The sequence below is a fragment of the Apodemus sylvaticus genome, chromosome 14, assembly GCF_947179515.1.
Source record: "Apodemus sylvaticus chromosome 14, mApoSyl1.1, whole genome shotgun sequence".
Lineage (NCBI taxonomy): Eukaryota > Metazoa > Chordata > Mammalia > Rodentia > Muridae > Apodemus > Apodemus sylvaticus.
The window spans coordinates 45,303,529-45,362,673 of record NC_067485.1 but is presented as its reverse complement, the minus strand read 5'-3'; the positions used below and the strand labels follow the sequence as shown (position 1 = coordinate 45,362,673).

Below are 59,145 nucleotides of genomic sequence, written 5' to 3'. Positions count from 1 at the left end.
GTCTAAGAACTCAGGATGGATCATAGACTGTTGAAATGACATACACCCCCTTCAAGTTTTTCTTTCATAAAATAGTACCTCTACTCTGATTGCACTTAGTTTACTAACCCCATAAATATGATCTAGTTTTGGTTAGTTACTTTATATTAATGGTGAAAAATAACTCGGTATAAGTAGTGACATGAATTTTTAACCAGTGTCTCTGCCTTGGTGACTTTGCAATGGCTTTGCCCCCTTCATTTTGTTGAAAGGTCTATCTTGGTACTAAGGGCATATTAGCTAAGATTATCCTGGAGTGTTTGTGAGCTGGAAGTGTTGGTGCTCCAGGGCCTCATTGCTTCCCTTTGAGGTCCAGTGTGCTCTTAGGGGCAACTCCATTCCACAGCTAGCTTTGAGCAAGCCCTGCGATGGCTCTTAGCCCTGCTCTAAAAATGACTGAGGTGGACTAATGTCTCATTGCAACACCAGCTTTATTTAGAGCATCAGACAATTTATACTCTTGGTTTAAGAAGGTTTACGTTGAGTAAAGTGTACAATCTCAAAGACAAAACACATGTGGCAAGAAACATTTTTTTCCATATAGGTATATAGACGGATAACAATAACCAGTTGTAGTGAATATTCTCTAAACTTGCTTCTATCTGATACACCTGAGAGGAAGGTGGAAACATTCTAAGTCCATGTTTTTGAAGAAACCGAGGTTACACGACTTGTCTTGTTTTCTTGGGGTTTTCTCATAAGCACTCAATTCTTCTTGCATGACTCCATCTCAATGCTATGTTTAAAAATAAAGTGAGTATATTTATATTGCTATTTTTTGGGTGAGAAGTAGTAGTGGCTATTGATTTTTTTTCCAATATGGGTCCATAATCTCCAACATAATAATTTCCTTCCAAGTATTTTATACAACTGATTTCTCAGTGCCCTGTCACTCACTGTTTCTGGTGCTGAGAAGATACTGTGCCTATACATGGCCTGTAGCCAATTGTGTTGGCTGATCCTATAATTTCACCCTGAGAATGTTTCCAGGCCTCTGTGGGTTATTATTACTTGTGTTACGAGGTTTTGTTCTTGAGACGGAATCTCTTGGAACCTATCCTGGCCTCACAGTTGGTGTGATCTTCCTGATTCGGGTCCTTTGGGTGCTGGGATTACAAGGAGAAGCCACATGCCCAGCTGAGTGTTTTTAAACAGTCTCTGAAATAATGGAGGATCCAAGCTTGCTTCCCAACAAAACAACCAGGCCAAGTTTGTGGACGATGTCACCATGTGCTGCAGAAAATGAAGTGGTGTTGGGTTACCCAGGACTGTCAAGGAGGGTCGTCACTGGAGGGTGAATTAAGGCCTTGCTGGCATGGCGGCAGGGAGCGCGAGCCTAGGAATCTTTGAATAGCCACACTAAAGGATGTTTATTGGTTGTTCGTGAAAGTTGTTTTTAGGGTAAAACAAGTTCCTCATTCCAAAGGTCTAATCTAATCCATATAGCTCCTGATGGAATATATCACAACTCTGCAACTTAGTCCTTGTTGTACACTGTTTGCAGCACCCAACAGTGCAAGACTTTCTAAGTGTCCCACGACCGTCTTGTGACCAAAGTCATGCAAAGGCTCTAAAACTCCTTCAGAAAAACAATTGTGCAGAGAACAGAAAACATCACTGTTTTTGACAATGATTTCTTTAAAGTACTTGTAGAAAACAACTATTTTGATGTTTACCCTAGATATAATGATTCTAGATTTCCTGCTACAGTGAGGCTGAGAGGAAATCTCAGGAGTTTAGGTTTTAGCTGCTTCTGCACAAGGCCCCAGAATACTAGATTGTTTAGCTAATACACATTTAAATATGCTTATTCCTATTCTAGCATTGGTTTCCATGGCTGAAGGCCATTAGTAGATGTGTCCTAATGAATGATGTCCCAACTCTTTTTTTGTTTTTTGAAATCCACCAACGAGGGGTTCCACAAAGCTGGATTAGCGTCTACAGATACATAAATGCTTAGAATAATACATGTGTATTTGAAACACTGACACTGAAGTTGTCCTCTGACCTCTACACACGCACCATGGTGTGTGAGGGAGAGGATGTGCACATGGACACAAATGTTTTTATAAAAGGACATTTTGAACATTAAAGGTGAAATTTAATGTTGAGTGAAAAAAAATACAAGTTTATGAACAAAAGGATCACCATTACTTAAGTGTGTCGGAAGATGACCAAGAAGACGCAGCCAAGAAGTGATGTTTGTTTTTGATGGTAGTGGGCTCATGAGTATTTAAGATTTCAACTTTAAAAAGTCCTATTTTGAGTGGAATAAACAGCCCTGGAACTGAGCTGGAGAGATGGTGCAGCAGTTAAGATCTCACGCAGAAGACTCTGGTTTGGATCTCAGTATTCCACTCTGAGGGCAGCTGATGCCATTTTATGACCTTCACAAAAACCAGGCACAGGTGAAGTTTATATACGTACATGTAGGCTAAACCTTCACATATATTTAAAAAAAAAAAATCTTAAGTGGACCTGAAGCTAATTCTAAGTCATTCATCTGCATCTGTGGGAAGGTGAGAGCCCTGGCTGTTCTGGAACTCACAGATTCTACTGCCTCTGCCTCTCAAGTGCTGGGATTAAAGGCATGCAGCTGTAAACTATCTTTTCATTTAGTGAATCAGAATATGAGCTCCAAAGGCAGATAGGAAGATCAGTAAGATTCTAGTCCCTGAAAGATCTATTTAATCTATTAATATTAGTGTTTAGCAACTTAATAGTCTCTGTCTCTATATATTTATTACAAATACACCAGATCTCATTATATCATTTATCGTCTATCATTATAGATGGTCATGAACCACCATCTGGTTGCTGGGACCTCTAGGCCTCAGGAGCTCTGGAAGGGCAGCCAGTGTTCTTAACCTCTGAGCCATTCTCCAGCCCAGTAAATTTTTTGTTGCCACAGGAAATCATCTGCACATGCCTTGGGCCGCCCCTTTTTTCCTGGTACAGTACTTATAAGAAACACTCAGATGATAAAGGGAAACTAAACATGGGACAGACCTTGTACCAAATACATTCAGAATACAGGATATGCATAATTTCCAACCACTTAGAAGCAGTATGAAATTAAGGACAAATAGCTACCAAGTGGCTAGTGAAAGTTATTTGTTACTACCTTTTGTCTGAAGTCCAGACCAACAGATATATATAGAAAAATTACCTCCCTGACTGCTCCCCCCTCCAATAAAAACCTATTGTACCTAAGTGGGTCCTAGTGTGCCAAGGATGCTGTTGCCTCTTTTTCAGTGAAAGGCAATGACTCTTTGGCTCAAATATGTAATTAGCCAGTTTTGGGTGCTGCAGCTGAATGTGACTCCTAGGAAACCACTTAAGTTATTAGATTCTTGCCCTTTGCCTAACCCACATTTTCCTCCTGTATGAGGTCTCTCTGAAAAATAATGAAAAATTGAGGAATTGACTCTACTGCGTTAGATTCAAAGTGTGTGAACACACTGATAATATCCTGCTTTAGTTTAACTTACAGTTTCTGTGTGTGTGTGTGTGTGTGTGTGTGTGTGTGTGTGTGTGTATCCTGACAAAAGTGATCTAGGGGAGAAGGAACTTGAAGCAGCTAGTCACAGCCACAGCCAAGAGCAGAGAAAGTGCATGTGTGCGTGCCAGCGCTCAGCTGGCTCTCGCCTCTTGACTCAGCCCACGGCCTAGACCACGAGCAGATGCTGCCCACATCAAGAATGGACCTCCCCACTTGAACCCAATCAGAATTTCTCTTAGGGCTGGAGAGATGACCCAGTACCCTCACTTCAGCTCATAGCTGTTCAAGGGAATCCAGGGCCCCTGGGCACCAGCACACATGACACACAGACATCCACGGAGACAAAACCCTATACACATAAAGGAAAGATCTTCACAGGCCAATCCACCAAACCATTCCTTAGCGAGTCCCTCTTCCTGGGTGATTCTAGCTTTGGCTAAGTTGACAAAACCAAACATCATATGTTCTGTGTTACTTTTCTGTATTGAAGTGTAAATTTACTCAGATCTGCCTTCTGTGGGGTAAATTTGTATTCGAAGTTTGAAATGTAGTAGGGTATATAAAGGCACACACATCGGGTCCTCTCATGTCTCCTCACTCAGCATATGCTATGAGATGTGAGTGTTTATGAGATGTGATCTCTAAATCAAATCCCAGGTTTATTGCCTTGAAGGAAGAGAGTAATAGAGAAGAGCAAAGCTATTATCTGTATTCTACATAGCTGGTCCTGCAAATGGAACTCGGGGCCTTCTTGGTAAAGGTGTTTAAGTACCACGCACGAAGAATGTACACAGTAAAACTCTGGCGCGCTCTCTCAGGTTCAGCAGCCACCAGCTCATGTTGAATCCCATTTTGAATTTCACTTCATCTTAGTTTCAAACGTCCCATAATACCCCAGAGTAAATTCTGGACATAATATGGGAACTTACGAGTTTCTTTATAAAGGTCACATGGATCTCAGGTCTGGATCAGTGCTGAGTTCTTGCTTACCAGCGCAAGAAATTTGGTTTAGTCCCTATAATTCATTATGGGGCAGGGAAGAGAATTAAGGCTTGGAGTTTTGTTGGTTTGGGTTGATTTGGTTTTCTGAGACAGAGTCTACATATCTATATCTATATATAAGTATATAGATACAGATACACGCACATACATATACATGGCTGTCGCTGAACTACTTCTTCCAGTAATCTACCAGCCTTTTCAAATGCCCTCTTATAGAAAATGCTTTCATTAAAATGTAGGATTGGTGCTGGAGAGATGGTTCAGCGGTTAAGACCATTTCCTGCTTGCTCTTGTAAAGGACGATGGTTCAGCTTCCGGTACCCATACCAGTTTACAAATGCCTGCAACTCTAGCCCCCTCTGCCCTTCACAAGCACCCACATGCATGGATGGCATACACTCAACAAACATACGCACACAGAAATAGAGAATAAATCTGAAAAAAACCAAAATAATGTAGCTGGGGATGGGGACAGGAGAGGCAGTATGGGATTGGTTAAATAAAACTAAGGATTTATGAAAAACCTTACGAAGCTTGCTACTTTGTAAGCTAATTAAAACATAGGATGTTTTAAAAGGAGTTTGAACACAGTACCCTGTATTAGTAGAAAATGTTTTCTCCAAAAGACATAGGTTATTAAGTGAAAGCCTCAGTGCCGGGTGGGGATAGCTCCCTCTCAGTTATTTCTTAGGAGACCTTAGACTCCAAGAACACAGGCTGTCGCTCCCACCCTTGGTTGCCCACCATAACAAGGCACTGTTGCTGAAGACACAACAGACTTTGGTTGCAGAACGTAGAGAAATCAAGCCTGTGCCCAACAGCAAGTCCCAGGTTCGCTAAGGCTTCCCAGGAAGACCACTCAGGAAAAGATGAGAGACATAATGCTGTGTCTGAGCTGTGTTTCCTTCTTAGCCTGCCACATCTGTCTCTTACACATCTCGGTTTCCAGGTCTGTGGGCTCATATGCATATGGGCAAAGCGTCTATACAATAAGATTTTTTAAAATAAAAGCTTAGAGAGCAATGTACTGAGGACGTATACAAATCCAATGTAAATGTTAAGCCTTATAAAATCTATTTAAAAATCCAGTCTTACCTGCTAAATTATTTTTGTTTTTTCTTTTTGTGTGTGATTTCTCTTTTTTTAAACAATAATCTCTAATCCTTTCTTGGTCAGGTTTAGACTAGATGATTTTTTTTGGGGGGGGGGTCAGGCAGTTAGTTGGTCAGTATCAATTAAAAATCAATAAACTTTGATCTGGTGATCTCCCTTCTAAAAATACAAGGCAGTTGAATGGGGGGGGGGCGGAGTTGCATTGTGTTACTTTGGAAAACAAATGGATAATGTGGGCCCTACACATGACGGTTTGGGAATTTTATTTATTTGTTTGTTTGCTTGCTTGCTTGCTTGTTTTTGCAAGGATTAGTATAATGATGGGAAATGTTAGCAGCAGTTATAGCTAAGAGATGAGACTGCGGGCGATTTTCAGTTTTGACTTTTTGCTATTTTCTGTAATTCATATGGACTTTGCAGTTAGGAAAAAAAAATTCTAAGAAGTACCTTAATTAAAATCATTAATTATAATGATGCCTTGTTGGGTATCACTTCCTGTATAGCATTCTTCCCAAAGAGCAACAACAGCTTGTGAAAGAAAATACAACAGATCTTGTATGTTGGAGAGAGGCTCATTCACTATACTCTCGAATTTTTTCTAATCATTTAAAATAGATTATGGAAACAAGAGTCTGGAAAGATAAAATAAGGCATACTAACCCAAAATTATTCTCTTCTGCACAAAGACAAAGACTTAATCTTTGCGGGGGCGAGGAGGTCTTTGTGCTAGTAAAAAAATTATGTAAAATTCTATCCATACAAAGTTGATTAAAATTTGCAAATATGTATGCCTACTTTCTAAAGTTAGCCCCACACCCGAGTTTAAATACTGAACATTCACTGCTCTGCCCTGAGTGGTATTTGGCCGTCAAATGTCGCTTCCGAACAGCGTCCCTGGCCTCTAGAGTGCAATTCTGAAGGCCAGAGACAAAGCAGCACCAAGGCTGCTGACCCTGTTTTCCGTCTTTCTTCATAATCTTGGCTGACAGACGGACAGATGACAGACAGACAGAACCAGACAGATGGAGAGCACAGACGCTCTGACTTCCAAACATTTACATCCAGTTTTATGGACATTTCCTTCCTTCCTTTTTCCTCGGCCAAATATTCTTCCATTTCACTCTACAGGAAACTTCTGTCAGCATTTCCAACAAATCTAGACTTTCAAGCCTGGCTAGGGTGCTTGGGCAATCTTGGGCAATCTCTATATGAGGAAAATATCTGCAGCTGCTTGCTGTGTGTCAGGATGGCCGAGTGGTCTAAGGCGCCAGACTCAAGCTAAGCGCTTCCCTGTCTGGGGATTCTGGTCTCCGTATGGAGGCGTGGGTTCGAATCCCACTTCTGACACAGCATTGTTTTTATTTTTCTTGCCTCAGTATCGAAAAATATATACCTGTTTGATCACATACTTAAGAAATATCGAACCATACTCTTTAAAACTTTATTTTGACAATTTTCTAATAGGAGCAGCCGACACTAACCATAGAAGCGGAAGCACAGCTATGGTTTTGAAGACGCGAGATTCGCTCTGCGGTGCTGCCGGCCTGCGGAGACGACTGCGGACCGCGGAAAAAAGTTGAGCGGCGGGTCCTGGAGATCTGGTCACCGGCCTTCGCCCACGCCGCCGCGGCTGGCCGGCCACGCGCCGAGCCCACGAGTGCTGCAACCCCGAAGCACTGCGGCCTCCACAGCGCCTCCTCGCGGGCCTCGGGATAAATAATCGTTTCACCACCTTAGTGCGAATTCCTCCTTCCAGGCCCAGGAGAATCAGGGCGAGCCGCTCGCGCCCTCTCAGGAAGCGCTCTCTCTGCAAGCACCGGGCTCATCAACGGCTTGCTGGGTTTTGTGGCTGGTTTGGTTGGTTTCATACTATTCTCTGATAGGCTTTCACTCAATATTTGTTGGGTCGTAAGTTAAACATCTATTTCTTTTTTCCTCATATAGGAGCTATATTGTACATCAGTAGAATGAATACAGTCTGTTTTGTTGCTGTTATAGAACGTTCAATAAAAATAGAAAATTTCTGGAAATTCGTTCCATTTGTCCTACAAAAGTTCTTATTTCCTTCCTTCAGTCTTCCCTTCTCTCTCTCCCTCCTTCTTTTTTTCTCCCTACCTTTCCCTTCCAACTCCATTGACTTTGGAATCCTGTTTGATCTGCATACTTTGCCTCCAAAAAACTATTTTTTTTTTCAGAAAAAGAAACAAACAGATCATGTAAAAGAAAGATCTTAAATTCCTTTCAGAATCCTAGAGTACACAGTTTCTTTTCTAGTGCCTGTGTGTGGATTTATTCTATTTTTCTTGTATGCTCATATTCCTAGAACCTAATTACCCTCAGAAGAGCTTCCACAATGTTTGTGGGGTGACAGCCCCACCCCCAACCTCCCACTATGAAAAGTGAAGTATTTTCCAGTGGCAGAGTGGAGGTGGAGGGTGGTGACTGCTTCTAAATCTCTTTTCTTCAGATACTCTCCCAAACGCCACAACTGTCCAGTGTTACTTACCTCCTAGATAAAACAAACAAACAACAAAAACTTTTTTTCAGAATTTATTTCGTAGCAACTCACAAGCTCAGTTGGTTTGTTAGCTGAAGTATTCAAAGTAATTCTAATTTTCCTTTCTAAGTGAAAAACACATCCCTCGCTTTAAAGGGAATAAAAGATGATTTATTCTTGAGCCAAATAGGAGTGACCAGGGCTCGGGAACATGGATTCAGGTTATGCAAAAAGGTGAATTTTACTTATAGGACATGGAAAGTAAGACGTTAAGGCATTTACCAAATTATACTGTGTGGACATGAGGTGGCCTGCTTAGGGCAAAGCGAGGGAGTCTGCTCTAGGTTCCAGGTGCTGCTGGCAGTGGTCTTAGCTTCTCGTCTGTGGATGCTTGGCGTCTGCTGGAAGACTAATCCGAAGGAATTACCTGATTGTGGTGCGTGCGTGGGTGAATGAGCGGAACTAAAAACTGCACCAGATAACTTGGCAATGCTTTAACGCTATCCAAGTAAAGCTCTAATCATCCATTCAGCCTGGATCAGCACACCGGGGGAAAGATCTGTCAAGGTGAGGCCCAGGACAATGCATGGATGGGTGGACAGAACAGTTAGAGGGGACACAATGGGGACAGTACTGTGTGGTGTGTGCACCGGGCTGAAGTCCCAGAGACAGCTGGAGGTCCCAGCCTTTCAGTTCCTTCATGCACATACTTAGTGGTTCAGTGAAGGTGGGAGGGGTTGTCACACCCACAATGTTATATATCCCTCCCTTTACGGGGACCCAGGAGAGGGTACCTCTGTTGGTTCCCAACACCCACATGTAGCTCACAACCAGTTCTGAGAGATCTGATACCTTCTTCTGGCCTCTACAGGCACTGCACGCACACAGTGCAAATACATACGTGCAGGCAAAATACTCACCCACATGAAAGAAAAATGCTTCTCAAACACAGACACATACTAGTGACTAGGCAAGGGGGACACAGCTTTAATCTCAGAACGCAGGAGGCAGTCAAGTATCTGTGGGTTCAAGGCCAGCTTGATCTACGTAGGGAGTCATACATTTGTTAGGAATGCAGAGTGAAACTGTCTAAAAACAAGAATACAAACCACCAAACATCGATGGCTACCTCCGGTAAGTAGGTGTCCACAGGGCAAAACATATTCAGTTATCTAAGGCTATGAGTGGGCATTCCTAGCGTTTGGGTTGGTGGGTGTATGTTAATAGAAGCTAGGGCTTCAATTTGTAGATTGCCCAAAAGGTACCTAATATACGTGAGGATGTTAAGTAACATGCACACATAGACGGCAGATGGGTGCTTGAAAGTATAAAGATAACCTACGATAATTTGGCTGCCGATCCGCAATCATCCACCTCTTCACGGCCCCATTCAGTCTTGCAGAATTTTAACACTGGTGCCTTGTTTGTGTTCATAACACAACGACGCCTACAAACGTCACAAAGCGTTTGTGACGCTGCTAGAAAAATACCAAGACGTCAGTAAGTCTCGAAAGCTGTCCAGAGGTTGGGGGAGGGGGGAAGGAGAGAAGAAGAAAGAAAGAAAGAAAAAAGAAACGAAAAAAGAAAAAAGTTAACTCTGGAGCCTGGGAGCAGGAAGCTAAAGTGGGGGAAATCACTAAGAGCTCCAGCGTGTTAGAGAGGACCCGGAAGTCGTCTTGGCCTTTGTTGTGTAAATCGACTCCAAGATCTCTGTGTCTCGTTGGTAGGAAATTAATTTTTACTCCTTCTGAGCTCATCGGCCTGCTGTCTGGTTTGGCTAGTGAGGCGACGTGGCCTTGGGCTTCGGGGACTGAACGCCGGAAGGAAGGACGCCTTTGTGTGCCCGCGGGCGGACTCTGCACAGCCTAACTCATCTCAGCCCTGACCTGGACCAGACTTGGTCCCTGCCCTTTCTCTCTGTGTCGCTGCAAAGAACTTTAAACAAGATTTTCTCTCCACTCTTTTTTTCCCCCAAAGTCAACTCGGACACATATTTTTTTGGCTTTTTCATGCCAACCTGTTGCAATATTGTTATGTACTGCACGTGGTGGCGGATACCTGGGAGGCTTAGGGACAGACAGTTCCAAGAGTTCTAGACCAGCCTGGCTACTTTGTCTTCAAACTTTTCTCTCTCCCCGAAATGAAATGTTTGTAAAACCACTTACACACTTTCTGGGTGTGTGTATGGGGGAAAGGACGGACTATGTTGATAGGAAAGTTGTTATATAAACAAAGTGAGATCAAGTGTTTGTCTGCTTGTTGTTAGGGATAGACAAGTGAAATTTCCTGCAGAAGTGATGGATGTGACATAGAAAACTAGTTAATTCTTTTGAAATAGGGAAAGCAAGACTCTTTGTTTAGGGAGTTGTCTATATGATAACTTATAGATTTTCTTTGCAATTAAACCAATCTGAAATTATATAGATTATTTATTTATTTATTTATTCATTTGCTCTAGCTTCTATTCTAATATGGTAGTTTCGTAAGTTGTTTGCTGTTAGGATGCACTAGGTGTCTGGGTTTCCTTCATCACTGCAAGTCGTAGAGTTTCCTACTTTGCACACTGAAAAGAGCATCAAGGGAAATGCTCAGCAGGAAGGGTTTAAAGCTTTCCTTGTGGCTCTCACTCAGAAGACCACAAAGCCAAGCCAGCCACAGCTCCACCACGATAAGTCCAGAGGAACCCCTATGGGATTTGCGATCCTAAAGGTGGAGAAAGATGTATTTGGAAACAGGAAATCGGCATCATAGGAGGAAAAATTCCTCTCTGGGGAGATTGTTTCCTAGTTCTGACATCCAGAGATCCTGAGGCATCAGGAGGTGCCCAGAACTCTTCCACATGGACAGTAGGATGTGCGACAAAGTTCCTGCTCCGCACCTTCAGGCCTGAGGAGCTTAACAACAGACACTAATCTTCCCCCAGAAGTCCAGTTCCGGTGGTGAAAGGATGAAGGCTCCTGGAGATTCAGTTCCTTGTGGGGTAGTTGAAGGGAGACCTCTCTCCTGTCTACTGGAATGTGTTGATTCCATCACGGATCCACTACTCCCACTGTTTCTCTTAACTCCGCCTTCTTTTTTACTGTTGTTGTTTTGTTTTGTTTTCGAAACAGGGTTTCTCTGTATAGCCCTGGCTGTCCTGGAACTCACTCTGTAGACCAGGCTGGCTCAAACTCAGAAATCCGCCTGCTTCTGCCTCCCAGAGTGCTGGGATTACAGGTGTGCGCCACCAACTCCGCTTTCTTCAAGGGCTCATCTCTAATTGCCACGTTAGAGTAGTGGCCCCTGGGTCCTTGCTCAGGTCAGCTTAAGGCCGCATCATGAGGTCTGATCGCAAAACAATCATTACTTGGATTTCCAGGGCTTCAGGTGAGTCTTAAAGAAGTGCTGTCTACAACCCCAGTTCCAGGGGATTTCACACCCGCTTTTGGCCATGGCGGGCACCAAGCACGAGCACAATGTGCAAGTACACATGCAGGCAAAATGCCCACATGACCCGTCCAGCAGGTCCAGTTATTCCAGGGTCTTGAAGAGGCACTACCTGAGGGTCAAAAATGGGGGGAAGAGAGAAAGGAAGCCAAGCACGCTAACAAATTCAGAGTCAGTCTGGGTTGTGTCGTGGCTTCCTTTAATGTCGGGGAGGTAAGTGGGTTTTAAGGCTTACACAGAAGGAATTGACCTTCACACCAGACAAAGGAGGGAAGGGCAGAGACACCCCTAGCGATGGAAGCAGGAAGCAAGGAGGTCAACCCGGTGGGGACACCTGGAGTTAACGCCGGCGGGAACATTCCTCGGTTAGGGCAGGAACATCTTGTGGTATTCTCGGGAATCTTCTCGCACCGGTAGCTCATGGGGAAGCCTCTAGTTAATTGTTCTTATATTTTAGCAGCCACCACCTTAGGGCCATGAGTAAGCATTAAATCTGAATAGCTCAGGACGGCTTCCCACATCTCCTCCTTTTTTTCTTTCTTAAGTTGGGGGGTGGCTATGGAAAGAGGGTCGGGGGAGAGCCTGTTTTAGGCTATGTGGTTTTGCCCCCACGTCCAGCACCGCAATAACTAGGCCTTTTTAGATCCTAGTAGGGCAGGGCCTCTACCTTAGGCTATGTAAGTTGCATCCACTCCTGGCATCACATCCCACTCCAATGGCTTAATCAGGCCCTTGGTGGGTGTGACGGGCATCCAGGTAGCGGACTCACAATAATCCCGTCATGGAGTCACCCTGCAGCCAAGAGGCGGTGTGCATCTGGCTCGTGCGTGGCACCACAATATTTCCCGTCATTGGCTACTCCACAGCTTATGGCCCTCAGCCACTATTAGGAGCCGCAGGTCACCCCCCCCCCCCTGGCTTTGACATTTCTACAGTTTACAGAACCAAGAGAGCTCTGTGCCTGCAGCAAGGGTAGAGAACTGAAGGCCGATGCTAGCTACCTCTGCGTCTGTCAAGGCAGAATCAATCTGTGATTTAACAAAACTGGTTAATCTGCTAAAAGCCCAGGGGCCAAATGACAAAAGCAACAAAAGACCCAGAAGGGGCCCCAAAAGGCTGGGGAGCAAGGTGGAGAGCCAGGGAGAAGTCTCAGCATCAGCATACTCTGGCAGCTAGCATGTTCCTTCAGCATCCTGTAGAAAGAACACAAACATGCCTCTTCTCTACACTCAGAGTTCCCTGGCATTAAAATTTTTAAATTTTTGTGGTATATAGAGATGTGAGTCTCCCTTCTTTTATTATAAAAACATTGTTGTAAAGTTCTATGGGCCTGGTCCATAATATCTTGTCTCTGCGAATTATGAGGAATCTCAGTAATATGACTAATATTGAAAGGATAGAAAATACAGCCTAACTGTAATGACCCCAAGAAATCAGGAGTTTAAAATGCTATCTCACTTTGTTAGAAACTAGGTGAAAGGTCATCTTCCAGAGCCCGCCCTTTGTTTAGACCTAGCAGAAAGGCCTTGAATAGGTGATCCCGGCCCCATAAGGTAACTGGAAATGGGCTAAGCTTATCTTCTGTAAACTTACGCCTTTACCCCTAAGCAGGAGTTCACGCAGCTGTAGACATTATAAGAAACTAATTGGTCCACTGAGCGCGGGCTCCGATAATTTAAACTGATCGGCCTAAAAACTATGGAGTGGTACAAATCAATTGGCTCGCATTGCGCGGGCTCTCCATGCTAAGAAATGATTGGTTTGTGATTCAACGGCTTTGTTGTAAACTTATAAAAGCTGTCACAATTTGGCACTCGGGGTCCATAGTCCTCTAGCCCTGCGTAGTGCACGGCTAGGGACCCAGAATTCTGGAATAAAGAAATCTCATGCTATTGCATGGAGACTGTTTCTCGCGAGTGATTTGGGTGTCACCTTCCAGGGTGTGGGGTGCTGGGGCACCCTCGTTTTTTGGGGTCTTACAATATTAAATCATTAATAAAACATCTCAAATAACTGACTATAATAATCAGTTATAATATTTGTCTTAATCTGATTTGGAACATTCAGTATAAAAAATAACATATGTAAAACCATAACTAGAAAGCTTGAAAAGCTGTCAATAGTCATGTATATTTTCATTAATTTTTTGAATTGCATTTGTATAAATAATTGTAAAAGTTAAGAATTAGTAGCATAAAAAGAAACAATTTCAAGCAATTGTAAGCCATGAACTATATATATATATTATTAATATATAAATCAAAAGTTTGATTTTTAACATTTTAAGAACAGCTACAGCACCCAATTCAATTATCTGTGCTGAAGCAAGGGGACACTCAAAAGAATAAACATGTGATCTAATTATAGGAGCTTTACTCCCATAGTAGATGCATTTTTATAGGATGCATGTATAAATCTATAACAATATAAAATATGTATAGAGGCATATTTTTAACAATTTATCTTTTAGTTAACAATTATTAATTTTGCCTAAAAATGGCTTGCCATGTAATAAATCAACCATCAATGTTTTGTAATAACCAATTTGATTGCTGTGTGAAACAAGGAACAAACGTTTTTTACCTTGAAAACAGGGGTTTAGGTCTTCTATGGGCAAGCTTAAGATGAGGTTAATATAAGATAAAGCCAATTAATATATCCTACGAACAACCTTTAAAAATCATTTACGTAAAAATTCTAAAAGCCTATGGTTAGGAGAAAAGGCCTGAAATGAACATTCCATGAACATTATACACTGAAGAATTTAAGATCCTAGCTTCTTGTATTGAGATAGAGACAAAATATTTTTTCTCACTTAAGGTAAGGCTACTCGCCATTCCTTAAAGAAAAAACCTTCTAATGAAATTGTTTTATTGCTTCTTTAAAGTTAGAAGCAAATGCTTTTATAATTGTCAGAATGTAAAGCAAAAAACACCCTATAAATGTTGTATGGAGTAGAGAGGCCAAATGTTAATGCCTTTATAACTTCTATATAGTCTCATTGACCTTTCATAGATTTGAACTGCATTTTAAACCACACCTGGATATTTCAAGAATGTTCTTTTAGCCAAACGCTCCCTAGTTGAGGCCTGCAAGGCAAAAACACAAGCTTCCTTACTAGCTTCCACTGAGGCAGCCCCAAGCCTTGCATTAATTCAAATGTAAATTCCCTTTTTTTGGGGGGGGGGGGTTGTGTCATGGCTTCATTTAATGTCGGGGAGGTAAGTGGGTTTTAAGGCTTACAGAGAAGGAATTGACCTTCACACCAGACAAAGGAGGGAAGGGCAGAGACACCCCTAGCAATGGAAGCAGGAAGCGAGGAGGTCATCCAGGTGGGGACACCTGGAGTTAAAGCCAGCAGGAACATTCTGCGGTTAGGGCAGGAACATCTTGTGGTATTCTCGGGAATCTTCTCGCACCGGTAGCTCACGGGGAAGGCTCTAGTTAATTGTTCTTATATTTTAGCAGCCACCACCTTAGGGCCGTGAGTAAGCATTAAATCTGAATAGCTCAGGACGGCTTCCCACATATATGAAATAAAGCTAAAATGTTTTAAAAAGCAGTACGTGCAAGTGGGTATTTGTGCTTGGCAGATACTGCTATTGTTACTATGTGCCAGTAACAAACGAGGCAGACAAACTCTGCCTCTGTGGCGTTTCGGCTGGGGTAGATACAGTAGATCATGAGAGAAGGCAGCCTGTGGCTACTGGTGAGTGGGTTGAATTCTGTGGCTGGAGATGTGGCAGGTCATTTAGGAAGGATTCCTGCCTCCACCACCGCACCACACCCAGGCTGCAAACTCAGCATCTGAAACACTCAGATCTTGATGGGAATAATGCAGAATCCCATAGAAGCAGCTTCCAGAAAGAAAAATATGCTATTTATTTCCATCTCCTTCTGTTCATAATCTCCTTCTCTCTTCTAGCCATGACCTGTTCTAACGCAGCAGTTATAAGACTTTTAAGCATGCATGATAATCCCTAGGGATGGAACCAATCACACTGCCAGACTTCACCCAAGTCCAGGCCGGCCGCAGAGCTCTAAAGTAAGGCTGACCTAATTAGGGCTTCTATTGCGGTTGTAAATGCCATTACCAAAACAACTAGAGAGGTAAAGGTTTATTCCAACTTACAGCTGTAGGCATCATGAAGGGATGTCAGGGCAAGGAATTGAAACAGAGGCCAGGGAGGAATGTCACATACTGCATTCTTTCCCATGGCCTGCCCAGCCTGCTTTCTTACACTACCCTGGACAACCTGTCCAGTGGTGGCACTGCCCACATTGGCCAGACCCTTCCACAGCAGCCATTAATCAAGACTTGCCTGCCTATACTTCCTGAGTGCTGGGATGTTGGGACTAAAGGCATGTACCAATATGCCTGGCCATATTGATTGTTGTTGTTACTATTATTATTATTATAGATATGGCCTCTTAATAGCATTGAGTGTTACTGTTCACAAATCTAAAAAAGTCTTCAATAAATTTAGTACTTATTTGTTTTCCCCCACTGGAGTTTTATAATTTTATGCATATAGATATTAAGCATTTTGCTAGACTTGTACTTAACAAGAGATGGAAAAAATATTCAACATCACTAGCTATCAAGTAAATGCAAGTCAAAATCCTAATGAATAATGAGGGTGGTGGTCCACATCTGTAACCAGCTGCAAAGAGACTACCACAGGATTTTCAGGTCAGCCAGAGTTTTAAAACCCGATCCTGTTTCAAAAACAACAAAAAAGAAAGAACAAAAAGAAGAGCAAAGTTCACAGTAAAATATCGCTCCACCTCAGTAAGAATGTCTGTGATTGAAATGACAAGTGCTTACAAGTGCTGGTGAGGACCCAGGGAGAGGAGAGCCTTCCTGTTGATGGGCATGCCCATGAGCATTGTGGAGGACTGGGTGGAGGCTCCTCAGGAAAAAGCAGCTTCAGTGGGTGGCGGTGAGCCTGTCTCTAGTCAGTCCAGCTATCCGTGAGACTGCACCAGGAAAATCACATGAGCTCTGGAGTTTGAGATCCTCTTGGGCAATGTAGTGAGAGCCATTTCAGAAACTACATTAAACTAAACTCAGACTTAACAATCCTCTAGCTGAGTATGTTGCCAAAGGAAATGAAATCAGTCTGTTCAGGAGATTGCAGCATTTGGCTACAGTAAATCATGGAAGTGCCAAGTGATGAGTGGGTGAAGAAAATGTGATATATAGACATCGTGGAATACTGTTCAGTCATTAAAAGACTTTGGTCTTTGTCATTTGCAACGATATGGATAGAAGACTCCTTCATCTCCTCCTCCTCTTCCTCCTCCTCCTCCTCTTCCTCTTCCTCTTCCTCCTTTTCCTCCTCTGCCTCTTCCTTATTTAACAGTGCTGGCAGGAAAGCCCAAGGCCTCGTGATGTAGTAGATAAGCTCTGTCTCTAGTCAGTACCATTCTATAAAGTGAAATATGGCAGACATAGATAAGAATTATATGATCTCACCCACACACTGAATATAAAATATTGAACTCTTGGAAATTGGCAACAGAATAGTGGTTCCTGAGCCTGGGACAATCTAGAAGATACAAGGATGAGAGGAGTTGTCCAGTGAGCACGAAGGTGTGTTAGATCCCAGTGCAGTGGTCTAGCAGTCTGCTGACTCTAAGATAGCTACAGACCAGGAATTATACGTCCAGAATAAAGAAGCGTGGATGTCTTCACCGTACATAAATGGCCGGTGATGGAAGACATAGCACATTTAAACTCATTTAAACATTACACAATGTTGGTTCATGCATGTAGTCCAAGAACTTGGGAGACTGAGGCAGGATTGCCAGATTGGCCTACAGAATGAGACCCTGTCTGAAAAAACAAAGTATGTATGAATTTGGTGCGTGCCTTTAATCTCAGTCGGGAGGAGGCAGAGGCGAGTAGATATCTATGAGTTTGAGGTCTACCTCAAGGTTAAGTTCCAGGATATCCTGGGCTAATCAAGCCTAGGGCCTCTGGCGGCTCAACACACTACCTTAGCTGCTCCTTACAGAAGACTGCAAACATTTTAATCCTTCATTCCTCAACCAACACCTCATTTTTTTTGTTTTGTTTTGTTTTTGTTTTTGTTTTGTTTTAATTGCTGTGGTCATAGGAAAGGAGATCCTTGAGAAGCTATAGTAGTTTTGTTTTTAAGTTAAAATATAATTACAACTATTTTCCCTGCTCTTTTCTCCCTCCAACTCCTCACACGGACAAATTCATAGCCTCCAGTTCTTTAATTGTTTTACACGCACGCTTCTAAATACATAAACTACGAGCTGCTCAGTCCTATAATGTTACTTTTATTCATATTATTCCAGGGCTGACCACTTGACATTGGATAACCAATATGAGGAAGACTATTTCTCCTTCCCTCACCATTCCTTGGTTGACTGTAGTTCTTTGTCCAAAGGACAGGTGAGATGTCTTCCTTCTGAGTTAGCAAGTATTTTAGAGAACTTATTCAGGTCTTATTTAGGAAACCCTGGGCTAATGTTGCCTTTTTCTTTGTATAGTACACAGTAACCACACCCACCCACCCCAAGTACACAGTTAAACAAGAGTTCTTTAAGCACGAGCCAGCAGCCATGCCATAGCACAAGACCTACACGAAGGAAAATCTATTTCAAATTCCCAGAAAATGAGTACACCAAAGAAACAAGAAAAATGTATAAAAGCATACCGACCACGAAGGGACTCGAACCCTCAATCTTCTGATCCGGAATCAGACGCCTTATCCATTAGGCCACGCGGCCAAGTGGCAGGGAGGGGTAAATACGTAAGAGTCAAACGAAATGTGACCAGATATGGGTGGGGCTTCGCCATAGAGATAACAAAAATTCAGCATAACATTAAAAGTTCCCAATTCGGAATCAAAATTTGCAAAGACTTCTAAAATGTAGATTTGGGGGAGCTGTAAGCAGGCAGGTAGCTCAACAGTCCTCCGTGTGAACGCTGTTAAATTGTCTATAACCCGAGAACCACAGAAATGTCCAGCCAGACCTCAGGGGACCCTGTGCTGCTGAGGACGGAGGGAGGTGTACTGACGTTTGGAGGATGGGAATCAGAAAGCCGGTGAGCTTTAAAGAAAGCTTGTGTGAACTTGTGAAGTTGGCATAAGACTGGAAAACTAGTAAATTTGCAAAGTTAGTTTAGGAAGGATGGAGAGAATGAAATCATTGGGAACAAGAGACCCAAGAGTTCACCATCATCCTTAAATACCAAGAGTTCAGGGGCGCTTCTGAGTTACAGGCAATCCTGGTCCTCAAAGCAAATCAGCAATGTAAACAAAGAACATTCTATCTTCAGATTCAAAAGATCTCAAGTTATCACCTCTTAGCTGCAGTCCTAAGCTTTTGGACTCAATGCAGTGCTCAGGCATGAATTTATTTTGATCTAAGGGGCTTCCTGAGTTTTAATTTTTTTTTCTAGGCTATGTTAACAGGCAGTTGGTTGACTCCAGTGATAACCTACCCACAGACTTCTGAGAGTCCCCTGTAACGAGAAATTGGAAATTTCAGGACACATTCCAATTGTGCTGAGTCCGGTAAACATACAAAGGATACCGTCCTCATTTATTACTTTACAACTAACTTATCAATTTACTTTGAATAAATGAATGAATAAATAAAAGTCCCACTGTGTAACTCATGCTAGGTTATAGCCTCAATCCTCCTGCCTCTGCCTCCTAATTGGGGGTACAGGCATTATCATCACAACTTCCTCCTCTTTCAAAGATGCTTTTGAAGACACCCATTATTTTGGGGTGGTCACTTTCATTACTTTGGAGAAAACTGGTAGAATGTGTAAGCACACAACTAAATATTCTGCGATTAGTTTTATGTTAACTCAGGCTAGAGTCATTTGAGAGGAGAGAACCTCTCATTTTTCTCTTAACCCCCCTTAATTAGCAGTTGGTGGGGGAGTGAGCCCCCCACCGCTCCCTGGACTGGGGTCTGTAGGAAGCAGGCTGAACAAGAGGAAGAAGCCAGCAGGAGGCGCTCCGGCGCCCTCGCCCTCCGCATCAGTTCTACCTCCAGGTTTCTGCCCTGTTTGAGTTCCTGTCCTGATTTCCTTTAGCGATTGGACTACAGAGTGGACGCGTAAGCCAAGTAAGCCTTTTCCTCCCGAGTTGCTTTGGTCATAGTGTTTCATCGCAGCAATGGTAACCCTAACTAAGATACTTAGAATTATTTATCTCTCCCTGCCACCCTTGCAGAAATAAAACTAGAAATAAACTAGAGCCACGATGCTTGGTGAATAAAAATCAAATGGTTCATACATTTTCCCGTGGGTAGGAACAGTCCTTTCTCTCTCTCCCAGATGTCCTGACCTGCCAAGCACCTGCGTTGTTTAATGTAAAACGCCTTCCCCCAGCCCTTGTGTTCTCGTCCTTCTTCCTTCGTGGCCTCGAAGCCCCCCCCCCCCCCCCCCCCCTTCAGGGAGCTGGTATGTGGTTGCAGACTTTCTTTTTCTACCCAAGCGTTCCTGTTCTTTTCTCAGTTATTTTCAAAGTTACTATCTTAAAAAGCCCGAGGTAGGGACGGGACAAGGAGCTCATTAGGAAACAGCAAGTGCCAGGAGGAGCTTTCTCTGAATTTTCCTTATCTACCCAAAACCCAATCTTTCAAGCTAAAATTGCTAACAGTTGCCCTGAACTCCACCAAAAATCTCATCAAGTTCATTTTATGGGAGACTGGAAGTCCACACATCCAGACAGACTTTTTTCAAATGCTGTTCAAACCTGTTTTCCTGAGGCCCATTCATCCTTCCTACAAATTATTCTCTTCTCCAAGTTACCTACATCCCTTCCACCATCCCTTGTGAAGACAATATAGAAGCTTCTAGATCTCATTTGGGAATATTTACTTTTCGTACCTGTGATGTTCTCTATGTATGTAATGAATTTAGGTATTGTTTCCTCTCTTCATCTGCACTCTGTAAACTTAACTCATGGTGTTAATTACTGAATCCACCGGGGATACGAGCAAGTTTTTCTTTCCGTAAAGTGACAAATTTAAGAAACTTAAAAGAGTTTTACATGACTACATGGTAGCAAGTAGCAAGCTGATAGTGTAGAAAAGTAATATTTGTTTAGTGTCACTTAAGAAAACAGATCAACAAAGTGAAATTCACCAGGCAAGGCGTTTTGGTTTTTTTGAAAATAGGATTGTGCCATGATCCAAATCAGGAAAGTAACTGCACATTGGCAGACAGTTCACTTACTTTTTATTCTAAGGGAGGTGGTGACTGTGTCTCACCTCACTGGTTGAAGCTTGACTTTGCAATCTGATACCTTTGGTGAATCCATCAGCCCGAGGTAAAAGGGTGTCATAAAGAGTCCTGTTGTAGGATGTTCAGAGGCTGAGCAGACCAACTATCCAGAGTTTCTCAAGATAGGGGAGGTGTGTGAAAGAAAGATTGGCCCTTTGGAGACTGGCCAAGTTTGGTCAGAAAAAAAAAAGTCTCATAATTCCCTCCTTCTTTATTAGCATATTTAAGTTTTTCTCTAAAATTCAGCCAGCATATGCTAACTTTCTGAAGTCTCCAGTAACAGTAAATTATTGATGAGTGACTGGGAATTATGTGGTGAGGGCAATCCAATGAGACTCTGACAGGCTTCTAAGGATTTATGTATTTTACCGATATGGGTACTTTGTCTGCACGCCTGCCTGCACACCAGAAAAGGGCATCAGATCCCATGGTAGACAGTTGTGAGCCTCCATGTGCATGCTGGGAATTGAACTCAGGACCTGAGTCCTCTCTCCAGCCACCAACCAACTCTAGATGAGTGCCTTCACAGAAGGAATTAATGATTCCACCTGTCTTTTTAGCATGGCTTGAGGTGAGTCCTTCTTGCTAGGGGTGATTCTTTAGCCAGGAGATTGACTGGACCAACCAGGCCTTAGCTTCCACTCTTGCGACAAGGCATTTTTCTCTCAACAGGCCTTTTCTGATATTTTTACATTCTTCCTTCTGAAGGGGTAACCCTAGAACCAGAGGAGAAATCAGAATCCCTAAAACATCTCCCACACCTTTAGCCTTTGGCAAGCACCAGGCTGCCAAGTTGAGCAAGAAAGCTGATGGCTTTTAGCCAAAAGAGAAACTAGCTACATTTCTTTGGGGTCTTTGTATCCTAGACTGACTAGATTATTTTTACATCTTGTCGTACCACGCCTGCTTCTGAACTAAAGGCTGCAGAGAAGCTGAGATGACTACAAATCTGCCTTCCTCCCACAAACCTAGGGAGTGTTCCATGCAGTGGTTAGGGAACCCCGCCAGTGCCAGTGAGCCTATCTGAAGCACCTCAAAAGTTCATCTGTAATTCTGTTTGTATAACAGGCAGGTTGGGAAGGAAAGGAAGGCCTTGACTGGCACCTAAGGAGAGATGAGGAAGAAATAAAGGGGAGAAAAAGAAAAGAATTAACATTAGCAAGCCTATGCAGAGAGCCAGGAAAAGTCACGACAGAGGAATCTTTAAATATCCGAATCAAAGTTCATTAGAATCTCTGGGTGGGCTCACAAGAGCGACTCTTCATCTCCCTTTGGCCTTCAAGACTGGTCTCCAGAGTGAAGAACTGAGCATCATTCTTAGTCACTTAGTTGTTAAAATGGCTAGAACCACAGTGACGACCCTCTCAAATGACTCCTAGATAGGGAGAGAATAAATCTAGCCATCATTTAATTTTTAGGTTCAAAGAATTAAGACGCTATTTCTCTTGACTGAAGGTAGGCACTGCAGTGAGCCAAGGTATGGATTCTTATGTCTGGGCAGTAGTTTTCTTATCAAGAAGAATATCATTAATGAGAAATTGTTGTCTGAATAAGTCTAAAGTCTAGGGAGTATGACCAACCCCTAGGACTGCTAAGGAAACCTACAAATCATTTTTATCTTTGGTTACGCTTTCCTGCTGGGTGATTAAGACCATTTAGGTGACCAAAATTACTAATTTTTTCTTTTGCAAGATCAAGGCCGCTTGGTTTTTACAGAAACCTCTGACTCCTTTAAGCATATTTTTTGATCTTTAAGCCAGTCCTTGTTTTATCTGTGTGAGGATAAATCAAAGTTCTCATTTAGCTATGATTTCGATTTGATGCATGGACGAAAAGTGTTGACTTTGTAGCTGGGTTACAATTCACTGGGTGGAGTCCCTCTGACCTCCCCAAACAAGAAAACAGGCAGCTCCTACAGTTACAAGACCCGTCTAGACGTGGCCTGCAGTTCTCTGGGACCTAGTTGACCTTGGAGGGCCACCTACTGTCCCTTTTGTAATCTTTCTGCCTAGATCAGTATAGACCTCCAATATGCTAATTGAACACACAGAAAGTCATTTACACCAGTCCCATCCCTTTGACTACCGTGTAATACTTAGATAGATCTGGGGCAAGGACCAAGCACTTTTAAATAAAATTTAATTGGCATACTCTTTGTTCTTTAAGCCGGTCCTTGTTATTATGAAGATCAGACCAATAATTTTATCTTTTTATTTTTTTATTTCAAGACAGTATTTCTCTGTGTCTCTCTGGCTGTTCTGGAACTCACTATGTAGACCAGGTTGGCCTCACCCAGGTATCTGCCTGTCTCTGCCTCCCAAGTGCTGGGACCAAAGGTGTGTACCATCATTGCCCAGTGACAATCTTAAGTACAGGGTTCACATACAGAAACTCTCACCTTTTACATTCCTTCTATGACTTCCTTAGAACTTTGTAACTTGCTTAAGCTTTCCGGCTTTCATTTCCATTATAGAAAATCATCTAGCATTTATTTATTTCCATATTGGCTAATTAATTAATTAATCAACATTCCCCCGGGTCACCGCAAACTCCCCCCCCTCCCCAACTCAACTGAAGCAGAAAATCTGGTCCTAATGTATGCCAGCAGAGAGAGCTCCCTGCTGTTTCCAGTGTTACTACGCTTGGTGAGAGACGGACCAGAAGGACTGCTTTTTGTTTGTTTGTTTGTTTGTTGCTGTTGTTTGTTTTTCTGACTTCACTCTTTAGAGAGTATGTCTTCTGATTCTTTTTTTAAGCATGTTTAACTATGTTTAATAATAAAAGGCAATAGATTGTTATAGGGAGTACATAGGAGATAGAATCAAGGCTGATAAACTTGACAGAGTACTCACTTCCTTTTTTTTTATTCGATATATTCTTTATTTACATTTCAAGTGATTTTCCCTTTCCTGGATCCCCCCTCCCCAAAAGTCCCATAAGCTCTCTTCCCTCCCCCGTTCCCCACTCCACCCCTTCCCACTTCCTTGTCCTGGTATTCCCCTACACTGCTGCACTGAGCTTTTCCAGGACCGGGGGCCACTCCTTCCTTCTTCTTGGGCATCATTTGATATGTGCATTGTGTCTTGGGTATTCCAAGCTTCTAGGCTAATATCCATTTACCAGCGAGTGCATAGCATGAGTGTTCTTTTGAGACTGGGTTACCTCACTTAGGATGATGTTCTCCAGTTCTCTCCATTTGTCTAAGAATTTCATGAATTCATTGTTTCTAATGGCTGAATAGTACTCCATTGTGTAAATATACCACATTTTTTTTATCCATTCCTCCACTGAGGGATACCTGGGTTCTTTCCAGCTTCTGGCTATTATAAATAGGGCTGCTATGAACATAGTGGAGCATGTGTCCTTATTGCATGCGGGGAATCCTCTGGGTATATGCCCAGGAGTGGTATAGCAGGGTCCTCTGGAAGTGACATGCCCAGTTTTCTGAGGATGTCTTCTGATTCTTAGAGGAATGATTGAGACCGAGGACATGAGATCTGTCATTTTTGTCCTGAGTTCTAAGGACCCACTCTCCATTCTTCGTACCGCGTTGGCATGGTCCTTCTTAATTGTCAACAGGAGTGGTTGTCACGGTGGAGACAAGCCTCATCTTCCTACAGAGCAGCATCAGATATGGATGTCCAAGGAAAAAGCAGTGTGTACTGGGCACCTCCGATTCCGCTGGAGGGAGTGTGACTACCACTAGGTCCTCTGGTGTCAACAGACTTCAAAAACAGCGATTTTTTCAGCCTTGCGTTGGGAAAGTTGATATTTCCAATTTCATGGAAGTTGCTCAAACTACTGGTTTTTCAGCTTGCTCCCCGCGCCCCAGCTTTTCCAACGTGTAGATTCCTGCTGTTGGACTACCCAGTCAAGGCCGTGTGTGCCAATCCAGTAAAGTTTCTCTTATAATATATACATCCCACTGTTTCTGTTCCGCCAGAAAACCCTGTCCAATAAATACTCTTGCTTTTCCTTCTGTTCTCAGGTTCACGTTTCCCCTCTTTTTTCTGGTCCTACTCCTCCTCTCCTATCTTATTTTTCCTCTCCCCCAAGATCCTAGTTTATTTCTTTGAAATACATCCTCAACCCCATTCCGACTATTGTGCCAAGGCTGAGCGAGCGGGAGAGAGCGCTTATGCTTACATCAAGGATTTGGGGGTGGGGGTGGGGGTGACGGACTCCAGTACTCTGACACTGTTGAGCAAGGAGGGTTGTGTAGATACAACCATGTTAGCGTCTTTTTCTTGGAGACTTCCTGCGGGGGTGCGGGGGTGGGGTGGGGTGGGGTGGGGGCTCAGTGCCTTGCGCTGGAGCCACCCAGCTGCTTCCCAGGGTCTACGAGAGCCCCCACCCAGCTGCCCCACCAGTCCACAGCTCTCCCGCCGGTTTGCTTTGTTCTTTTCATCTTCCAGCATCACACTGAGATGTCTGCCACCTTCCACAGCAGAGCTCACCATCCAGCCCCTCTCTGGAACAGCATGCCAAGACACCTATTATCCGCCCCAGCTGAAAGGTCATAGGCGGTTCCCGGGCACGGATCCAGACTTTTCCGATCACCTTATTATGTTTCTTTGACTAGCTTGTCTTCCATACAGTATCTGAGACACTGTATTCCACATATATTATAAATGGCAGAGCACCTGACGGCTGGCGTGGCGACATCCAGTCATAGGAATATTTTGTGAAAAAACTGCACGCGAGGGGGTGTAGCTCAGTGGTAGAGCGCGTGCTTAGCATGCACGAGGCCCCGGGTTCAATCCCCGGCACCTCCAGTTTTCAAGGTGTGTCGCTATGGTGCTGTTCCTTTTTCCAGTTCTAGAGTGCCTTCTACAGGTTTCAATCCACTCTTCCAGAAACCGAGACCAAGGAAGACAAAGTCCGTCTACTGGGTCCTGTTTTGCATTGTTTTTTTTTTTCTATCGAGGCATTTCAATCCAAAACACAGCATGGATTTTGGATTTTTCCACAGCATAGAAAAAACAGAGAGGGCCAGATGCTGGTCCAGGCAGGAAATAGGAAGGCCTGGAGGGAGGGAGGGAGTGAGGGAAGGAGGGAGGGAAGGAGGGAGGGAGGGAGGGAAGAGGGGAAGGGAGAGCGCCGAGGGAAATCGGAATTCCAGTTTTCCCACCCCTCCCACCGTAACTTCCCCTTCCTTGTTGCTCCACCCGGTTCCTATCATCTTTCATTTTTGTATTTTATGTGCATTCAAGTAACTTTTAAAAGTATAATGCTATGTTTGAATACAGATAACGTTCTTGGTGTGTTAAGTAATTTTAATTAAGCCTCTGGGTCTGACTGACTTGAAGTAGAACTTGGTCAGGTTGTTTAAAGCCCGCGTTAATGAAGGGAATCAGAAAACACGCACACACACACACACACACACACACACACACACACACACACACACGGTCCCTATCTGCTTCCGCCTCACTTTTTTTTTTCTCTGAGACAGGGTTTCTCTGTGTAGCCCTAGCTGTCCTGGAACTCACTCTGTAGACCAGGCTGGATTTTATCTTTTATAATAATAATGATAATAATAATTAATAATTTTTATTAATTATTAATCATTATCATTATTATTATTTTCCACCTCACATTTTGCAGGGCCTCATATATGCTTGTATGAGTACTTCACAACACACTTGCAAACATCAAGCACAACACTGGCAAAGAACCACTCCTGGGCTACCTTTCCTGTCTGGATGAGGGACACCCACATTTAAGGCAGGGGCTGCCCTCAGGACAGAGCCTCCGAAGAGAGCCCCGAACTGGCCCTGGAAAGCCGACCCGGGAAAGCTGCCCAGACTGCTTCAGCAGGTAGCTGTAGCAGCTTAAACAAAGATCTGTACTCCACACCTGGGGTTGTGATGTCAATGTAAGCCCTCTACTTTTACAGGGTTTTTCTTCGAGATCCAGGAGCTACCACTGCCCAACTTTTTTTTTTTTTTAATTAATGAATTTATTTGTTATAAGACAGGATTTTGCTATGTAGTCCTGTCTGTCCTGGAAGTTCCTGTGTAGATCAAGCTGACTTCAAACCAGAGATATTCAGTGTTGTGGGGAATGTTCCTTGGGATTGCAGCACTTGGGATTGAAACACTTACTCTAGGCAGAAAGAGGAGCCTCTCAGAAGATTTACGGAAAAATAGGAATTTAAAAGAATCTTGAGACTAGGCTGTGGTGGCAGCACACCTTTAATTCCAACACTTGGGAGGCAGAGGCAGACGGATTTCTGAGTTCAGGCCAGCCTGGTTTACAGAGTGAGTTCCAGGACAGCCAGGGCTACACAGAGAAACCCTGTCTCGAAAAAACCAAAAAAAGAAAGAAAAAAATTCTTGAGGTCCCTTACATGGCAGTTTTATTTTATTTTAATTAATTAATTTTTAAAGAATCAATTGCAGAAGGTTGAGACTTGGACTGGCCAAGCTAAGGGCTCAAGAGAAGGCTCAACCTTTACAGGTACTTAGCACTCTTTCAAGGACCCAAGCTGCCTGTAACTCCAGCTCCAGAGACATCAGTGGATCAGTTGCCTGTGGCAGACTCCCCCACTCATGCACACACTTACACATAGATACATAATTTAAAGAATATGAATGTTTTAAGAAAAAAATTATTTTTATTTTGTCGTTGTTTTATTTAAAAATATTTGTATCTTCTTTGTTGTTGTTGTTGTTATTTCTGTTTTGGTTTTGGTCAGGGTTTCTTGTTGTATCCCTGGCTGTTCTGGAACCTCTAAGCATTCGAAGCACTCAAACAACATTAACTTTATGTGATGGTGCATGTCTTTAAGCCCAGCATTCAGAAAGCAGAGGCAGATGGCTCTGTTATGACTTCATGGTTAGCCTGGTCTACATATCAACATCCAGGCTAGCCAAGGTCTTGCGGTCAGAGCCTAAAACAAAGTCAACATTTTCAAAACAGGTGTGATGTCAAACTTCTAGTCCTTTACTTGGAAGATGGAGGCGAGGATCAACAGTTCTAGGTCATCTTCAACCACATACTGAGTGTACAACCAATCTGAGTTACAAGAGTCCTTGTCCAAAAAAAAAAAAAAAAAAAAAAAAGCCAGGCTTGGTGTGGAGCCTTTAGTCCCAGCACGTGGGACACAAAGTCAGGCAGGTCTCCATAAATTTGAGGCCAGCCAGAGTTACTTAGTGAGATGCTCTCTTATACAACAACAGTGGGCAAAAAATGTTTTACAAAGTGAGAGACATTTATGGAATATGGAACATATGGAATATTGGCCTTGTCAGGTAAGCTCCCCTTAATAGAATAAACAAAAGCAAAAACAAAACTTTTATCACAAGTTTTTTGAGACTAGTATTTTTGTTTGTTTGTTTGTTTGTTTGTTTATTATTTATTTAATGAGACAAGTTTTACCTGGCTATTCTGGAACTAACTCTGTAGACCAGACTAGCCTCAAACTCACAGAACTCTTCCTGCCTTCCAGGTGCTGGGACTAAAGGCGGGTGTCACCACCCCACGTTGCTTGTCGCTGTAAGGGGTGGAATCACATGGTTCCTGCCCCTGGAACAGGCTCAGCAGGGAATGGGCCTCCACAAGTATTGATGGTTTGGGAGCAAAAAGCTTGTTTGTATAATACTGCACATACATTCATGCTCTTCCTTTGAGGAATGTTCTCCCTGTTAACATTAACGACACCATGATAATTAGAGACAGCACAAGTTCAGGAGTCAAGGGTGTGTCTGATGTCTCAGCAAAATGGTGAGGGCTTCAGAACAAGCCCTAAGGCTGTGGGAAAGAACTCTGGAAACTATGTAATCTCTCAACTATGCAAAATATAAGGATGCAGTAAGAACTGTGTAAGGAACTTTACGGATCTAAAGGAACAAGGAAGAGCAGCCATAAGAAGAGCCAGCCTGTCACAGTGATACTAGGGAGTGGGATAAAGAAATGTAGGTGATCGCAGGGCAAGAGCCTACCCAGCTAAGTTTTGTTTATGCTTACAAAGACAGCGTTTAGGTCCTGGTCCACACGTAGGTGTGGCAGGAATGGTAATTTCAGGGCCAGGTCCCACCCAGCTTTGCCTGTGCTTAACAAAGACAGGCAGATCTCTGAATTCTTTCGCAATGTTTAAAAAAAAGTCCTTGCTATCTTCTTCTAAGAATCAAGGGGTAAAGTCATAGAATTCTGATTCATGGGGTGGTCAGGACGGAAGCTGGAGTAAAAGACTGAATGTAAACAGAAGACTGGGCTTCTTGGTTTGCAGGAGATGAGCAGCAGAAAGCAAGGTTTTTTTTTTTTTTAATTATTTTTATTATTTATTTATTTATTTATTTATTTATTTATTTATTTATTTATTACGAGACAGGGTTTCTCTGCGTAGCCCTGGCTGTCCTGGAACTCACTTTGTAGACCAGGCTGGCCTGGAACTTAGAAATCCGCCTGCCTCTGCCTCCCAAGTGCTGGGACTAAAGGTGTCTGCCACCACGGCCCGACCTGTAATAGCAGTTCTTCTTTTAGATTTTTTTCCTAGCAAGAATAGAACTGTCTGGAGATCTTTGGAGAGCAAACACGTTTCTGACTTTGGTTGGAAAATCCATGAGCTATCCAGAGACCTTTTAGAATTTTTTTTTCTAGCAAGAGAGCTGTTTGGAGAAGAGGGAGCTATCTTGAGAGCGAGCTATCTCAAGTAGACTACAGAGCCAAGAGCTATCTGTAGAGCGCTGTCCACGGAGCCCTCCTGAGGTAAACACAGGCTCTCAGCTTGTACCCATGACTTCAAGTCGTTTGTCTCTCAGCTCTCAAACACACTTTCCTAAGAACCGGTCTTCAAGCTGAGGCTGGTTCTTGGCATCAGGCCAAGAGCCTGTAAATTTTTTTTTTTTATGAGGAAGAAAAGAAATAAGCTTTTGATTGAGGCACTATCTCATGGTAGAGCCCAGCTCCCTCTATCGCCTGCTGAAGGAAGCCCAAGGGTCTCGCTCGTGTTGGAGAGTGAGCCCAGGGCTTTCTGAATGCCTGGAAAGCACCCTGCCTAACGGGCCGTGAGGGAGGGAAGCTTGGGCATCGCATCACTGAGTAGACTTCTCTATCATTAAAGCATGCTCACAAATTCCCCAGGTAGAAAAATCTCTGTGTTTTACAAACTATTATTGTTGGTTCATTTTTCAGGCAGAGTCTCACTCTGGAGGAAAGATTAGCATGGAATTCAGGGTAATTCTCCTGCCTCTGCCTCACAAAGGCTGGGAATGGTATTATTTTTGTTAACACGGCGATAACCAGCCTATGGAGCAGGAATGGGTGTATTCTAAAGAAACATTTGTCTTCCCTTTTTGGCTACCAGACTGTTGAAAGAATGGACGCCAAGAATTAGAATCTCCCAGGAATCTCCTGCTGGGAGAAGAAATGGCTTGCCAAGAACAGGGGTTAAACTTGGTTTGCTGGTGCATAGCTATGTCTCCTATGTCTAGTCACACAGCTTTCGTACCGCCATGTGGGAAAGGTGCAATATATACCTACATGGAGCATTTAAACGCTACCAGTTAGGCACCATTGGCCAGAGGAGGTTTCTCTTACTGTAACAAAAAATGTATTGACAATAGTGCTCATCTCTTGGAAGAGAAGACTAATACAATTAAATTTCTATTAATTTAGTTATATATGTATATATATATTAATTTTATTTTTGAAGATAGTGAAACATGCTCAGTGTCTTGTTGTTACTATTGCTATGATGAAACACCATGATCAAAAGCAAGTTGAGGAAGAAAGGGTTTATTTGGCTTATATTTCCACATCATACTCCATCACGACAGAAATCAGGATAGGCACTCAAGCAGGGCAGGAACCTGGAGACAGGAGCTGATATCAGCAGAGGCCATGGAGGGGGGCTGCTAACTGGCTTGCTCACAGTGACTCACTCAGCCTGCTTTCCTAGTCAGGAGCGGTACCACTCCCCCATTTAGGACTAATTAAGAAAATGCTCTACAGGTGTGTGTACAGCCCGATCTCACAGTGCTAGTTTCTCAATTGAGGCTCCTTTCCCTCAGAGTATTATATATTTTGTTTCAAGTTGACATACAACTAGGCAGCACACTCAGTTTTTTCAAATACCTAAATAACTAAATGGTATCCATTAATAGTGGTTCAAGTAGTCCTTGAAGTAGAGTCTTTACAGTTTCAAATGGTTCTTCTGACATGCCTGTGTTTATTTGGGTTGAGCTGGGGGATGGCATGCACAGGGAGGTCTGAGTACAACCTGTAAGAGTTCTCTTTCCAACATGCGAGTCCCACGAATGAGAACTCTTGGAAGACTGTGCCTGAAAAGACTGACTCACTAGTTCAGTCAGGACTGCGGGGAGATTGGAAGGCTGCAGGTCCAGAACTAAACCTTATCTTGGGCTAGCTTTATCTTGGGCTAAACCTTATCTTGGGCTCCCCAAAACAGGCATTCCTTGACCACCTCTGTGTGGGAGCTAACACCCTGTGACTAATAAAAACCTTTGGAATTTATTGACTTAACAGATCCACTGGCTTCCACCAATCCAAAAGCTATGACAGTCATCACATAGCATATTATGCCTATATAAAAATTTCCCTCTCTTTTGATAACCATCTCTCTCACGTACCCTCCAATGTGTCTTAAACTTGCCTTGACATGTGACTTTCGTTGTTCTGTAAACTATGAAACTGCTTCTACATTGGAACTTAGAATTTGGGGTAACCTACGTCTGTGTTCCTAAGCCATGGTCACTCAAAATGGCTCCAGAATGAACTTTCTCTTATTTCTCTTAAGATGGTATCTGTGGTTTTTGTGTTGACAGTCCCAAAGATTACACTCAGGTCTTCTGGCTCTGCTGCACGCGTCTTTACCTGGAGTCATCTTGCCCCTGCCTAACCATCTTCCTGGCCGGCTTTAGGATTCCTGTTTTGTTTGGGGCAGGAGCTGGAGTTATTATCAACCTTTTGGATAAAAATTTTATGACAATGATTTTGATTTTTGAAACATAATTGTTCCTGCCATTGTGTGTGTTTTCATTTTTTTATTTTTCATTATTATTTTTTATTTTATTCTTTTTTATATTGTTTATATTCTTTGTTTACATTCCAAATGCTTTCCCCTCTCCCGGTTATCCCCTCCCCATATGTCCCATAAGCCCTCTTCTCTCCACCCATTGCCCAATCACTCCCTTCCCATTTCTCTGTTCTGGTACTCCACTACAATGTTGGATCAAGCCTTTCCAGGATCCGGGCCCTCTCCTTCCTTCTTCATAGGAGTCATTTGATATGCTAACTGTGCCTTAGGTATTCAGAGCTTCTGGGCTAATTAATATCCACTTATCAGAGATTGCATTCTCTGTGTATTCTTTTGTGATTGGGTTACATCACTTAGGATGATATTTTCCAGACCCAACCATTTGCTTAAAGATTTCATGAATTCATTGTTTTTAATTGCTGAGTAGTATTCCGTTGTGTAAATATACCACATTTTCTGTATCCATTCCTCCACTGAGGGACATCTGGGTTCTTTCCAGCTTCTGACTATTATAAATAAGGCTGCAATGAACATAGTAGAGCATATGTTCTTACTGCATGCAGGGGAATCCTCTGGGTATATGCCCAGGAGAGGCATAGCCAGGTCCTCCGGAAGCGTCATGCCCACTTTTCTGAGGAATCGCCAGACTGATTTCCAGAGTGGTTGCACCATCTTACACTCCCACCAGCTATGGAGCAGTGTTCCTCTTTCTCCACATCCTCACCAACACCTGCTGTCTCCTGAGGTTTTAACCTTAGCCATTCTGACTGGTGTAAGGTGAAATCTCAGGGTTGTTTTGATTTGCATTTCCCTAATGACTAATGCTGAGCATTTCTTAAGGTGCTTCTCGGCCATCCGAATTTCTTCAGATGAAAATTCTTTGTTTAGCTCTGTACCCTATTTTTAATAGGGTTATTTGGTTCCTTGGTGTCTAGTGTGTTTTCATTTAATATATGCTTTGACATTCTAGAGAAAAATTAAGCTCGTCAAATGTCTCTTTGTCTTGAGAGCATCAAAACTTTTGTTGAGTATGAGTTTTGGGGGTTCTATATGTGCTTTTGGGTCCGCAACATCATACTGAGAAATTATATTTATAATACTATTAGTTGTTTAATGTGTTTTTTAAAGTGTGTGTGTGTGTGTGTGTGTGTGTGTGTATGCCTGCGTGCTTGTGTGGTATGTATTCATGTATTTGTTATTTGTTAGTATGTTATTTTGTTGTTTGTTTTTGAAACAAGGTCTCACTCTGTAGCCAAAGCTAGCCTAAAACTCACCATGTAGCCCAGGCTATCTTTGAGCTCACAGCAATCTCCTTTTGCAGCCTCTCCAGTGCTGGGATTATAGTATAGGTACTCCCTGCTCAGCATCCAGTGTTAAGTTTGTTTGTTTGTTTGAAGTGATTTTATTTATTATTTGTTTTATCTTATTTTATTGAGACAGGGTCTCTATATGTAGTCTTGGCTGTCCTGAAGCTCCATATGTAGACCAGGCTGGCCTAGAACTGCCTGACTGTCTGTCTGTCTCCTGAGTGCTGGAAGCAGAGACATGGGCCACCATGCATGACCTAAATGATTTTATTGCTCACGTACACAAGAGAACTTTATGCCCTAGAGCAGAGGGCACAGATGGCTCATATCTGCTATGACAGGAAGAACGTCTTAGTCTTAGCATAACAAGTTAGTCTTGCTGTTTTAGTTTTTCTCTCCATCATAATCAGTATTTGTATCTTTATCCCTTCTGTTCCTCTGAAGATTCTTGTGGATAGCAACCACTTTCTTGATCAAATGGTAGTGATTCTCAGGGACATCAGGGAAATCCTTTGGATTTAAAGATTCTCTAGATTTTATTACCAGTCCCAAAACAAATGTAGAGGAATTTTAGTTCAGGAACATGTCTGCTCTGGCAAGGGATCACATCCAAAGACCTTCTAGGTCTGTGTGATCCGGCTGGAATACAAACATGCCCTTAGTACACACCTTTAACCCCAAACAATGAAGGTAATTTGGGTTTGTAGAAGGAGGCAGCCATGTTTGAAAGTGACCTCTAACTGAGGGGCAGACAAAGTAACAAATCAAAGAAAGATTGGACAGAATGAGTCAGAGATAGGTTATACTCCCCTCCCCCAAGAACAGACAGGAAGGAGAGGCTACTTAGGAGCAGTGCAGAGTGAGCCAGTGTGGAAGGCAGTTCAGCTCAGTGCACTTCGGTGCAGTTTAGTTGAGTGAGGTTGAGTTCAGCTGAGATTGTGCTGTTCTGTTCAGTTCTGTTCAATTCATGGAGTCAGTTCAGCCCAGTTCGTGGAATTCAGAGGCAGTTTTCCCAAGAACAATTCAATGAGAAGCCTTTCATGGACAGTTTGTAAATGATCTGTTTCTTTACATTGTCAGATATCAACCTTAAGCAGGCAGGGATAATCCAGTGGCAGGGCAGCGCTGACTGAGACAGGCTCTTCCAGTGAGCGCACGAGACCCATTATGGTGACAGGCTGACTTTTTCCCTTATAATGAGAATTTAGTTTAGCTTCAAAAGCTCTAATTTTAGAATAGCTGCCAACATTCATCATCAAATTAATTTTGAAGTATGTGCTTCAATGTGAGAATATATGTGCAATGTGAGAATCCCTCTTTCACTTTTACTAATCTTTTAAGCCAGGGTCTCTCTCCCTGAACCTGGGGCTCCAGTTTTCTTACCAACATTGGAAGCTGGCAGGTCAGTGAACTTCCTGTTTCTGTGCTGCTCAGAGCTGGGTTACAGGTGTACGGGAGATGTCTGGCTTCTTAAATGGGTGCTGAAATGTGAACCACAACCCTTTGTGACAGCCAAGCAGGAGCGCCTGTTGAACCAGTTCCCCAGCCCTCAATTTATTTTTTATATGTTAATATTTTTCTAATAAACTAAAATATTTCTCACTGTGGTGGTTTAAAGGAGAATGGTCCCCACAGGCTCAGACATTTCAAATACTTGGGTCTCTGTTGGTGGAACTTGAGGCTTACAGTTTCCAAAACCTACTTTAACCTCCCTTCTACGTCCACCACCCACCAAAGGTAGGGGGAAAGAAGGGTTAATAGGAAATGGGGGGTATGGACATGTTTAGAAATGGTTCTTTGGGGTGATTCCAATCTTCATTGCCAGTAGTCCAGTCTACTAGCAAAACACTAAACATGAATCAGCATCAGCAGCTTAATCCAGAAAAAAACCGTGAGGCTCTGAATAGGCGCATGAGTTCTTGGAAGCAGCAAGAAGCAGCAGGAAGGCCACCAGAGGTTCTTTGATGTGTTTCTCTCTGTGAAGTCATGGCAAGCGATATTCAGCAAAGAAAGCAAGACAAACCAATGCAAGGGCATCCTAAGCAAAGACCAGCATCAGCAAAGCCCAACAATGACCAGCCAAGGGTTTCAAGGCAAACCAATGCAAGGGTTCATCCACTGTCTGTTGGGTTACAGCTATACTCTTCCCAAACATGGCACGTCTCTCAAGCATCTGTTCCAGGAAAACATCTCATACCCTTTCATTAGGCAACTTCCAGAAAAACACCAAATGTCTGTTCTCAGAATAACATCCGCTCATAAGACAGTTTTCCGACAAACATAAATGACACAACTGAATCTCCAATGAAAGCAGAAATTCCCAGTTCATGAACCTATTTGGGAAGAATTAGTATAAACGTGACTTTTATTCGCTAGATGTAATTGTCATCTCAGAAGCTTACTGCTGAATAAACTCACCCTTTCTGGCACTTTCTGATCTCTGGCTGGCTGGTTCAACTCAGCACTTCTGGCCCAAACTCCTCTCCAAGCTCACTGATTCAAACTGGCTTCTCTAAGCGTCTGACTGAATGCCTCTGCTTGGCCTCAAACTAACTCTGGCAGAATATTCTAATTTTCTGGTTCCTTCTCATTCTGTGGCTTCACCTGAAATCTAGAGAGCTGACACAGGTCTTCTAGGATGGATAACAAAAGGGGAAGAAAAAATTAGGAAATATAAGTCCTTGTTAGTGTAAAGACATTAGCCAGTATATGCTGATGGTTTGTAGTTCTACTAAGAGTAAAACTTTATTATAAGAGATGGCTTAATAACGGTTTAATATGTGACACCCTTAATCCCAGGATTGCTTAGGAACTAGCACAGAGATCAGGGCACCCAAAGCACTTTTGGTATATTTGGTCTGGGGCAAGCATGAGGCTGCCAAGAGTCCCAAGCATATTTTTTACTTTTATCCGAGAGAGAAATTGTTTACTTTTCTTTGTAGTCTTTTAACCCTAAACTGCCTAACCAATCTCTATCCTCTGTTTTCCTCATTCCTTATCCCACACCAAAAGAGGTAACCCTAATTGCCATTACAATATTAGGGTGATAACCACTTGAACTTCTTATAGCTGGAATGGCTTTCAGGCTATCCCTCTGGTGGACTCCAGAGTGTATTGGTAGTTTGATGTGTGTAATAGCCAGGTGGAGGGAGGAAAGGTCGTCCTTGGCTGGTGTCTGGAGGACCAATACTTTTCTTGGGCTTACTTTCAGGGCATAAGTGAGGGATGAGTGACCCAAAAGTGGCCACCCTGGAAAGTTTTCACCCAGCATAAAAGATAAATGGCTTCCCCACATCTGCATAGGTGGATTCCCCTCTCTGTAGTCTTCCCCATCCTGTTTACCCAATCTCCTTCCCAACAGGCCAAGGCGATATGCGGTTAGGGCTGAGTTGCAAAACATTAGCTAGGAGCAGTTGGATATTCAGGTGAAAGTCCAGTGACCCTGCATACCCCCTCCTTCTATAAAGAACATCAACAATCAACAAGAACAGCTGTGATGATCCTTTATAAGCAGACACAGCTGGTCTGATGAAGTTGACAGTTGTTTTATTTATAGAAGGGTGATTTGCAATACCACCTTAATAAGAGACCCAAGTCCAAACTGCATGTATAGGATAATATAATAAATTAATATTACCTGTGTACATAGTGTTAACTATGTGGCTTTACAAGTTCTCAGTTAAGTCTTATAGAAAACACAAGACAAGCTGGGCGGTGGTGGCGCATGCCTGTAATCCCAGGCATGTAATCCCAGGCTGTAATCCCAGCACTCTGGGAGGCAGAGGCAGGTGGATTTCTGAGTTCGAGGCCAGCCTGGTCTACAGAGTGAGTTCCAGGACAGCCAGGGCTACACAGAGAAACCCTGTCTTGGAAAAATCAAATCCAAAAAACAAAAAACAAACAAACAAAAAACACAAGACAGTGAAGTACAATATATTGAAGTACATGTATATTCCAAAGACAGATGTGCCATAGCCTTGCTTTGGGGCTTTTTGCTTTTTTGCGTGGTTTTGCTTTGTTGCTGGCTGTTGTTGGTTGGTTGGTCTTTTGTTTGTGTGTGTGTTTGTTTGCTTTGAGGCAGGCTCTCTGTTATGTAGCCTCGGCTGTCCTAGAACTCACTGCGTATACCAGGCTGGCCTTGAATTCAGAGCTGTAGCAGCCTTTGCCTCCCAAACACTGAAGGCAGGAGTCAGCACACTGGGCTCTTCAGGCTTTTGATTTTTGAATGAGTGCAAGAACCAGATAGAGAAAAGCAGCAATGTAGTATAACAATCCAACTGGTATTTACAGCACCCAGCATTCTTTGTTTGTTGTTTTGTTTTTTTTTTTTAAGAGAGGGCATTTTTTGTAGTTCTTGACTGTCTTGGAACTTGCTCTGTAGACCAGATTGGCCTTGAATTCAAAGATCCACCAGCCTCTGCCTTCTGAGTACTATGGTTAAAGGAGTGCTCCACCCCCCACCCCCCAGCTTATTATTATTAATTTTAGTATCCTTAACCTAAAAACATGGAACACAGAGAGCAATAGCCTCTGAATGAACCTGGAAAGGGCAGGAGACTCTTCACTAATTTCTAGAACTTTCAGTGGGTGTTGTTCTGCACATTGCTGTTAGCCTCATACTTCTGTGGGAGAAGATGGGGCCAGAACTTTTCAATTCCACTCACTCGGCGCATGATGTTAAAACCCAAGCCTACGGTCTATGCCTTTTAACTGGATTGTTTAATTCATTCGTATTTAATATTACTGGAATAGTTGGGTTTGTGCCATTATTTTCCCTTTTGGTTTTCTACCTCTCATATCTACTTTATTCTTCAAATCTTATTTTTAATAGTAAGTGAATCCTTTCTAATATAGCATTTAGATTTTATTAATGATACATTTACAACTTTTTAAAAAAGCTTTCATTTAGATGGCTTATTTATATAGTTTACGCTATATATTGGGATTACCTTGTTTTATGAAAATTTAACTCAGTTATATGCGGGAAAGTCACATCTACAAAGCTTAGACTTTGTGATATTAATGTGATACACATTACATCGATCAGTTGTAAAGTAAAAATTATATTGGTATTATTAACTGACTTAGTACCTGTCACTTCCTTAGCCCAATACTGCTTTGCTCTGGTGATATCCATTGTACCATCACTGGCAAATGTAGCACACACATATTTCAGCCCTGTGTTATATTCTCAACCATGCATATCTTTAAACGGTTGCATTATAAATCATTTAAGAGAAGAAATGAGGGAAAATACATCACTATTCTTTTACTATTACTATTATTAATTTTATGTCGGCACGCTAATTAATTAGGCGCGTTATTGTATTTTCATATAATTCGCCACCTTCTCCATTGCTCCGCCCCCGGTGGTTGGTCCTCTCCCTTCCTCGAAACAGCTCACTTTGCCACGCTTACGTCATCTGTGATCACATAATTATATATACCAATAGCCTTTGTTCACATTAATTTATCATCCGGAGTCACAACTTTCCATCTAAAAAACCACCTTTTTAGTCTTTTCTCTTCCTTCATATCTCTCTCTCTCTCTCTCTCTCTCTCTCTCTCTCTCTCTCTCTCTCTCTCTCTCTCTCTCTCTCTCTCTCTCATTTTTCAGTTTTGGAAACAGTCTCATGGTATAGTAGTTCTGGCTTGTCCTGCATTTCTAGGCAATCTTCCTGTCCAAAGCGCTGGGATTACAGAAGAGATACATAGTTCCTGGCTCTGCAACCATTTAAAATTAAGCAGCGGGCAAGAGGGGAATAAAGACGGACAGGAAGTATTCATCCTGGCTGGTTCCCGGGCTCGGGGAGGTGGATCCACGCACACAGGACCCAGAGCTTCGAACGGCATTGGTTCAGACCCTGGAGCGCGTTGCACTACGATGGTCAGATGCCAGGATTTGGCTTGGTTTCCAAAATTCGGTGAAAATAATTGTGGCCTTAGGCTTCTATTCACGAGACTGCCAAAACCTAGCAAAAATCAGATTTCTGTCTTGAATGTATTCCCCAGAGCATAGCTGTATCGGGGGTGTAGCTCAGTGGTAGAGCGCGTGCTTAGCATGCACGAGGCCCCGGGTTCAATCCCCGGCACCTCCAGTGTTTTCAAGCCCCCGTGGCTTGCTCGCTTTTCTCCTCACGAATTTACACTTTTCCTTACCCGAAGAGAAAGCCGAACGCTTTCATACAATTATTAGTGCTGCGAGGCAGAGAGCAAACCCCGACTTCACTGAGGATGCATCTAGGAATAGCGGTCTTCCCAGTCCAAAACTGAGAGTTTCAGGTTCTGAAGGTGACGTCCTGACCATCAACTCCATTTCCAGCAAAGAAAAGGATCAATGGTTTAACCGGAGAATGGCACAGTTTCTCCAAAGTTTCCTTGTTCAAAGAGCTGTTTTTGCCGCGTCGCCCTGCAGCTCAGCACTTGGGTTCCCGGTTTGTTCTCAGACGATCCGTGGAATCCATTCACCTGAGACAGCAGCGCCGTCTGTGGGAGGGGCGGTGTCTGGGTTAGCGGTGTACAGAAATTAGAACCGCATTTTAAATGGTAGTCCAGGCCTATCGCTTGCACATTAAGGCTTAAGGAGCATCATTGAATGTACTTACAGAGATTAAGAAAATTGAAATTATGTATTTCCAACTTCTGAATAACCTTCTTGCCCCTGTTTTCTTTGTTTTCTCACTTCGTGCTATTAAGATGTTTATAATTTCTGAACCACTGTAACCAGATGAATATGTGATATTCATTTTCTTTTTAATACAGAAATTTTGAAAATATTGCAGTAAAGACTGCTAACTTGTAATGTAAGCCTGAGCGTTTGTGTCTTTGTTTTCTATTTTTAAATAAGATAAAAATCTGTGTGTGTTGCTTCTGTTCTCTCTACAATTAGAGAATGTTCTTATTAACACCTTTAAGCTATGAAAGATACCTTTTTAATTTAAAATCTTTTGCAACTGTAATGAAAATATAAACTGAAGGTTGAAGCAGGTATTAGGAAGTCCCTGGCTTCTAACAGGGACAATATCAGACACTACTGTCATGTAAGTTTTCAGAAACGTTCAAAAGACATGCATTCTCGGAAGAAAAAAAAAGTATCCTACTGTTCAGAGTTTTGCTCTGAAGAGAGGCTCAGCTGCTGTTCAGAAACCAGGCTTTCTCTGACAGAAAAATAGCCCGTTTCCTGTTCTGTTGATGTATTTGTATTTGTATTTATATTTGTACTCCTTTCCCTTTCTTGTTTTCAAAGTTGAGTTTCACAGCGTCTCTTGCCACCACTGTGTCTGGAGAAAATTATTAGCAGGTACCAACCACGGGGAATTCCCCAGTCTGCACAGTGAAAGGAATATGGTCAATACAGGAGAGAAAGGGTTCTGGTCATTGTCATTGTCTCTCTGTGTCCTGTTAGGGCTCTGCATACATGGAATAGAGTTCATGGGGCACATTTACCTCTGACATTTAAGGAAGAAGAAAAGAAGGCACAAACACCTAGACCAGAACCAGGGTGGCTCGGAGGCAGAGTTTGCCTAGAGACAGTGATGTCCTAGGTTCCATTTCAGAACTGCAAAGAAATAATAAGGCCAAAAAGTTAGCCTGAGCAAATTATAGGAAGTATAAGATAGATGTTCCAAATACATTATGTGTGTGTGTGTGTGTGTGTGTGTGTATGTGTGTGTGTGTGTGTGTATGTGTGTGTGTATACATGTATATACATATTATTTGTTTTGGAGACAATGTGTCAAAATGTAGCCCTGATTGATCTTGAATTCACAAGACATCCATCATCCATGTAGTGAGAGTTTGGGTATCTTAAAAAACCCAGCTATGTTATGTGAATAGTTTTGTTTTGTTGGGTTTTTTTTAAATCCCAGGTGTGGGATAAGAGGCTCCTTTGTGTGTGATAACTTCAGCTTGTGTCAAGTTGACGCACAAAACCAGCCAGTACAAAGATGAAAGAACCTCTTAGCTAATAAGAGTTTATTGGGGTGAAATTCAGTGTCAGGAGATTTCCGAATTAGGAGCTCAGCAAACCTCTAAGTAAGCACTTACCTTTTTCACACGGCTAGGCAAACGTTCTGACGCTAGTCTACCTTTCTCTTGAGCTCCTCCAAACCCAAGAGGGCCCCTTAGGCCTCTTTCCTAGAATACTGTGCCTTGCCAGCTGCTTCTCTATTTTTCCTGCAAGCCCAAAGAGAAAATCCCTATCTATTACCGGGAGCTCCGTCCACTTGCCTTTAAACAGGCAGGGACTCTCAACTCTTTATCATTCTGTTCTATGTTGGTTTTTAGAGAAACAACCAAACTGTATCTCTTCAGGACACAACTAGCTAACTCCACCTGACAGACAGTATCTTTTTAGCTTTTACATGTTGATAACAATTAGGTTTTCTATGTAGAGTAATCAGATACCCTGTAACACTTGAGTTCCATCACCAACACCTGGGAAAGGAACCGAGCTATTTAGCTTCAAAGGTGAACATACTCTCAGACACAGATTACCGCAGAACCGACGTGAAGGTTGCAAATGGTGGGTGATCCTGATGTAGAGAAAGACTTAAAAAATACACTGATCCTACACATGAAAGTTCCAATATTCTGAGTGACTGATTAAGAAAGGAGGCTCCAGGTAGTTGGAATAGCTCAGTTGGAAGAGGATAATGATCTAAAGGTAGTTGGCTGAATCCCAGGGATTCAATTGATAACTATGTCGCTAAATTGATAACTATGATGACTTTAACATTTCCATCTCATACCCAAAAGTATATAATATATATAACTATAGACTTTACTGTTTTACAAACCCATTCAAAGTATTATAGGCTTTTCCCACTCCTTTGATTGCATATCCTGCCAAGGTTTGTAAGTCTTAAATGACATAATGTAGGTTTTATTTAAAATGTTAAACCTAGAATATTGCTAGCTTTGAAGATTAAGAAGTCTAATTTGCTATGCACTGTTGTAATTACAATTTATTTCTGCGTTGATATTGTGTATGTGTATAGAAGAGGTGTTTTTACCAGAATTGTGAACCAAATCATAGAAAAATAATCATATAGTGTGAGCATGGTGGTTTTGGGATTTGCAAAGAAAGTTTTTCAAACAGAGCGTCTTGGGTTTGCAGTTTGCAAGAAGCTCGGTGTGCGAATTCTTTTGCATTTAAATCTGTAATTTTCGACTTGTTCTGTGGATAGTTAGAATACAACAAAGTTTCTTTCGGGGTGTTTTCTGACGATGCGTTTCTTCCAGCAGCTCCTGCTCTTCGCATTTCCACAGAACAAACAAGAGGAATAACGCTTGCTGGGTGGGGAAAAGGGATGTTTTGGTCACTTTGTGCCTCGGTTGAAGGAATTCTGGAAAATACTAAGAGAATCCAGAATTGGATTCTTCGCCAGGCGCAGTAGGAGATGCTTGCTATTCAAAGTTAGTTCCCTGTGGTCGTCTAGAACTTTTCCTGTATTCAGGGTCCTGTGTTCAAAATATCTTAACACTTGTAACAAAGCTAGAAAGCCGAATTTATTTCTAGGGAAATACTAAAAGAAGCTTTTCACAGGCAGGGGGTGTAGCTCAGTGGTAGAGCGCATGCTTTGCATGCATGAGGCCCCGGGTTCGATCCCCGGCACCTCCACTTGTCTTTTGTCAACATTGTTCCTAATGCCTTTCTGTGTGAGAAGGCCTAACTCCGCTGATGTCACTGCTGAGGATACCTTGTTTAAACCTCGTTTAAACCTCGTTTAAACCTCGTATCAGCCGAAAGCTGTCTTTGCCTGCTTCCAAGACAGCGAGATTTCCTTTCATTCTTTTCCTAAAAGTTTTTAAGTTTATATCCAAAATCCATTTAGGTTTAATTCTCATATGAGATGTTAAGAGTTCATCCATTCATTCATTCATATGCTCGGGTGCTGAAACTTTCCAGCACCATTTTTTAAAAGTCTATTTTCCCTGAACAATATTACTACTGCCACTCTGTATAAAAACATTGGGAATGTCTGTGGGAGTTTATTCCTCTGTTCTATCCCATGCGTCTGTGTCTCTACAATGAGCAAACAGCCCTAGTGATTGCAGTTACATAATAGTAGAAATAGAAACCAGGTAGATTGGTCCTGTGATAAACTGTTTAGGAGAGTTTCAGCTATTATAATTCTATAAACGTTTATTAGAATTATGATGACTTTCTATACACATTCTAGAATCTTTTACTCTATATACAATATAACTTGCTGGGATTAAAAGTAGAAAACGGTTGTGGAGCTGTACGTGTGGCTTAATGGTTAAAAACAAACAAACAAACTAGTTGCTCTTTCAAAACTCATGTTCAATGCCCAGCGTCTACACAGCGGCTTACAGCCGTGTATAATTCCAGTTTCAGCGGGTCCAATGCCCTCTTCTGGACTCTGTAGGCGCCAGTAACATACATACATGCAGGCAAAACACCCATGCACATCACACACACACACACACACACTGCTGTTAGATATCGAGCCCGCCGCTATCATTAGCCGGACCTTAGTAAGAGATTATTAACTCTGCTTATGAAGTTAACTTGCAAACGGTGGACGCAGTGAGTCTGTTTCCTTAGACTTCTCTTATTAGTGTGGTGTACACTGTTTTCTTTTCACAACATGTTTTGTATATTGTCATACTGACATTCAAATATTTCTCTTTTGTGAAAGATTACACCTGTGGCTTCGGCGCCCACCCATCCCCCGCCCATCTTCCTGAGCGTCCTTGTCAGGTGCTGGACCACGGACTGAATCACAGCCCCAGCCCCTCTCAAGAGACTTGGGCTTGCTTTTCCTTTCAGAAGCTTCACAGAGTCGAGTCTTCAATGTGCTAGACTTAACTCTATTTTCAGTTCATTTCCTATCTTCCCACCTGTATCTACATTTCTCAGAAAAGTCACCGGTTCCTTTAAAAAAAAAAAATCCTGGCATTCCTTTTTGGAGTCTTCTCGACAGACAGCTTCATGGGTGCTCCTGCAGGAAGGGAGAATCCGAAGTCTCACTTAAGATTCTGTATTGGGGTCAGCGCTGGAGGGATGCTGGGATCTGCTGCCTTGAGGAGGCAACTGTGAGAAGATTTTGAGGTCTTTCATACAGAACACCTCTCTCTCTGTGTCTAGAACGAACAATTCAAAACATTCAGAAACAGAAATTCAAGAGAGGAAGCATTAGATACTCAATCTTAAACAAAAATGTAAACTACAGCATAGAACAGTCCCAATGCCTGTCGGTGGGGGTGTAGCTCAGTGGTAGAGCGCGTGCTTAGCATGCACGAGGCCCTGGGTTCGATCCCCAGCACCTCCAGCTCAGCTAATCATCAGGATGTTTTGTGTTAAGTCTTCCTCGCGTTTTATGTTCCCCTAATTGTGTTTCTCCCGTTCACCATGATGTAAACTGTTCGCTCTTTATTCATTTCTTCAATGGCTCCTCGGTTTCTACAACATGTCTGCTTCTCCGCAAGGAACCGGCTGGGAGGCCGTGTACTGAAACGCACTGCCAACTCTAGATTTCATGAAAGCATCGAAGCAGGAAGCACGCTATCCCTGAAGTTGCGTTCCTTTGTGCGCTTACTTCTCATTATTATTAAGACACCGGGAAGAAAAAAGGCGTTTGCAAAATCCTGTAGACTTTACCCCCTCCCACGACCCCTGCTTTGTGACAATGAGCAGACCCCACTTGTCCCCTCCATTTCTCCTTCACCTGTCCCCACACCGCGAACGAACAGAGGACTTCCGGGAACAACCTTGACTCGGAGTACCAGTCTTTCCCCTGGGGCACCAGTGTTTAGGATGCCTTCCCAAAGAAAGATGTTTCCCATTTCTTCAGTTGAGGCAATTTTTTTCCCCGCGATAGGAAGAACGGCCCAGACTTCTCAACGCTGTGGCAGAAACTTTGAAATGAAAGGAAACATAAAAGACTCATGGGGCCATGGGAGGAACCCCGAAGTTTTAGAAATAGCAAGAAACATCTGTTTTTTGTACCTCTGTGCCAGCTGCGGTTGTAGAATCCGTTCGGGAGCCTGGGGGCTAGGAGTGAAGAGGTTATTGCAAACGTTTAACTCGCTCTGCAGTCTCCAGGAGAAGAAATGCCTCCTTCATATCTCTGTGTGGGTCTCAGAAGCAACTCAGAAGCGCACCCCACAACTGGGGCTGGGAGGGGGGATTTTCTTCTGCATCTGGTCTGCTCGCTGTCGCTGTCGCAGGGCGTGGGCGTGGGAGGGTGTAAAGTCTATCGGAACTTTATGAACGTCTTTTTCAGCCCTTTCGGCCTTTTTCTTCACGGTGTCTTAATAATAATGAGAAATGAACGTACAAGGGAACGACTTTAAGTTGTCATGACTCCTACTTACAATACCCCAGAGTTAAGGTTGTCCCCAGGTTTCTCCACCACAATCCCTTATGGCATGATTGAGTGCAGAGACTGGGGTAACATTAAGCAAAACTGGTGTTTGTTTTTCTCAGGTTAGAGAGAAGAGCAAGTCTTGAGTGTGTAAGAAGCAAACTAAGTCCGGAAGTCGATCCTACTTGTATTGTTTGACCCTGGGAGGGCACATCAAGGACCAATGCTTCAACTCCACGCGAGTGGCAAAGCTTTCCCTTTATAGGTGAAGTTTAGGGGCGTGGTGAAGCCTTCCCTGGTCTAGTGCAAATGTTGGCAGTGTGCAGATACACAGTGTGTTACTAATGGTTGATCACAATGTGTGCAAAAATTAGCAGTTGCAGTCTGCTACCTACAGTCTGGTAGGAGCAGCTGACTCTCCCCTGTGCTGTAGGTAATAAACTCACGGAGGTGCCTGCTTGTTGAGAAGTAGGTGCAGTTGATCAAAGCAAGTACAGTCCAGGGGTTCCCAGTTTTTCTGTACATGTGTCTGCGTGTCTTTCTTTCCTTGGTCAGGTTCAAGTCCTAGCCACTCAGGAATTAACATCTCAACTCATCTGTGTCTAAGTTCCCCAAAGCATCCTTTCTGGTTCTGTTCTTTTGTACTGATCGCTTAGCAGTTCTGATGGTCTGAAAGCCAGAAGCTGTGGTGCGGGACACTGGTGTGACTGTGTGGAATTCTGTAATTCCACAAAGACTGGGGATTAGCAGGGCCCCACTGGACCTGGCATTCTCTACACAGAGGCCTCGAGATCCCAGCATTCAGATTGTCCAAAGTATTTGTTCTCTGGGGACCCACCATGGCCAGGGTTGGGTTGCTTTTGGAATCTGAGCTCTCATAGAGTTAACAGCTTGCAAGATACCCCAGGGTGATTGACCCACACCAAAATGGGGAGACTACATAGGGAACTCTCCCTGAGGCAGGCAGACCTTTGTGAGTTCAAGACCATCCTGACCTAAAAAAAAAAAAAATTGCTGTCACGACTTGGCAGAATGCCAAGATGGGCCCAGGGAATTCCAAGGGAATTGTCTCTGCTTTAAATTCTCTGTGCCCCTTCCAGAAAATGAGATTAGAGGAAAACGAAAGCTCATTTTCTTTGTCCTTGCTCCCAAATAGTTTACTTAGCAGAATGATCACAAACTGACCTCTGGCAAGAGTATACAGAGGAGGCCTTGTGGAGAGCTCTACGGTTTAGTTGATTAAAGCTCGGTCTAGAGATCATGTCTTTGTGATGCTTTGTAGATGTTTGGCCTAGGGTGTGGCACTATTAGGAGGTGTGGCCTTGTTGGTGTGGACTTAAGACCCTCATCCTAGCTGCCTGGAAGCCAGTCTCCTCGTAGCAGCCTTCAGATGAAGATGCAGAACTCTCAGCTCCTCCTGCACTGTGCCTGCCTGGATGCTGCCATGCTCCTGCCTTGATGATAATGGACTGAACCTCTGAATCTAATTAAATGTTATCCTTATAAGAATTGCCTTGGTCATGGTGTCTGTTCACAGCAGTAAAACCCTAACTAAGACAGTCGTGGAGGAAACATAACATTGATTCCTACTCTGTTCTGATCTTTTAAGAATTACAGCACACTCTTGGTTTCTCCAAACTCAGGAAATTTGATGCCATTTTAGAATTTTGACTTCTCCAATACTATACTACTGCATTAGTTTGAGTTATTATTGTTATGAAACATCATAACCAAAGCAAATTTGGGAGAAAAGGGTGTTGTCTTCCCCTAAAGATTTCTTCATAAAAGGGTTTTGGGGGGGGAGGGGGGAATTGTTTTTCAAAGTTTCTTCAATTTCAGAAATTTGTTTTAGTTTTAAATTTTATTAAATCAAGTTAAAATTTTATACTTAAATGACTTCTTCCTGCTGGTGTGAGTTTCATATAGGCTACAAAGTATCCTGTCATAAGCTATATGCACAGCCCTCCACTGTCTTAAAAAAATGACACTCTTCATTACTGGGGACATAAACCCATACTTATCAATATATATCACCAAAGTCCAGCAGGTGACCTTGCCAAAACCATCTCTTATAGAAAAACCTCTGAGAAATGCACGGCAGGTATTTCAAAACGTGAAACCATATAATTGTTGAATTCTTCATAAAATACCTTCAAAGAAAGAAAAGTTATGTCAGAAAGTCACAGACAACACAAAGCAGATAGGGTCGGTCTGGGGAAGGCCAGCCAGCGCCAAGGTAGTAACTATTCTGTCGTGGAGTGGCTCTTACGCTCCTGTATATGATTGACTGCCAACCTCCACAGACCCCCACGTCTCTTTTCTATGATGTTAATGGAAATTATATTAATTTAACTAGATTTAAAAAACTAATCAAAAATGTTTTTGATGCTGGGGGTTCAATGTAGGATTTTTGCAATGTAGTGTTAGACAAGCACTGACCATTAGGCTATACCACCAGACCTCCATTTTTTATTTTAAGACAGGATCTCACTAAGTTCCCTGGGCTGGTCTTGAAATCACTTTGTAGCGAGAGCAGGTCTTGAGTTTGCAATCCTTTTGTCAGAGCCTTCAGAGTAGCTGGCTGGGTTTATAGTGCTGTATCAACGAGCCTGGCTAGGTAAAGTTTCACTAGTAGCTAAGTATGTTGAATCTAAGGTTATCCTGGTGAAGGTAGGAAAAATTAAAGACATGCAATTCTGACTTTTCTTACCTACACTCACAAGAATGGGCAGGCTTTGAGAAATTATTTTGGACATAAAATTTGAACCTTTAAGATTATGGAACTAGATCACTGCATTCAGTCCAAAGCTGGGATCACCTGGAGTTCCTGTACGAGATCAATTTTGACAACATCTCTGCTCTGATGACACACACACACACACACACACACACACACCTCCGCCTTGGTATTTGAGAAATGTAACATTCCTTCAAAGATGTCGTTCTCTCATTCTCTCATCCTGAGTATGCGGGATGTTGGCTGGGATTCCACCGCCTTGTTTGTTTGAGGCAGTTACTTGTAGCTTAGGTTTGCTTCCAACTAAACTGTGTAGCAGAGGATGGCCCAGAATTCCCCAGTCGTTCTACCCCCAGTCTCACGTGTTAGGATTACAGGTATGTGCACCCCATCCCTTCCAACACCTTTTGTAATTGGTTTCTCCTGTCAGAGTGAACCGAGGACTGAAGGGGAAGGAGATAGACGGCTCTTTACTCCTCCGCCTATAGCCCCTCAGCGTTAAGAGGCTGCGCACCCCTTTATTACGCTGGGAACTGAACCCAGGACCTCACCCTGACTGACGCCACACCACAGAGCTGCACTTTCAGCCTCCTTCCTTTCTCCCTCTCCTCCTTCCTTCCTTCCTTCCTTCCTTCCTTCCTTCCTTCCTTCCTTCCTTCCTTCCTTCTTTTCTATGCTCCAGGAAACTGAACTGATGGCGGGAGGGGTGTGGCCCACAGGTGCTGACGCAGCCAGGCTTATGGCGGCCAGGAACTAGAGTTAAATTCAAAGGCTGTCGAGTGATGGATTAACTTGGCATATCAGCAAGGAAATATATGGTTAAAGACAATTTAAGGATGGGAACCTTGGACACTCTACGGAGTTGCGTGGAGAAAGAAGAGCCTCATGGAGTCCGAGATTTCCTGACTTCCTGAAGGCTTGGTCTGCCATCTGCCTGAGCCACAACCAGCGTGATGCTGTTTAACAGCAAATGTGATCGGCTTCGTTTCTTGTTATTCTCGGGCTAAACAGGAAGGATTCGGATTCCTGCTTTCCGAAAAACCCAGACTCTGCAAGCAGGCGTGCGGTCGGTTCTGCATGCTCTCCTACAAGAGCCGGTTCTCCCTCCCACTCCGCCAGTCCAGGCCAAGGAAGGTCTGCTCCTGTGATTCTTCGAGTTTCTTTCCCCACACAAGGAAAGTTTCAGAATGTGCTCTGTTATAATTGTTTTTCTTTCAGTTCCCCTTAATTCCGTTTGCAAGCCTGCCAGTGCGGCAAAAGATAAGAGAGAGAGAAACAGCACGGAGTTTATCTACCGTTGTGTAGCAAACTACTGAAAATCAAGCGGTTAAAAACAAAACACACTTGTTTCATTCGCTCACAACAATCTGAGTTTAAATTCAGGACATGGCCACACTGAGCATTTTCTCTGTGGCTGGATTAGGCTTCAGTCGGGTGGTCAGGTAGGTCACACCCACCCTGAGGTGTTTGCTGTGGGTCTGTTTACTGTCTTGGCTTTCCCCCACCCCCCGCAGCTGATGGTCACCTACCCTTGAGATTTGCTTTGAGGATGCTACTCAAGAGCCAAATCACAGTTAGAGAACAAATTGCCGATGTTAAAAGAATAATTAAACACTAGAAACTTCTTTAACTCAGAAATAAGAGGCCGAGAGAGAAGCACTGGGAATCTTTCCTGAGAGGACCTGAGGCAGTCTTGGGCCTGGAGCTAAATTCAGTGAAGGGGTGAGGGGTGGGGGCGGGGAGGAGAGGAGAAACTGAGAAGAATTCACCTTTCGTTTGGGTGAGTTAAGAACTGGAACTTCCACTTCGTTCTGAGCACGCTGGGCCGCCGGGCCGGTACACAAGCTGCCGCCGCAATCGTATTAAATCAACATTCATAATATTTCTCTACAAGCTTCTTGGCATTTCACTAAAATCCACGTGCAAGGCCTACAGACCCTTTCTGAATCTGAGGCACTCATTTTTAGTTCTTTATAGAAAATCACGACTAGAATAATTAAGATAACGATGAGGGAGAAAATCCCAGTGGAAGATCTAATTTTGAAAAAAAAAAATTCCCCTCCCCCAATCCCCCCCATGGATGCACACAGCGATCTGTCTTTTACAGCTGGGTTGAGCCCATACTTTAAAATCAGCTTTATCTTCACAAAGGTTTTGGTTGATAATGGTTACTGATGCTGTGGGGCTGGGAACAAAACAACTCTGTCAAAACCTCAACCCTTAAAAAGGGTACTGCTTAAAGGTGACCCTTCTCTTAAAAGGTGTCTCTTGTAGGCCCTGCTGGGATTTGAACCCAGGATCTCCTGTTTACTAGACAGGCGCTTTAACCAGCTAAGCCACAGAGCCCCGACAAAGGGAGGTGATTTCCTCTTAGGAGAGAGCATAGGTGGGCAGTGTTTTCAGACAAACAAGGTTCAACATTAACTGATTACAGTTAATGTTGCAGATGACCAGGCAACGGTGAGAGCTCAGGTTCCTTGGAGATGCTATGTGACATTTTCTGCTGCGGTTGCTGTGGGCCCTTTGAACAGTAGCAGCTGAGTGCTGTGTCACTCTTTTTCAGAGTCACACAGTCTGTGTACCACATTCTGCTCCTTTTCCTTACCAATGCATGTACAGTCAAAACCATAGATGTGGGCTTTTAATTGTCAACTTCATTACTAAATTAAAAGTGTCTTAATCGCTGAGTGCAGATCTGAACTGTCAGTATTTCAAAAACAAAAGAACAAAGGAAGAAAGGAAAAAAGGAGAAAGAGAAAGAAGAAAAGAAAGAATTACTGAGTTATAAAATCCTTGCAAAATCAAACTAGTTTTCCTAGGATCATCAACACACTACATTATACCAACCATACAGGAGATTGTTATACTAATCTTCAGGATTCCTGTATTACAGAAGAATAATCTCACATAGTGAAAGTCCGATTCACCAAGACTCAGGATTGAGCCTAGAACCTTCTTCAGGTCTTCCCCACAATGTTCTCCCAGCTGAGCCACAGCAGTCACGTTGAGAAGAGTTTTTCTCTTATTTCTTGTCAGTTTTCTTTTCCCTTCTCAGCCCTTTTGTCTTTCTAGGACGCTTGAGATTTGAAAGGTGTTAATTGTCCAATGCACCCAGCTTCCCCATTCAGAAGGATCTGGAGTCTCTGTTCTACAGTACCGATTAGAACCCTCCCTGGCAGTGTGGACAAAAAGGCTGAGGAGAGAGACAAGACAGGAGTCCCAGACACCTTTCTGATCATCCACATCCTAGAAGACGCCGCTTAGAAACTTAAAGAAACTGAAGGAGAAATTCTTGAGGCATATTTTTCTGTTAATCTAGGTCTTTAGTTACTCATAATCTTCAAAGATCTTCAGGTTTGCTGGCAATACACCTTTGCTGAAAGATTATATATGTAAACATTGCCAGCCTGACCACATGCTACCAAATCTCATACTTACACGAAAAAAATGAAAACAAAAACCAAAAACAGAAATAAAAGTGACTTTTTTTTCCCATCACAACCAGATCTCTCCAAAAGACTTTTTTCCTAGAACTCACACTGTAGATAGACCAGGATGGCTTCGAACTCACAATCTCTCTTTCCCTGATGTTTAATCAGTGCAGGATGTTACTGATATTATTTTGAAGTTCAGTCAGAATCAGTGACAGTTCAAAATGATTGAAGAGCAAAGCGCATGAATCATCTACATGGCACAACTGTAGGTGAGGATGTTTTCTAAGGAGTTAAGAAACCATAGTTCATGAAAGAGTGAGGCAAAATCTAACACAGAATGGTAGTGAATAAAAAAGAGCTTTTGTTGACTGAGGTTAAGAACTTATGAAAATGCAAGCAGAAGACATCTGTGGAGATGCTGGAATGTACCATGTTGTTGAATAAGCATCATCAGCAGTGACTCCTTCCTACAGCAGCAAGCCAAGCAGCTGCCATTTTCCCTTGTCAGTTATTAGAACTTGAGAGCCCTTTATCTTTTCCTCAAACCTTGTTTTACACTCGGTTTTTCTAAAATATTTGTTCATTTAGATGATACACAGAAACAGTTTTGCTTCATAAACTGAACTGTATGATCAAAATTATGTTGGTCCATCAAAGTTCCAGGGACCCCAAGTTTGGACTTCTAGTAGGGATCGTCCAGAAGGACAAAGCAAGAGTCCCAGGTAAATGTGGATAGACAGCTATTCCCTACTCTGAGCGTCTACATCCTAGGTAAGTGTATCTCTTCCCCCCCTCTCCCTCCCTCCCCTCTTAACAACCACACACAGGAAGGGCAGAGGAGAGGAGGAAGGTCTCCATAAGATCAAAGACACATACACTGGTAAATTCTAGTAAGCCATTTTGAAATTTATGTGTCAATATGTGTTTAAAGTTTATGTATTTCAAGTTATCATATTGGACCATGGGAAGTACATAGAATTTGCCAAGTTAAATAAAACATTACACCTCATGAAAAGAAAGTCCGAGTTTATATAAATAAGCAAAGCAGCTTCTTAAATCTCAAAGACGTTAACAAATACGCTGCGCAAAGTTGCCAATACATAAGTAAACTAAGAATGTCAGGAGGGAAATCTGAGCTCACACACTTCAGCCTAAAAGATGGGTTTGTGGGTGAAAGAGATGGGGGCTGAACTCCTGAGCTACGCTAGCAATGTCAATACCCCAGCGAAGTCTTTCTATCGCTGAGTTTTCAGAGCCTGAAATGTACTGGCTACATAGATCCTTTTACACGACTCGGTTCTTTCTGAACCTGCTGGACTGTGTTCTACCTTGAAGGCAGACCAGAAAAAGGCCGAGGCACTATTCCGGATGCTACACTCTTAGACCCTAAGTCGGCTCCCAAGATGACGCCTGAGGCCACTCACGTTGGTCCACCCGAAGGCGTCCCGAGATAGAGCAACTTCATACCTCTGTATAGATTTGCTCTTTGGAACCAGATTTATGCATTAAAGTTTAAAACTGGGTTTAACACAAAGAAAGGGAAAGCATTTTATATATGATATCAGCAGGAAAAAATAGCCCTTAAAATTATAATGCTTGGGCTGGAGAGATGGCTCAGAGGTTAAGAGCACTGACTGCTCTTCCAAAGGTCCTGAGTTCAATTCCCAGCAACCACATGGTGGCTCACAACCATCTGTAATGGGATCCGATGCCCTCTTCTGATGTGAGTGAAGATAGTAACTGTGTACTCACATACATGAAATAAATAAATACATCTTAAAAAAATATAATGCTTATCAAAATACATTGTATACATGTATGAAGTTCAAAGCATCAATGAATATATTTTTTAAAATATGACACAATGGAAGCAAGACGGTGAACTCTGGTGAAAGTTTTGTGCAGCACTTTGACACAATCGCCTTTAGATACAATGGAATGACATTCAAATTTGTAAGTTCTATTTAGTACATAATTTAAAGTGTGTGTGTGTGTGTGTGAATAAAGCCAATATTGCAGACCAGTATTCTCACTGTGAGAGAAGAACTACACAAAATTTCAACAAAGAGAGAGGACATCTCTATCCTAGCTTTGCCCACTAAAACAGTTCACGAACAATCGCACTCAGGCAATGGGCAGAGCCAGCCTTGTATATTGATTACTTAGTATGGAGACTGTTAAAAGGGAACCAGTGTTAGGGAGAATTGCTGTTGTAAGGGGAAACGGGACAGGGAAAATACAATATGAAGGCAGAGCATCATTCCATTCCAGAGTGTAAGGAAGGGCGTAGAAGCTAACGGGGTGCTCAAAGGGCGTTCTGTAGGCTTTAGACACATCAATAACGAAACTAGTTACTGAACGATAAAGGACAATGATCTATAGAATACAAGAACACCCGAGTCTGCATTGGTATGAAAGAGAAAGGCAGGGAAGAAGGAAGGGAAGGGCAAGTTTTTCTTAGGATAGTATGCCAATGCACGGCGCGGAAAGAATTTTGACCATCATGCAACAATGGATTCAGACAAAGTTCATTTTTGTAATGAGGGACACTGGGCCAAGGGAGGGTCTCAGGCATGCTCGGTAAGCTCTCTACCTCTGAGCTATATCCCCAGCGTCAAGCAAAATTTACCAATCGATTGTGAAGCTATAGATAACATTCTACCTTTAAAAAGGCATATGTGGTTTCAAAGAATTTGCCCATACATTTGTGATGAAAGTCGAAACTTGGCTGTGAAGGAAGAAGTCTATGAAACTCAGAATATACGGTATAGACTTCCAGACCCTTACACAGCACGCACTTCAGAGTGCAGAACATCAGGGACGGTAGAGTTTAACACAATGGACTAATCCAAGGCAGCTCGTAGTTTGTTTTATGTTGTAACAGGGTCTCATTCTGTGATCCACTTTGGTCTGGAACTCAGTAGGTGGTCCGGACTTCTTCAAACTCAGCAAGCCTCTTGCTCCGGCCGCCTCCGGAGGTACCTTTACCAGCATGCTTTGGATACTTAGGATATCCGATTTATCAAGCATGACAGAATAGCATTTTTCCCTCAGTCTGGGGCTTGTCTTATTGTCTAAAGTTTTTTACCGGCTACGTTTTAATTTTAATGAAGTTCGATATATTAATTAATGACCGCTTTCCTGGATCGTGTCTTTGATGCTCATTTCTACTTCTGAAGAGTCACTGCTCTCTGCTGCAGACCTTTGAACCGAGAAACAGAACCTTTGTGTTTGTCTGCGGCTGCGACCGCTGAGCTGAGGTGGCGTTTAGTGACTCGGAGGCGGCCGCACCTGTCCGAGATGCTGGCTGTGCGGACCCAGGGTGAAGGTGCTGCCCTTTGAGGAGGCTCGGTTTAGGAGCGGTCTGGTGAAGCTCAAGCCCGCGGGTCCCTGCTTTAGTCAGGTGGGCTTAGATAGCCCTTGCCAGGGTGAACAAAGACCAGGGTGGGTGTTGACGTTTTCTTCTTACAACATTTTCATAGGCATTAGATTTAATCAGATGCAAACATTTTGGGCCTTTGAGTTGAAGAAAATACTCCAGAATAGGGGTGGCGTGGGAAATTCCTCGGTTCCCGCAATCAGTCTGTGTCTGGTATGCGATTTGGTCACAATCGGTAGTGTGGAAGCTTCTGAAACTGTTTATTTCCAGCGATCCTGAGCTTTGTTTGGGTTCCAGAAAGGAAGTGCTCTGGTGCAGCGGAAATCTGTCCTAAATACTGACATCTTATAGAACAGAACCGTTAGGAAGAGCTCGCTGGACTTTTTAAAAGATAGGAATTGCATCCCACCTATTTGGCAGAAAGGGGGTGTAGCTCAGTGGTAGAGCGCATGCTTCGCATGTATGAGGCCCCGGGTTCGATCCCCGGCACCTCCAGGACTTTTTTTTTTTTTTTTGTCCTTTAAAATGCCTCTCTTACAATAATTTCTTTAAGCATTTTATGTCCTTATGTTTATTTTGTTTTTGTTTGGCTACCCAAACACTGCAGTCTTCCTAGAGACAGCTCCAAGGTTGCACAAATCATCCTGTGAGAGCATCCAGAAGGAAGGATGGATGCACAGACCGGCCAAGGGATACATTTAGTAAAAATAAAATTACTCTAACTTATTTTGGGGGAAAGAGTGAGGCTAGGGGAGGTACTAATAGCATCCATTGTTAATAGTCATTGAAAATTGTACATAGGAATTCCGGGGTCTCCGGAACAGAGACTCTCACACACTGGAGGTACGTACTAGTTACCATTCGATTTCTCTCTCTGCCTTTGGTTTTGTTAACTGCTTTGGTACAGGACAGCTGAGCATTCTCACTGTCAGAGGTCTAAGGAAAAGATGGCCCTGGGCCTCAAGGCCCAGCTTCCCAGAGGCGAAGGTAAAAGTATCAAACGTTATTAAACAGTGTCTGCCTGAGCAACTTAGAATAAAACTTTTAAAGCCCGGTGGCTGGGGTTTTAGTCCTATCTGGTGGGAGGCCCCAGTAACACCACTGTAACAACAAAACACAGCTGTACAACACCTTGGCGGGAACCCCTAGAGGACCTTCCCAGACACAGAACAGCCAACCAAAGAGCATACAAGGACATAGGTCCGTCTCCCCCCCAGCACACGCAGCAGGCACGGACCCCGGTCTTCATGTGGGTCCCCCAACAACTGAAGTGGGCACTTACCCTCTGTTGCCTGCCCGTGCACCCTGTCCTCCTGACCGGACTGACTTGGCTGGCCTCAGTGGGAGAGTTCGTGCCTAGTCCTGCAGTGACTTGAGGTGTGAGGGTGGGTTGGTACCCAGGGTGACCTCACCTTACTCACAGATGAAGGGGAGGGAGGGATGGGAAACGGGGTGTGTGAGGTGGGGACTGAGAGGAGAGGATGGAGGGAAACAAAGGCTGACAGTCCTGAGAACCCAGTTAAGTCTGGAATCTGGACCGAGAGTCACCATTTCAGGCTCCCGAGGTGAGGTCTGTGTTGTAACTGTCAGGGAATCAGACTGAAACTCAAGCAGGGCGATGGAGTTCTGAAGCTTAGGTGCATAGAACCTCAAGGTTCCTTGTCTACTGGACATTTTCCACATCAGTAAATCAGGAGTATATCTCCTCCTTTAATTTATTTATTTTTCTTTATATTGTGGAAATGATAGCTTGAGACTTGATTGAGAATCGCTGATTACATTGGAAATCAGCCTGGGCAAGGGGAGTCAAAGTTCACACCAAGTGTCTGCTTCCCTTTGTATTTTACTTCATTCACAGTCCCTGGTTGGTTGGTTGGTTTGTTTTCTTTATTGAATATATCTTCATTTACATTCCAAGTGATAAAACCTTTCCCAGGTTCCCCCCTCCCCCAAACCCCCAACCCCTCCTCCCACCCCCTGCCTCCAAGTATATGCCCCTCCACCGGACCCACTCCCACCTCCGGTCGCCTTGATTTCCCTTTGCTAGGGCCTCTATTGAGCCCTCACCTGACCAAGGACCACTCCTCCCATTGATGCCCGACAAGGCATATTTTTGCCATATTTTTGCACAGTCCCTGTTTTTTAAAGGTACAAGAACCTGTCTGTAGAGTGATATTTTCTAAGCAGTCATTCTGAGCATTTCTGTAATTTTTTATTCGATACGTCAAACTAATTTGCTTTTGTTTCTCATACTAGTTAGGGACTTGCTGATTTTGAAGGAAGGTTATATGTCTAAATTAACTCACTTTTATTTCAGGGTAACAAAGAACAAGTTACCAAATATTTCTTGGAAAGGAAAGGTATTGGTTTTGCTGAGCTAAGATAGCTCACCTGCATGACTGATCATTCATTCATGTCTGTGTGCGGGGTACATGACTGCCTGAGCAAAACTAAGTTTATAAAACTAATGAAAAATGAGACATTAGTTATATGAAACCCAAGCCCCTGGTCACCCTTCCCAGAGTCCTGAGACGCTGCTCTCTGGACGTGTTTCCAAGTGCAGACCAACCTTGCCTTTCTTTCCAAGGATTCTCTTGCCATGCGCCTTGTTTTCTTGCGTTCACAGACGAGCTGCCTCTGTATTTTTATGTGACCAGTTCCTTATCACTCTGATTTTACGTCAGCAGGGGATGGAGGAGGAAGCACACAATGCAACCTCAGCATCTAGGAAGCTGATGCAGGAGGATCACTGTGACTTTAAGCCCAGCTTGGTCTATAAAGCTACAGAGTGAGAGCCTTTCTTAAACAGCGAACAAATAAGCAACATCAAAAACAACCAACCAACCAATAAAAATATAGGCGCTGGGGAGAAGGCTCGGTGGGCAGTGGGCAGGGAAGCGGAAAGGCTTGAGCAGCAGGAGCTGAGAGTGAATTCCGTAATATGCACAGTAAAGCCAGACTCTGCCACGGACTGGCTAATTTAACCTAGTGACAAGCTGCAGGCTCAGGGAGAGACTATGTGGAAAACCAGGGTGAACAAACCAGCACTGCAGAGGCACCAGGCCTTCTGCACTAAGTGACGACCAGGTTCTCCCTCTCTCAGGCTCAGATGGCCACATAAGCCAGCCCCCAAGTCCTCCTTTAACATGTAAGAAAAATAATAAAATAGATTGCGGGCCAGTGAGATGACTCAGTCTGTAAAGATGCCTACCACCAATCCCAGTGACCTGAGTTCTATCCCCAGGACCCACACTGCAAAGCAAGAGCCAACTTTCGAAAATTGTCTCCTGTCACAGACTAAATAAAAATTAATTAATAATACATAAATAAAAGGTATTAAAAAGTAAAGCAGTTATAGAGAATGACCTCTGTCTTCTACATATTTATGGTTATGTAGGTGCACCTGTGTACACGTGGGCACAGACACACACACAGACACACACACACACATATATATATATATATATATATATATATATATATATATATATATATATATATATATACACACACACACGACATGCATACACACAAGTGTGTTTGTGCTCACACACACACACACATACTCCACCTCACTCTACTTCACCTAAACAGCCTTTCTCTCTCCTTTGCTCTTCCGGTTTAGTGGAAGCTAAAACTACTTTCAGAATCTGCTGACACAAACTTACTTACTGATCAAGCCCCATCCTTGGTCACAGCTTTCAGGAAAAGCAGCTCAGAGAAGGCAGGACTTTCTCCACAACACATCCATCCAAAGTTCCAGCTCTTGATAGAATTTATTATTGTATTATTATTCTCAGTACATTTAATATCCTGCTTTTTGCAGTCCATGTAGGGACTCCGGGGAGCGTTGTGAACTGTCGGGTGAGTGTGGTCAGGCAGCTGGTGTACCACTTTGTCACCACTTAGAAATCTGGGTTACCTTGTACTCCCCACATCTGTGTAGAGTATGCCATCCTTTCAGAAGAGCTTTTGAGGTCTTGCTTTTAAGATTTTTAAGATTAAAAGGGAAAGTTGCAACTGTAGTTAACAATACTTATTTTACACTGAAAACACTGAATGCAGAAATCAAGTTAAATGCTCTTTACA

The 59,145-nt window shown here is 43.0% G+C and overlaps 8 non-coding genes across 8 annotated transcripts; 6 read left to right on the top strand and 2 right to left on the bottom strand.

The window, feature by feature from the left end:
* Positions 1-6,896: 6,896 nt before the first annotated feature.
* On the top strand, positions 6,897-7,003 carry Trnal-caa (transfer RNA leucine (anticodon CAA)). The gene is made up of 2 exons: positions 6,897-6,934; positions 6,958-7,003. It is a non-coding gene; the product is annotated as a tRNA-Leu (tRNA).
* An 11,268-nt stretch (positions 7,004-18,271) lies between these two features.
* Trnar-ccg (transfer RNA arginine (anticodon CCG)) lies at positions 18,272-18,344 on the bottom strand. Its single transcript has one exon. It is a non-coding gene; the product is annotated as a tRNA-Arg (tRNA).
* Positions 18,345-25,565: 7,221 nt separating this feature from the next.
* On the top strand, positions 25,566-25,637 carry Trnaa-agc (transfer RNA alanine (anticodon AGC)). The gene has a single exon. It is a non-coding gene; the product is annotated as a tRNA-Ala (tRNA).
* Positions 25,638-39,197: 13,560 nt separating this feature from the next.
* On the top strand, positions 39,198-39,269 carry Trnaa-agc (transfer RNA alanine (anticodon AGC)). The gene has a single exon. It is a non-coding gene; the product is annotated as a tRNA-Ala (tRNA).
* Positions 39,270-42,721: 3,452 nt separating this feature from the next.
* On the top strand, positions 42,722-42,793 carry Trnaa-ugc (transfer RNA alanine (anticodon UGC)). Its single transcript has one exon. It is a non-coding gene; the product is annotated as a tRNA-Ala (tRNA).
* A 1,606-nt stretch (positions 42,794-44,399) lies between these two features.
* On the top strand, positions 44,400-44,471 carry Trnaa-agc (transfer RNA alanine (anticodon AGC)). Its single transcript has one exon. It is a non-coding gene; the product is annotated as a tRNA-Ala (tRNA).
* Positions 44,472-50,515: 6,044 nt separating this feature from the next.
* Trnat-agu (transfer RNA threonine (anticodon AGU)) lies at positions 50,516-50,589 on the bottom strand. Its single transcript has one exon. It is a non-coding gene; the product is annotated as a tRNA-Thr (tRNA).
* A 4,890-nt stretch (positions 50,590-55,479) lies between these two features.
* Positions 55,480-55,551, top strand: Trnaa-cgc (transfer RNA alanine (anticodon CGC)). Its single transcript has one exon. It is a non-coding gene; the product is annotated as a tRNA-Ala (tRNA).
* Positions 55,552-59,145: the final 3,594 nt, after the last annotated feature.